Here is a 72,089-nt window from a genome sequence, read left to right as displayed (position 1 = left end):
AGGATAATTTGACGGTTATCTAGGTAATTTGGTGGGGACAGGTGATTTGGGGACCCTACTCTTCCGCCATCTTGCCCCTCCCCCTCCTCTTCTCTACCTTTGATTGTGGAGTTTGTTTTGCCAATGTTTGGTCATTTTCTGCTTTATTTATGCTGATGTTACCTAGTTGTATTCATGGGATAAGGTGAGTTTATGATCCGTTTACTCCACCATCTTCTCAGCCTAAGAATTTCTACAACTCTTTTAAAGTTTCTCCTCCATCCTATATTCTTTGCAACTCTTTGTTGAAGAAATCATGTCTTTTGTACTCTAGATTTTTTCCATAGTCTTGATTTCACTATGTTCTGCATTTCCTGTATATTATTAGTTGGTTCCATAGACTTGATCAAATTTGTTGATTGTTTCTTCTTTTGACTTCATGATCACAAGTTCATGAGATTGAGCCCTTTATTGGGCTCCATCCTCAGTGTGTAGTATGCTTGAGATTCTTTCTCTTTCCCTCTGCCCCTCTCCCCTCTCTCCCTCAAATAAAAAAATAAAAATCTTTTAAACAAGATATCCATTTATATTACACTAGAATCTAAGGATTCCTCTGGGAAAGAATTGTAGAAGAAGAATCAAGATAAATAAGTTCAATCCTGGAAATAGATCAGTATGAGGACAGAGTCTAGGTCTGACATGGTGAATATTATATTGTATTCTAGGCCAGGTCCAAGACACTGAATCATTTAGCAAGGAAGTTGCAGTTCAAAGAGAAAATATTGAGACATTCAAAACCAAAACATCATCAGCATTAGTGCCAAACAGTTTTGGCAGTAATGTGAAATCTTTGGTGCAGTATCAGTGTATTAGTTCCCTGGGGCACTAATTACCTAATAATAAATTAACACAAGATTCATGGCTTTTCCAGCTTCTGGTGTCTCCTAGTGCTTCCTGGTGTATATATTTACAAGATCAAATTGAATATGTTGAAATGTAGCCAAAAGTGAAGATTATATTTATGACATGTTATTGTAAAAATATGAAAGTCGAAAAGGAAAAAAACTTAAAAACAAAGAGTTGATAAAATGCTGTGGTTAAGAAAAATAAAAGAATACTTGAAATTTTTAACCTGAAAGATAAACGAATTATAAGGGAAAAAAACCTCTCAAGTTCAATATACTATTTTCCCTCAGTTGTGGAGTTTTCCAGTGCTGCTTCTTCAGGAAACTTGCTACTTCCCTGTTCTTCCAGCTATTCTTGGGGAGGGGCCTGCTGCACTGATTCTCAGGTGTCTGTGCCTGGGTGAATTTGCATCCCTCCTTGCCAGATGGTTGGGCTCAGTGTGAGCTGTTTGCCCTGTGGGGCCTTTCTTCCTTAGAGACCACAATTCTCTAGGGTGAAAGGAGGGTAAAAAAGGCAGCTGCCAGATCTCCAGCCCCAGAGCTAAGACCTCCCAACATGTATCGAATTGCAATCTGTCAGTGCACACTGGCTCAGATCCTCATAGGGGCAGGCATGAGGGCACTGATTCCTATAATTTGAAGGACGCTGGGGAGCAGGAAAGCTTTTGTTGTCTTGTGCACTCACTGGGTCCACCTCTCCCAGGGGGAACAGAAGATAGTCCACTCTGTCCACTGAAAGGCCCTTGGGCTTAGAGTGTTCAGGAGCTGGACTGCGCACTGGCTCTGACTCTCCCAAATGCCTGCAGAGGGCTGCTACATTCCAGTCCTTTACTGGGATCTAGTGTGGCATTGGTCCCACAATCTGACCATGGTTTGAATTTTATGGCACTAGTTGAGCTTTCTCCTGGGTGCCCCTATACTTGCTGTGTCTCTGGGAATATTGAGACTTTGCTGCCTCTCCTGTGACTCTGCCCTATTTCCCCACTGAGCATTTTTCAGGCAGGGAAGACTCTCTCAAGAACAGATTTCTAAAGGTCCTGATGTGTGCTATACCACTTTCTTACAATGGCTTACAAAAGCTCCCTCCCCACTGCCATTTATCTTCCGATATATCCCTTACATTTCTCTTCTCCTCCCTCCTCTCTTTGAGAAGTGATAACTTTTCTCTCTAGCATTCCAGCTATCCTCTCTTTACATCTCAAGTTGAATTTATAGATGTTCAGGATGGTTTGAAAGTTATCTAGGTAAGTTTGAGGGACCAGATGAAATTAGGACCCCTACTCTTCCACCATCTTTCCTCCTCTCCTGAACTCATACGTTTTTGTTCGTATTAGTTGACCAGTGTACTAGATATGGCTATTTTTGTATGAATCATACACACACTCAAATTAAGACTCCTATAATTTTATTTTCAAATGACAAGCAGAATCTTTAAGAAGCTTTGATATAAAACCTAGTGGCTGTAAGTTCCCCCCAAAAAGAAACAAAATCATTTTTTAGAATTACATCACCTAGTGATTCCTGTCTTCAGTTATCTTGGTTGTTTCTCTTAGTTCATTTATACTGAACCCCCCTTCCCACCCCCACTCAATACTAACTTGTACTAACTCAGTCCATGGCAACTCCCAGAAATATTCCCATATAAAATTTGATTTTGCCTTGATTCATATATCAAATAGTGATCCTCAATGCCTTTTTCTCAATCTACCTATCCAGCTTCTAACTTACTGAATACAATCATTATAGCAATTTATTCCACTATATTGTAATTATTCAATACTGTCAACTCTGTTTCCAATTCAAATATTTTTGGTAATGGGGATTGCCAGGTGTTCTTTTCATGAGTGGATTCCTCAAGTATGAAGCCAGCTTCTCAGTTCTATCAGGCTGACAAGCATTGTTAGAGAAATGGTTCTCAAATATGAAAAACCTGTCTTGCTTGAGAGACATTAAGTATATGTATATGAACCTCATTTTTATGTTTTGCTAAGAAATTATCCTTTTATTTTATATCTTTATTGAGATATAATTTACATACCACTAACTTATTGTCTCTATAGATTTGCCTATTACTAATGCTTCATGCGAATGAAGTAAAATAATACAGGGTCTTTTGTGATTGGCTTTTACACTTAGCTTAATGTTTGACTATTTTAGATAACTCATATAAGTAGAAACATGCAGTATTTGTCTTTCCATGACTGAAGTAAGAAATTATATCCTTTAAATCAGAATATCAGCAATTAAATTTAGGCATTGAAAACAGTTTCTCTATTACTAAAGAGTTTCATTTGTCTGGTTAACATATCAAAAGATAGGAATCTCCTAGTCCTCTTTTAAAGTTACTTTTTCTAATTTTTAGCCTATGGTTGAACTCTAGTTAAATAGAGTTTGTCCTCAAATATCTGAAGCCCCTCCCTATGTTCCTTAAAAGTTTTATTATATAAAACATGTGTTCAAATATTGTGTTATAATTAAATTTGCACTGAAGGGGGATTTAGAATACTAAGTAACACTCTTTACCACAACCAAACTATAAAATAAATTAGAATGGTACCAACATTCTTGTTGCAATATGTACTCAAAATAGAAACACAGAGGAGCTTCTCTTAATTCTTGGGTCTTTTTCTTCTTCACCTTAAAATGTGTCATGTACTTTTGGTCCAAGGTCTCTAGTGTCACACATTTGACAATGGCTTGTCCCTGTTTCTAACTCAACTCTTTTGAGACAAGCATCCTCTTCAATATGAGGAAGCAATAATGCCAAGGAAGACCTTCTTAATACACTTTGTAAATGAATAGAATTACTGCTCAGTAATTTTATCATTCAAGATTTCTAGTTGAAATTAGATAATAGAAAATCAAAATCATTCTATTGCATGCAGTGGGAGAGCTTCTTACCATTGTTTCAATACTTAGAGAAGTAAAGCCCTCATGGCCCAAGCATGAAAAGGCCACAGGACTTTGAGCAGTGAATTATCTTGGGATTCATACAAGAAGAGACTCACCTTTTTTCTCACATAAGTCTACATGTGACCCTCAAAATGTGGTCCATGAACTTCTGTGGGTTCATGAAACCCTTTCAGATTTCTCCAAGACCAAAAGTATTTTAATAATAATTCTAAGATATTATTTGCCCTTTTCACTGTATTGTTATTTGTACTGCTGGTACAAAAGCAATGGAAATGAAACTGCTGGTTACGAACCAGGGCAAGATGGCAGAAGAGTAGGGATCCTCAACTCATTTGGTCCCATAAACATATCTTCATATCTTTCAAAACATCCTGAACACCTACAAATTCACCCTGAGATATACAGAGAGAAAAGCTGGAATGCTACATGGAGAAAAGTGTTCGCTTCTAACAAGAGTGTATTTTACTTAGGTTGTGGTTGACATTTTTTACTCAGTTTGCTCATAGATCCACACTGCACTGGACAAAATGACTAGAAGGAAGAATTCACCACAAAAGAAAGAACCAGAAACAATACTCTCTGCCACAGAGTTACAGAATTTGGATTTCAATATTATGTCAGAAATTCAATTCAAAAGTACAATTATAAAGTTACTGGTGGCTCTGGAAAAAAGCATAAAGGACTCTAGAAACTTTGTTACTGCAGAATTGAGATCTAATCAGGCGAAATCCAAAATAGATTAACTAAGATGTAATCCAAACTGGATGTTCTAACTCCTACGGTTAATGAGGTGGAAGAGAGAGAGTGTGACATGGAAGGCAGGTTGATGGAAAGGAATGAAGCTGAGGAAAAAAGAGAAAAACAATGAAGAGCCCATAAGGAAGGGCTCCAGGAATTAAGTGACAGTTTCAGAAGGAATAATACATGTCTTATTGGGATTCCAGAACGTGTGAAGAGTGAGAGAGGACAAGAAAGTATATTGGAACAAGTCATAGCTGAGAACTTCCCTAATCAGGGGAAGGACACGGGAATTCACATCCAAGAGATAGAGAGGACCCCCCCCCCAAAATCAATAAAAACTAATCAATTCCCTGATATATAATAGCAAACCTTGAAAATTTCATAGATAAAAAGAAAATTCAGAGATAAATAGAAAATCCTAAAAGCAACTCAAGACAAGAGATTCCTAAATTATATAGGAAGAAATATCAGGTTAACAGCAGACTTATCCAAAGAGTCCTGGCAGGCCAGAAAGGGCTGGCATGATATATTCAAGGAGCTAAACGAGAAAAGCATGAAGGGAAGAATAATTTATCCAGCAAGACTATCATTCAGAAAAGGAGAGATAAAGAGCTTCCAGCATAGACAGAAAATTAAAGAATATGTGACCACCAAACTGGCTCTACAAGAAATATTAAAGGGGACCCTGTAAGCGAAGGAGGGGGCTCAAAGAAACAATTCATAGAAACAAAGACTATAGAGGTAATAGTATGAAACTAAATTCATAACTTTCACTAGTTACTCTGAACCTGAATGGACTAAAGGATCCAGTCAAAAGACACAGGGTATCAGACTGGGTAAAAAAGGAAGATTCGTCTATATGCTGCCTATAAGAGACCCATTTTAGACCTAAGGACAGCTCCGGACTGAAAATGAGGGGGTAGAGAATTATTTAACATTCAAATGGTACTCAAAAGAAAGCAATTCTTAGATAAATTAGATTTAAACGAAATACTGTAATAAAAGATGAAGACAGACACTATATCATATTTAAAGTGTCTATCCAAAAAGAAGACCTAATAATTAGGAATACTTCTGCCACTAATGTGGGAGGAGAAAAGTATATCAACCAATTAATAACCAAAGTAAAGACATACTTAGATAATAATAGATTAAATTAGGAGATTTCAACATGGAACTCTAAGCAAAGGACATATCTTCTAGGCAGAACATCAACAAAGAAACAAGGGCCTTGAAATGACACACTGGACCAAATGGATTTCACAGATTTATACAGAACATTCCATCATAATGCAAATGAATACACATTCTCCTCAAGGGCACATGGAAATTTCTCCAGAATAGGCCACATACTGGGACACAGATACCAAAATATTTGGAATATCCCCTGCATATTTTCAGACCACAATGATTTGAAACTGAAACACAATCATGAGAAGAAATTTTGAAGAAACTCAAACACAGGGAGGTTAAAGAGCATCCTGCTAAAAGATGAATGGATCAACAAGGAAATAAGAGAAGAGTTTAAAAGATTCATGGAAACTAATGAAAATGAAAACACAACCATTCAAAATCTTTGGGATACAGCAAAAACAGTCCTAAGAGGGAAATACATCACAATACAAGCCTCCCTCAAAAAATTGGAAAAACTCAAATACACAACTAACCTTGCACCTAAAGGAACTGGAGAAGGAATATCAAATAAAACCTACACCCAGCAGAAGAAGAACGGTAATAAAGATTACAGCAGAATTCAATGAAATAGAGACCAGAAGAACTTAGAACAGATCAACAAAATCAGGAGTTGGTTCTTTGAAAGAATTAAGATAGATAAAACATTAGCTAGCCTTATTAAAAACAAAAGAGAAAAGACTCAATAAAATCACAAATGAAAGAGGACAGATCACAACCAATACCAAGGAAAAAGAAATTATTTTAAAAACGTATTATGGGGGATCCCTGGGTGGCTCAGCAGTTTGGCGCCTGCCTTTGGCCTGTGGCCCAGTCTTGGAGTCCCGGGATCGAGTCCTGCGTCGGGCTCCCTGCATGGAGCCTGCTTCTCCCTCTACCTGTGTCTCTGCCTCTCTCTCTCTCTCTCTCTCTCTGTCTATAATAAATAAACAAATAAACAAATAAATCTTAAAAACGTATTATGAACAACTGTGTGCCAAAAGTCAGGCAATCTAGAAGAAACAGATGCATTTCTGGAAACTCACGAATTACCAAAACTGGAACAGGAAGAAATAGAAAACCTGAACAGGCCAATAACCAGAAAGGAAATTGAAGCAGTCATCAAAACCTCCCAAGACACAAAATTCAAGGGCCAGATGACTTCCCAGGGGAATTCTACCAAACGTTTAAAGAAGAAATAATATCTATTCTACTAAAACTGTTCTGAAGGATAGAAAGGGATAGAATACTTCCAAACTTGTTTTATGAGGCCAGCATTACCTTGATTCCAAAACCAGATGAAGACCCCACCAAAAAGAGAAATTATAGGCCAATATCCCTGATGAACATGGATGCAAAAATTCTCACCAAGCAAATAGCCAATAGGATCCAATAGTACATTTAGAGGATTATTCACCATGACCAAGTGGGATTTATCCCTGGGATGCAAGGGTGGTTCAACATTCATAAAAAAAAATCAATGTGATAGATCACATCAATAATAGAAAAGACAAGAACCATATGATCTTCTCCATGGATGAGTAGAAATCTTTTGACAAAATACAGCATCCATTCCAGATTAAAACCTTCAAGGTATAGGGATAGAGGAAACATATCTCAATATCATAAAAGCCATCTAAGAAAAGGCCACAAAGAATATCATTCTCCATGGGGAAAAACTGAGAGCCTTTCCCTTAATATCAGGAACATGACAGGGATGCCCACTCTTAACACTGTTATTCAACATACTACTAACAATCTTAGCCTCATTAATCAGAACAAAAAGAAATAAAAGGCATTCACATTGGCAAAGAAGAAGTCAAACTCTAATTCCTAACACATGACATGATACTGTATACAGAAAACCCAAAAGACTCTACCCAAAAATTGTTAAAACTCATACAGTATTTCAGCAGTGTGGCATGATAGAAAAATCAATGCGCAGAAATCATGCATTTCTATATTCTAAGTCATGCAATGCATTTCCATACACTAAAAATCAGATTGAGTAAGGTGAAATTAAGGAATCAATCTCATTTACAATTGCACCTCAAACCATAAGATACCTAGGAATAAATCTAACTAAAGTGGTAAAGGTTCTATACCCTAAAAACTACAGAACACTTGTGAAATAAATCAAGGAAGATGTAAAGAGATAGGATGGAAAAACATTCCATGCTCATGGATTAGAAGAATAAATATTGTGAAAATTTCTATGCCACCCAGAGAAATTTACACATTCAATACAATCCCTATCAAAATACTATGGACTCACTGAAGGAGGCACTTGACGGGATAAGCACTGGGTATTATGCTATATGTTGGCAAATTGAACTCCAATAAAAAATATACCAAAAAAATACTATGGACTTTCTTCACAGAGTTGGAAAAAATCATCTTAAGATTTATGTGGAATCAGAAAAGACCACGAATAGCCAGGGAAATATTGAAAAACAAAATCAGAGCAGGGGGCATCACAATGCCAGATTTCAAGTTATACTACAAAGCTGTGATCATCAAGACAGTATTATACTGGCACAACAGGAGACACATAGATCAATGGAACAGAATATAGAACCCAGAAATGGGCCCTCAGTTCTATGGTCAACTAATTTTCAACAAAGCAGGAGAGAATATCCACTGGGAAAAAAACAGTCTCTTCAATAAATGGTGTTGGAAAAATTGGACAGCCACATGTAGTAGAATGAAACTAATACATTCTCTTACACCATGAACAAGGATAAACTCAAAATGGTTGATAGATCTAAATGTGAGACAAGAATCCATCAAAATCCTGGAGGAGAATACAGGCAACAAACTTTTGAACTTGGTCACAGCAACTTCTTGCAAGATACATCTATGAAGGCAAGGGAAACAAAAGCAAAAATGAACTATTGGGACTTCATCAAGATAAACAGCTTTGTACAACAAAGGAAGAGTCAACAAAACTAAAAGACAACCTACAGAACAGGAGAAGATATTTGCAAATGTCTTATCAGATAAAGGGCTAGTATCCAAGATCCATAAAGAACTTATGAAACTCAACAGCAAAGAAACAAACAATCCAATCATGAAATGGGCAAGAAGACATGAACAGACATTTCTCCAAAGAGGACCTACACATGGCCAACAAGCACATGAGAAAATGCTCTGCATCACTTGCCATCAGGGAAATACAAATCAAACCCACAATGAGATACCACCTCACACCAATGAGAGTGGTGAAAATTAATAAGACAGAAAACCACAAATATTGGAGAGGATGTGGAGAAAGGGGAACCCTCCTCCACTGTTGGTGGGAATGCAAACTGGAACAGCCACTCTGGAAAATAGTGTGGAGGTTCCTCAAGAAGTTAAAAATAGAGTTACCCTATGACCCAGCAATTGTACTACTCGGTATTTTCCTCAAAGATACTGATGTAGTGAAATGATTGAACACCTGCACCCCCATGTTTATAGCAGTGATGTCCACAATAGCCAAACTGTGAAAGGAGCCACAAGGTCCTTTGACAGATGAATGGATAAAGAAGATGTGTATATATACAATGGAATATTACTCAGCCATTAGAAAGGATGAATATCCACCATTTGTTTTGAGGTGTATGGAACTGAAGGATATTATGCTGAATGAAATAAGTCAATCAGAGAAGGACAATTATCATATGGTTTCACTCATGCATGGAATATAAGAAATAGTGAAAGTGACTATAAGGGAAAGGAGGGGAACTGAGTGGGAAAAATTAGAGAGGGAAACAAACTATGACAGACTCCTAACTCTGGGAAGCAAATAAAGGGTTGCGGAATGGGGAGGGGGATGGGGTAATTGGGTGACCATATACTGAGGATGGCATTTGATGGAATGAACACTGGGTGTTATACTATATGTTGGAAAATTGCATTTAAATAAAATATTTTTAAAGTATATTAGTTCTGTGGAACTCTTGGAAGCACATCTGCAGAGAGAAGTATCCAGGAGTAGTCTTAGTCCTCTAAGGTGTGCAGTGATATTGAGTAGAGCAGAGTGGATGTCATTTGTCAACTGATCCCAGCCCCAACTTGACTCATGGTTAAGTCCTAAACTCTTAAGTCATTGGTGGTGTAGGCATCTTTGCATGGGTTCCACCATCAATAGAAAGTAATACTAGAGACAAATAAGAGGAAGGAATATCAGCAGGTAGTCTAGTGGAGGTGCTGCTGCACTCAGCGGAAACTATCTTTATCAGGAATACACTGAGGGATCCTTTCCAACATTTCAGAAACACTTAGGGGAGGGGGTTTAAAGAAATCTGAGGTCATGTATTATACAGATGGGGGCATGATCAAATTGTTTGAAGTATTACTGTTTAGGTCGTATACACAGGCTGATGAAGCCTTAAGAAATGAGAAACATCGACAAAGTTCCTATCCCTCTAGAAAAACTACACATGATTTTGTAGTGTAATTGATCTTTGACCCATGTTTTCAGCAGTACAAGATGTTTACGGCATTGAGAGAGGGTCCAAAAGGCATTTCAGATTAGAACAGAGGGGATGTACATAAACACAGATGATCACTATGCCTATTCATGGGGAGTAGTTTATATGGACCAAGTGTTTTCCATTTTGTGTGGCTACACAGGCACTTAATGGGGATCTTGCTATTTGACTACAGTAACCAACTGGGAGCAGTTCAACTACTTTCTGTAATTGTTGGAATTATTAAAATGTTAGAATTGAAAAGAACCACAATATTCTCACCCCTCCACCCCACCAAGAGCAAGGGATAAGTGCAAAGCTATTAGCAAACTCAAGGTTCATAACCACATTGTTTGTATACAACATCTGCTTTGTCATGTAAATGTAGAGGAGCTAATAATCCCTGTAAGATTTAGAAGACTGAATGAATACTAAAAATTAGCTCAGCAGATCATAACTGTTTCTTTTAAAAATCCAATAGTCTACTAAACCAACATATGAGGACAGAATGTTGCCTGTATAATTCAGATAGCATTTATACTTATGAGACAAAGGAAAATGGCAGTGAGGGTATTAATGTTTACTTGTTAGTGGATCACATTGTTTAACTCCAGAATCTAAATGTCATGATTGAGTCTACAAACTGAACATTGTGATTCTAATTTAGGTTATTTTGTGTCACTTTGCAGAATTTGTTTTTTCATTGTCTCATGCAAGTGGGTGAATTTACTTGCCAGAAATTATAGGGTGCCTGGGTGACTCAATTGGTTAAGTGTCTGCCTTCAGCTCAGGTCATGATCCCAGGATCCTGGGATCAAGCCCCACATTGGGCTCCCTGCTCCGTGGGGAATCTGTTTCTCCCTCTCCTTCTGTGATATCTCTCTTCCTCAAGTAAATGAATAAAATCTTTTTAAAAAAGAAATTATAAAATTTATAAAAAGAAATTATAAAAGTAAAATTTGCTTTATATAGATAAGCAAAATGATCTTGTGTTTGTTTAGTGAAATAACCTGGAGCAAGCACTGAGTACAGTACCAAATGTGATTTGACAACCCAGATTAAAGAAAAGGGACAATTCTAAAATTCAGTGAACAGATTTAAATAAAAACAAAACATTTCTATGATTCTCCTTTCCAATGCAATTTAACTGTGGCAGTTTTTCAAAGACTATAAATGAAAGTATTGGTAACACATACATACAAGAATAGTTATCTATGAAGATGTGCATTATATTTAGCCTTTCAATTGTGAGATTATCAAAACCACATTGTTATCAAAATGAAACACCAAACATTTTTTTATGTCAAAGCTAAAATAGTCACTAATATTTTATTTTTAGTACTTTGATTTTAAACAATAATTAGGTTCATTGAGTCACATTACCCAGGCACTCTTTCATTAGTTTTCAGTCACAACAAGCAGTAAAATTACTTAAAATAAAATCTCTGTGCTATGCACATTGCACTAAAATTCTAAATTAGCACCACCTGTATAAAGAATTGTTGGATTTGTAAAGTATAAGGCCTTACACTTAAAGGACTTATGATCTGGTTGAGGAGATGAGATATGCACAAAATGTGCAACGTATGACATTACCCCTATATTAAATGAGTATGAAAGCAATAATAGCTCTAGGGATTCAAAGGAGAGTCTGAGATTCCTCTGCATGAATGGCTTTGGAAGGCTAGAATTTTTAGAGTTTTCTTTATGTTGGGCAATTTAGCTGTAATTAGAGCTGAGATACTACTTGTGAGACAATAATGTATTGGTTACTGTCTCCTAAACCTGGGAAGGTTAATTGTATCAATTGCAATTGTTTCATACTTTATTGAATAATGTAACCATATATTTTTCCCAATGACATTTAAAAAAATAATAATTCATTTGGAGCAAAGATTAAGAAAATTAAAATACCTAAATATCATATGGTTTTAATTTCTCAACAGCTGCACATCTTTTTTTCTCTCTACCCTATGTGACTATCAGAAGAAGTAAGAATCATTAAGTTTTACTTGTTTCAGTTTCAAAAGCTCTTGTAGACCCTCTTGAATTTCAGGCTTTTCCTATGGTGTAGATTTTAACTACACGAACAAAAATGTATTTTCCTTGAAAAACTGCTTTTCTCCTAGAACTGTTCAACAATTCAGTTTCACTAATCAGTCTCTCTCTCATTTTGTTGGTAGAAAAACTACCTGACTTAATGTGGTTTCACAGACAAAATAAGAGATAGCCATATATAATTTTATCTCTGTTTCCTATAATGACAGTGTTCCTCCAATCATAAGACAGTCATTTTTCTTTTATCTCATTAATTCAACAAGTGTTTATTGAGCACTTACTATGTGCCTGGAAGTATACTAGATATCAAGAATATAAAAAAGAAAAAGGAAAAAAAGTCTCCATGGCCATATATACAAATAACTGCAACAGAATGGTGTAAACCAGTGCTCAAATATGATACCAGTAATTCCAAGACCCTTGCTTACTTTTTAAATTTCATCTTTTTCACCATGCTCCTGACTCACTAGCTGTCTCTATCTCAAATTCACTAAGCTCTTTTTTACCTCAGTCCTTTTCATTTACTTCCTCCTCCTGCAATATTCTCCTTTGCATTCATCAGTTGGCTGAGTCCTATTCACCCTATAGTAATCAATGTAAATACCATTTCCTCATAAAAACTGAACTATTCCTTAGTTATCCTCTCAGATTAAGTTTTCTTCCTGTCATCTTCCTGTGCTTAACAATTTTAGCTCTAATCTCAATTGTAATTAAATTATTATTCATATAAATGTTGTCTCTATCTTCCATTAAGCCAGACTATAAACTCAATAGAGGCAAGACTACATCAGTATTGCTCCCAGTATATCCTTCATGGCCAATTCAGAGCCTGCCACATAGAAGTTGCTCAATACACATTTGTGGAAGGAAGAGGAGGAAAAAGGAGATAAGAGGAGGAGAGGAAGGGAAGGAGAAAGGAAGAAAGGAAGGAAGGAGGGAAGATTGTGTGTGCATAAAGAAGAGAGTAGGTTATCCCTGTTTGTGGGAGTGAGGTACTAATTTTTGAGGTTTCTCTCTTCTTTATTATCTCCTTTCAGACTAATAAATTGTATATTCGATTTCCAGACCTAGGAAGATGTGCTACCACCAACCACTTTCTGACAATAACTACACCACTAGCATGAAATTTTAAAGTGACCTCGGTATTGTACAATCCCAGTAATTTTAATATGGTTCTACTGAATGAGCAGTTCCATACTCATCCAAAACTTTATATTTTAACCTCTGTCCCTCTTTAGTTACATATCTTCTATTATGTCTGCATCTGTGTCTGCAACTCCATTTCTACAATAGATAGTAAAAAAGAAACATCAAAATTAAATCCTTTAAATCATTTGTAAGTGCACTCTTTCACTCAATCTGCCCTCCATTCCCAGAGATAATTACAAGTTGCTTGCATAAGCAGATTGTCATCAGTATTAGGGAGATTAATACGAGCAAAACTAACAATACTCTTCTAGTTAAAGCTCGCAATCAGAGATTTCCATATTTATATAAAAGCGAAAGAGCACAAGATGAAATCAGTTATCATATAAGCTTCAACAGTAACCTAGTCTCTTTCAAATATCAAATAGCACTCATCTTTCCATACTTCAAAAGATTAATATAGCATTTGAAACTATCTTTTCATTCTACTTGTATCATACTATTCCAATCCTAAGTTGCTATAGTAATCATTTTGGATTTGAGTGAAAACTTGCTGTCACTTTAATTGTTTGGTATTGTTTTCTACTTTAGCTACATTGCAGTTTAAAAAATTAAAAAACAGATTTATCATTCACTATTCTCTACAAATTATGAACCACAAAGAACTCAGACAATGATTCTCCATGGCTATTACTGGAAATATCTCTTTATTTTATTTTATTTATATTAAATTTATTTTTTATTGGTGTTCAATTTGCCAACATACAAAATAACACCCAGTGCTCATCCCGACAAGTGCCCCCCTCAGTGCCCGACAACCATTGACTCCCACCCCCCGCCTTCCTCCCCTTCCACCACCCCTAGTTCGTTTCCCAGAGTTAGGAGCCTTTATGTTCTGTCTCCCTTTCTGATATTTCCTACCCATACCTAATTAACCTAAGGGCAGGTGGCAAAGCTGGTAGATTTTACTTACTTATACATGGTCTTTCTATTTTAGTATATGTGGACATAATTGAACTTATTTTGGGGGAGCCTAATTTTATGTGATATTAAAGAAATAGTGATATATATATTATATATATACATACATATATATTATATATATATATAATACATCTTTTGGGGGCACCTGGGTGGCTTAGTTCGTTAAGAATCCACCTCTTAATTTTGGCTCAGGTCATGATCTCCGAGTCGTGAGATCAAGCCTTGGGTCAGGCTCCATGCTCAGCGAGGAATATGCTTGAGACTCTGTCTCTCCCACCCTCTGCTCCTCTCCCCACCCTCTATCTCTCTCTAAAATAAATAAATCTTTTAAAAAGACACATTTCTGATCACTTAGAGTGAAACAGAATCAAGATTTTATGCAAAAAGTCTGATTTTCATGGGGTGTTAACTGATTTATAAGTATAAAATTTACTGATATTTTAATTCATAATTTCAATTACTAAGGACAAAACCACATTTATAAAAGAAATAATGAAAGAGATGATACTCGTAGTGGACAAAAAGTGGGGGAATGTACTTTTTATAATTTTTTTTTGCTGCAGAATACTGAATAATCCCTTAGCTATCTTTTTATTTCCTAAATATTTAGAACAACCTAGTCAGGCCCTCTATGTCCCTGCTGTGAATTATGCATATACAGGAGTGGTAAAACAAGGAGAGATAAGCAATGTGAAAGAATATAGGGGTTTTTTAAAAATTTTATTTTAAAGTTTAACAGATCTAGAAAACTACATGAAACAAATATATAGCTTAAGCAATTATTATGAGGAAAATACCTTTGTAATCAACCATCTAGGTTACAAATCAGGTTAAAAAATTAAAATTTCACCAGCTACCCCAGGAAGCCATCCTAATCACAACCATCTTCAACGTCTCAAAGGGAACGTCTATTCTGACCTTTCTGATAGTCAATTCTTTATAAGATTATCACCTAAATATTCATTCATAAATATTGCTTTAGTTATGCCTCCCCCGATCATTTCTAAGACTCTTTTTTAAAATTTTTATTCCACTCAACATGCAATGTTATGTAAGTTTCGGGTGTACAATATACTGATTCAAAAACTCTATATATTACTCAGTGCTCATAAAGATAAATGTACTCTTAATCCCCTTCAACTACTTCACTCATTCCCTCAGCTACTTCCCCCCTGGTAACCATAATTTGTTCTCTATACTTAAGATTCTGCTTTTGTCTTTGTCTCTTTTTTATTTCCTTTGCTTATTTGTTTAGTTTCTTAAATTGCACATATGAGTGAAATCATATGGTATTTAATCTTTTTCTGACTGGCTTATTTCAGTTACCATTATCCTCTCTACCTCGATCTATGTTGTTGCAAATAGCAATATTTCATTCTTTTTAAGGCTGAATAATATTCAATTATACGTATATATATAACAAATATATATATACATATATACACCTCTTCTATATTCATTCGCCTATCAGTGGGTACTTGGGCTGCTCCTATAGTTCAGCTATTGTGAATAATGCTGCAATAAACATAGGGGTACATAGAAACCTTCAAATTAGTGCTTTTGTATTTTGGGGGTAAACACCCAGTAGTGTAAATGCTGGATCAGAGGGTATGCTGTCACTCAGCACAATACCCTCTAGGTCCATCCACGAGGAAGGAAATGGTGGGTATTTGTCGTTTCTAATGGCTGAGTAATAACCATTGTATACATAAACCACATCTTCTTTATCCATTCATTTTTCGATGGACACCGAGGCTCCTTCCACAGTTTGGCTATCGTGGACATTGCTGCTAGAAACATTGGGGTGCAGGTGTCCCGGCGTTTCATTGAATCTGTATCTTTGGGGTAAATCCTCAACAGTGCAATTGCTGGGTCGTAGGGCAGGTCTATTTTTAACTCTTTGAGGAACCTCCACACAGTTTTCCAGAGTGGCTGCACCAGTTCACATTCCCACCAACAGTGTAAGAGGGTTCCCTTTTCTCCACATCCTCTCCAACATTTGTGGTTTCCTGCCTTGTTAATTCTCCCCATTCTCACTGGTGTGAGGTGGTATCTCATTGTGGTTTAGATTTGTATTTCCCTGATGGCAAGTGATGCAGAGCATTTTCTCATATGCATGTCGGCCATGTCTATATCTTCCTCTGTGAGATTTCTCTTCATGTCTTTTGCCCATTTCGTGATTGGATTGTTTGTTTCTTTGATGTTGAGTTTCATAAGTTCTTTATAGATCTTGGAAACTAGCCCTTTATCTGATATGTCATTTGGAAATATCTTCTCCCATTCTGTAGGTTGTCTTTTAGTTTTGTTGACTGTATCCTTTGCTGTGCAAAAGCTTCTTATCTTGATGAAGTCCCAATAGTTCATTTTTGCTTTTGTTTCTTTTGCCTTGGTGGATGTATCTTGCAAGAAGTTACTGTGGCCAAGTTCAAAAAGGGTGTTGCCTGTGTTCTCCTCCAGGATTTTGATGGAATCTTGTCTCACATTTAGATCTTTCATCTATTTTGAGTTTATCTTTGTGTATGGTGCAAGAGAGTGGTCTAGTTTCATTCTTCTGCATGTGGATGTCCAATTTTCCCAGCACCATTTATTGAAGAGACTGTCTTCCAATGGATAGTCTTTCCTCCTTTATCGAATATTAGTTGACCGTAAAGTTCAGGGTCCACTTCTAGGTTCTCTATTCTGTTTCATTGATCTATGTGTCTGTTTTTATGCCAGTACCACACTGTCTTGATGACCAAAGCTTTGTAGTACAACCTGAAATCTGGCATTGTGATGCCCCCAGTTATGGTTTTCTTTTTCAATATTCCCCTGGCTATTCGGGGTCTTTTCTGATTCCACATAAATATTAGGATGATTTGTTCCAACTCTCTGAAGAAAGTCCATGGTATTTTGATAGGGATTGCATTAAACGTGTAAATTGCCCTGGTTAACATTGACATTTTCACTATAATAATTCTTCCAATACATGAGCATGGAATATTTTTCCATCTCTTTGTGTCTTCCTCCATTTCTTTCAGAAGTGTTCTGTAGTTTTTAGGGTATAGATCCTTTACCTCTTTGGTTAGGTTTATTCCTAGGTATCTTATGCTTTTGGGTGCAATTGTAAATGGGATTGACTCCTTAATTTCTCATTCTTCAGTCTCATTGTTAGTGGAAAGAAATGCCACTGAATTATCGGCATTGATTTTGTATCCTGTCACACTGTCAAATTGCTGTATGAGTTCTAGCAATCTTGGGGTGGAGGCTTTTGGGTTTTCTATGTAGAGTATCATGTCATTGGTGAAGAGGGAGAGTTTGACTTCTTCTTTGCCTATTTGAATGCCTTTTATTTCTTTTTGTTGTCTGATTGCTGAGGCTAGTACTTCTAGTACTATGTTGAAGAACAGTGGTGAGAGTGGACATCCCTGTCTTGTTTCTGATCTTAGGGGAACGGGTCCCAGTGCTTCCTCATTGAGAATGATATTTGCTGTGGGCTTTATATAGATGGCTTTTAAGATGCTGAGGAATGTTCCTCTATCCCTACACTCTGAAGAGTTTTGATCAGGAATGGATGCTGTATTTTGTCAAATGCTTTCTCTGCATCTATTGAGATGATCCTATGGTTCTTGTTTTTTCTCTTGCTGATATGATCAATCAAATTGATTGTTTTATGAGTTTTGAATCAGCCTTGTGTCCCGGGGATAAATCCCACTTGGTCATGGTGAATAATATTTTTGATGTAATGTTGTATCCTATTGGCCAGTATCTTGTTGAGAATTTTTGCATCCATGTTCATCAGGGATATTAGTCTATAATTCTGCTTTTTGGTGGGGTCTTTGTCTGGTTTTGGAATTAAGGTGACGAAGGCCTCATAGAACAAGTCTGGAAGTATTCCATCTCTTTCTATTTTTCCGATCAGGTTTAGTATAATAGGTATGATTTCTTCTTTAAACGTTTGATAGAATTCCCCTGGGAAGCCATCTGGCGCTGGACTCTTGTGTCTTGGGAGGTTTTTGATGACTGCTTCAACTTCCTCCCTGGTTATTGGCCTGTTCAGGTTTTCTAGTTCTTCCTGTTCCAGTTTTGGTAGTTTGTGGTTTTCCAGAAATGCATCCATTTCTTCTAGATTGCCTAATTTATTGGCGTATAGCTGCTCATAATATGTTTTTAAAATCGTTTGTATTTCCTTGGTGTTGGTGGTGATCTCTCCTTTCTCATTCATGATTTTATTAATTTGAGTCTTCTCTCTCTTCTTTTTAATAAAGCTGGCTAATGGTTTATCTATCTTATTAATTCTTTCAAAGAACCAACTCCTGGTTTTGTTGATGTGTTCCACAGTTCTCTTGGTCTCTATTTCATTGAGTTCTGCTCCAATCTTTATTAACCGTCTTCTTCTGCTGGGTGTAGGATCTATTTGCTGTTTTTTCTCTAGCTCCCTTAGGTGTAAGGTTAGCTTTTGTATTTGAGTTCTTTCCAGTTTTTGAATGGATGCTTGTATTGCGATGTATTTCCCCCTCAGGACTGCTTTTGGTGTATCCCAAAGATTTTGAAAGGTTGTATATTCATTCTCATTAGTTTCCATGAAACTTTTTAATTCTTCTCTAATTTCCTGGTTGGCCCTTTCATCTTTAACAAAATGATCCTTAACCTCCAAGTGTTTGAAATCCTTCCAAACTTCTTCTTGTGATTTAGTTCTAATTTCAAAGCATTATGGTCTGAAAATATGCAGGGGATAATCCCAATCTTTTAGTATCGGGTCAGACCTGATTTGTGACCCAGTATGTGGTCTCTTCTGGAGAAAGTTCCTTGTGCACTTGAGAAGAATGTGTATTCAGTTGTGTTTGGATGTAAAGTACTGTAAATATCTGTGAAATCCATCTTGTCCAGTGTATCATTTAAAGCTCTTGTTTCTTTGGAGATATTGTGCTTAGAAGACCTATCGATTGTAGAAAGTGCTACACTGAAGTCACCAAGTATAAGTGTATTATTATCTAAGTATGTCTTAACTTTGGTTATTAATTGATTGATATATTTGGCAGCTCCCACATTTGAGGCATAAATATTGACGATTGTTAACTCCTCTTGTTTGATAGATCCTTTAAGTATGATATAGTGTCCCTTTTCATCTCTCACTACAGTCTTCGGGAGAAACTTTAGTTTATCTGATATAAGGATGGCTTACTCTGCTTTCTTTTGAGGACCATTTGAATGGTACATGGTTCTCCAAGCTTTTATTTTCAGGCTGTAGGTGTCTTTGTGTCTAAAATGAGTCTCTTGTAGACAGCAAATAGACGGGTCTTGCTTTTTTATTTATTTTTATTTTTGGGGGTGTCTTGCTTTTTTATCCAGTCTGAAACCCTGTTCCTTTTGATGGGGTCTTTAAGCCCATTCACGTTCAGAGTTACTATTGAAAGATATGAATTTAGTGTCATCATGATACCTATTCAGTCCTTGTTTTTGTGGATTGTTCCATTGGACTTCCTCTTTCTTTTATAGAGTCCCCCTTAATATTTCTTGGAGAACTGGTTTGGTGGTCCCATATTCTTTCAGTTTCTATCTTGGAAGCTCTTTATCTCTCTTTTTTCTTTTTTCTTTTTTTCTTTTTTATTATTTTTTTTAATCCCTCTTTCTATCCTGAATGAGAACCTGGTGAATAAAGTATTCTTGGTTGCATGTTCTTCTCATTTAGGACCCTGAATATATCCTGCCAGCCCTTTCTGGCCTGCCAGGTCTCTGTGGAGAAGTCTGCTGTTAATCTAATATTTCTCCCCATGAAAGAGGCTTCTTGTCTCTTGCTGCTTTAAGGATCTTCTCTTTATCTTTGGAACTTGCAAGCTTCACTATTAAATGTCGAGGTGTTGAGCGGTTTTTACTGATTTTATGGGGGGAATCTATTTCCTGGATCTGAATTCCTGTTTCCCTTCCCAGATTAGGAAAGTTTTCAGCTAGGATTTGTTCAAATACATATTCTGGCCCTCTGTCCCTTTCGGCGCCCTTGGGAACCCCAAATAAACGTAGGTTTTTCTTCCTCAGGCTGTCGTTTATTTCCCTTAATCTAACCTCATGGTCTTTTAATTGTCTTTCTCTTTTTTCCTCAGTTTCCCTCTTTGCCATTAACTTGTCTTCTATGTCCCTCACTCGTTCTTCTACCTCGTTAACCCTCATCATTAGGACCTCTAGTTTGGATTGCATCTCATTTAATTGATTTTTAATTTCTGCCTAATTAGATCTAAATTCTGCAGTCATGAAGTCTCTTGAATCCTTTATGCTTTTTTCTAGAGCCACCAGTAACTTTATAATAGTGCTTCTGAATTGGCTTTCTGACATTGAATTGTAATCCAAATTTTGTAACTCTGTGGGAGAGAGGACTGTTTCTGATTCTTTCTTTTGAGGTGAGTTTTTCTTTCTAGTCATTTTGCTCAGTGCAGTGGCCAAAAACAAGTTGTGTTGGGAAATGGAGAAAAAGAGAGAAGAAAAAGAAGAAAAGAAAAAAAAATGAAGAAAAGAAAAAAAATGTGGGGGAAGCAAACAGAAAACAAAAAACAAGGGGGAGTATCCACTGATTCTGTATACTGTAAATCCCTTGACTTTCCCTGGAGCTTTCCAGTGCTGCTTGGTCAATAATTTGTTTTGCCCTTGTCTGTCTAGCTGGTCTTCTGGTGGAGGGACCTGCTGTGCTTATTCTCAGGTGTGAGCACTGGGGGGAGCTGTTCAGCCCCCTGGCTGGTGCATGGCTCAGTGAAAGTGGTTTAACCTGTTTATCCTGTGAGGCCACTGTGAGGCTCAGTGGGGGTTGTTTATCCTATCAGGCCCCAGGAGGAACAACAATATTGGCAGAGGCCAATTCTCCAGTCCTAGAATCTGTTCCTGCAGTAACTGAGGAGCTCTCCATCTGCAGGGGCTGGATCCTCCGGGGGCGGGGCCGCTGATATGCCCAGCTCAGGGCTGCCCTGCAGCGGGAGTGTCCTTGCTGTAGTGTGCCCTCTTGGCCTCTGCCTGTCTGGTGGGAGCACAGGATCTTGGGCTGTGTCCCCCAGTGCCCTGTGCTCCCGGGGCTGCGCTGCTGGAATCGCACTCCCGGCCGCGCAGCTCCCTCCTTCCGCGTGGAGTCTCTGCCCGAGCAGCCCCCCAAGCCGCTCCCGGGTCCAGCCGGGTGTGGGCTTCAGCCCTTTAGGGAGTTCGGCCCGAGGTGTGATGCGCTCTCCCTCCAGGCGCAGTTCCTCTGCTAGTGCCCCTGGGAGCCTGAGGGCATCCCCACCCCTCCTAGGATCCTGCTCCAATTCCCTGGGAGTGCTTTTTGGTCCGGGAAGGTTGGTGAAGCCCCTGCTTCTCTGGGAAGGGGCTTTCCTGTCCTGGGGGCACTCGCCCTGACCTTAGTCTGGCTCCCCTCCCTCTTGGATGCCTTTTGTTTCTTTATTTCTTTATTTTCCCCGTCTTCCGACCTTGATAGAAGCGCGAACTCTTCTCACTGTAGAATTCCAGCTGTTTTCTCTTTAAATCTCAAGCCGAATTTGTAGGTTTTCAGGATGATTTGAAAGTTATGTATGTAATTTTCTGGGGATAGGTGACTTGGGGACCGTAGTCTTCCGGCATCTTGCCCCGCCTCATAATCAGGTTTCTTGACTATTAATCACTTTCTGAATCTTCTAGCCACAGTTAGTGTTTGACAGTTATTGTTAGAATATATTATTTTTTAGTACAAGTTGTACAGGCTTATAGCTTACTTCCTAGGAAAGCATCAATTATCAAGAACAAGATATTACGAAAGTATCAAAGATCATCTTTTCTTGAGAACTATGACCTTAAGGCATGTGTATTAGTTTGCTAGGTCTGGTGTAACAAAATACCACAGACTGAGTGGTTTCAACAATAGATATTTACTTTCTCATGATTCTGGAGGCTAGAAGTCCGATCAAGGTATCAGCAGGATTGGTTCTCCTGAGGCCTCTCTTCTTAGCTTGCAGATGGCTGTCTTCTTGCCATGTCTTCACATGGCCTTTTCTCTGTGAGTGCACATCTCTTTTGTCTCTTCTTCTTAGTATAAGGATACTAGTCTTAACAGATTAGGGCCCCATCCTTATGACCTCAGGAACCTAAATACCTCTTTATAGGCCCTATGTCAAAACATAGTCACATTATGAAGTACTGGTGGCTAGAAATTCAACATAGGACATTTGAAGGAACACAATTCAGTTCACAACAGGCGTTTCTCATTAGGCAAATATGCCTTCATCTGATGAATCTGAGAGCTATAATCACATTCTAAAAGATGTCAACATCAATATGAAACCCTGTATAAAATTAAAGACATTCCTTGAAGATTTAAGCTTGAAACAATGCTTGAAATAAAGAATCCTAATAAATGGATAAACAGAGGCTTGATCCTGCATGCAGTGCTAGAAAGAAAAAGAAGAAAGAAGCAAATAAGAAGCACCTAGATTACCTGGGGGAAAACAGAAGTCCCAATCCTTCAAAATATAGAATGTAAGTAATAGTAGAAAATGTCAAGTACCCTAATTAATCTGTGACACAAGTCACTATGTGACTATAGTTTTTATTTCAAGGAAGTGCTTACATTTTGACTGCTTATTCAGTCAGAGTTCTCACTTTTTAACAATCATCCCAATTCATAATTGGAGTTTAGAATGGGTCAGACCAAGATTGACTGGAACCCATATCTGACTTATTACTAGAAGGGCAGGATAAAAATATGAGATACAAGAGTATAAACTGAGATCCAAGGAGGTCTGCCACCAAGTTCTGACAGACAATATAGACATGAACAGCAGGCCAATTGGCTTCAGGTAGGCCTTCAGTGGGCATCATAAGCTAGCAATAGAAACCGAAATTTAAGATGGAGCCCAAGGTTCTGCCAAGACTCAGTGGTTGGTCATAATCCCAGACTTGGAAGAATGGTGTAGGAACCATTCTTCGTGCATGCAGAGATTCAGGCAGAAGAACAAGATCTAGTTTTAGGACCTAGGCTACCTATTAGAATGTGATACACAGAAAACAGTGAGAACCAGAGTACAAGCCACCATAGGGACACCAGGAGGGCACCTTGATACAGAACAGGTAAGCTATTGGCTGCCCTAGGGCTCCCTGTCTTCCTTCTGCCTAGGAGGATAATTGATCTCAGAGTTTGGGGTAGTTTTAGAACTTGATTCAAGAGTTAAAAGGCTCAGAAAGTCTTAGGTGCAGGGATCTGGTATACCATTCCTCCCTATTAGGATAGCGAGTGTCATTGCCACCTGCTTGTTTTTTTTTTTTTTTTTAAATTAAATTAATCAGGTTTGGCAGCAAAATAATCCAAAAATTCTTCCTAGAAAGCATTGTTCTGGCAGTGTTGGATCAACTCGATAGCCTATAATAGAGCTTGTACTTTCCTTAGGACACTCGTATTCAATCTTGCCACTGTGACTGATTGTCTTTCCACAGCAGAGACAGCAATTTCATCCACCATCAGCATCCCCATAAATATTAACCTCATCAAATAATAGAAATTATGTACTACTTACTTTTCCCCAGGACAGTTTTAAGGAGAAGGAAGGCAATTAAGAATCACCTACATTACCTAAGGGAGATATATTTTTAAGAGTGGATTTCTGTGCTTGTTGGCCATATCTATGTCTTCCTCTGTGAAATTTCTGTTCATGTCTTTAGCCCATTTCATGATTGGATTGTTTATTTCTTTGCTGTTGAGTTTCATAAGTTCTTTATAGATCTTGGATACTAGCCCTTTATCTGATAGGTCATTTGCAAATATCTTCACCCATTCTGTAGGTTGCCTTTTAGTTTTGTTGACTGTTTCTTTTGCAGAAGATTTTTATCTTGACTAAGTCCCATTAATCCATTTTTGCTTCTGTTTCTCTTTCCTTCATGGATGTATCTTGCAAGAAGTTGCTGTGGCCAAGTTCAAAAAGGGTGTTGCCTGTGTTCTCCTCTAGGATTTTGATGGAATCTTGTTTTACATTTAGATCTTTCATCCATTTTGAGTTTATCTTTGTGTATGGTGTAAGAGAATGGTCTAGTTTCGTTCTTCTGCATGTGGATGTCCAATTTTCCCAGCACCATTTATTGAAGAAACTGTCTTTTTTCCAGTGGATAGTCTTTCCTCCTTTGTTGAATATTAGTTGACCATAGAGTTGAGGGTCCACTTCTGGATTCTCTATTCTGTTCCATTGATCTATGTGTCTGTTTTTGTGCCAGTAGCACACTGTCTTGATGACCACAGCTTTGTAGTACAACCTGAAATCTGGCATTGTGATGCCCCCAGCTATGGTTTTCTTTTTCAATATTCTCCTGGCTATTCGGGGTCTTTTCTGATTCCACACATATCTTAAGATGATTTTTTCCAACTCTCTGAAGAAAGTCCATGGTATTTTGATCGGGATTGCATTAAATGTGTACATTGCTCTGGGTATCATTCACATTTTCACAATATTAATTCTTCCAATCCATGAGCATGGACTGTGGAGGTTCCTCAAAGAGTTAAAAATAGATCTGCCCTACGACCCAGCAATTGCACTGCTGGGGATTTACCCCAAAGATACAGATGCAGTGAAACGCCAGGACACCTGCTCCCTGATGTTTATAGCAGCAATGTCCACAATAGCCAAACTGTGGAAGGAACCTCGGTGTCCATTGAAAGATGAATGGATAAAGAAGATGTGGTATATGTACACCATGGAATATTACTCAGCCATTAGAAATGACAAAAACTCACCATTTGCTTTGACATGGATGGAACTGGAGGGTATTTTGCTAAGTGAAATAAGTCAATCAGAGAAGGACAAACATTATATGTTCTCATTCATTTGGGGAATATAAAAAATAATAAAAGGGAAAGGAGAGAAAATGAGAGAAAATATCAGTGAGGGTGACAAAACATGTGAGACACTTAACTCTGGGAAATTAACAAGGGGTGGTGCAAAGGGAGGTGGGTGGGGGGTTGGGGTGAATGGGTGATGGGCACTGAGGGGGTAGTTGATGGGGTGAGCCCCGGGTGTTATGCTCTATGTTGGGAAATTGAACTCCAATAAAAAAAAAGGGTTTTTGCAATACATGTTACCCTGCAGCTAGATTGAAGCAATGTAGCTTCCCTGAGGCTTGGTTTGTTCACCACCTGGAAGTATCAGTTGGTACAGATCGTAACAGTTTGTTTAAAGGCAATGACCACACAGAGCCTGTGATATCGGTGGTTTTTGGTCTTTAATGCCTGTGTACTTGATTCTAGTTCCAAGATGTGTATTTATTTATTCAGTGTAGGATCTGGAAGATATTTAATTTATATTAATGAAAATAAGTAAATTGAATCTCCTTGCTTGCATTTACTGTGTACTACATTTAGTCAGTGTTTTACAAATAATATATTAAAATTAGTAATATAGAATGCAATTGAAGTTCTTGTTCAACTTTGAATAGAAGAATTAAAGAAATATAGAACCCAAAGGGGCATCATTTTGCCCAGTGTTATGGGTTGAATTGTGTCCCGCAAAAGATATGTTGAAGCCTAATCCTTGGTATCTGTTAATGTGACCTTCTTCGGAAACAGGGGTTTTGGAGAATTAATTAAATAAAATGAGGTCATAATGGATGAAGGTGGGTTCTAATCCAATGTAACTGCTGTCACATTATAATAGGAAAAACTTGAAACTTGACACAGACAGATACAAAGAAGCCATGTGAAGACAGAGGCAGAGATTGGAATTATGCTGCCATAAACCAAGGAAAGTCTGGGGCTATCAAAAGTTAGATGAAGCAAGGAAGGATCCACCTGTAGAGGCTACAGAGGGAGCATGACTTTGCCAACACCATTATTTCAGACTTCTAGCCTCTATATCTGTGAAAGAATAAGAGTCTGGTTTTAAGCAACTCAATTAGTGGCACTTTTTTTTTTTAAACACCAGATCTTGGAAATGAATACACTGCTTTATAGCTCTTGTCAGGATTGTACTTAAAAAGGGTCAGTTAGATTTTAGAACATGCCAGGCAGTTTTTAAGATATTTGAGGTTTGACTAATGGGTGTAGGGAAGCCACAGACAACTAAATTACCACATAAAAACATGCAGAAAAACTGTACTTGAGTAGCTCAAAGTACCTAGTAATGTTTCTTGAGTGAATGACTGGTGTTTTTCGGTACCACAGGGTATTTTTTTTATGACTTGTTTATGTATATCTTAGAAACACTTCAAGTGTCAAAAGAGGAAATTCAGACTTTTCAATTAGTTAGGTGGTTTGCTTTTTAGCCAAATTTCAAACCATTTGTGGTTATCTGGGTCATATTTCTCTCCCAGCAAGGTTTTTAACTATTAGTTATGAAACAATTTGATATGAATTCTGCTAAAAATCTTAGTAGTAACAACAAAACATCATTATTTTCATCCATGATATATGAATTAGCAAGCTAGTATCATTGATCAATGCCTCTCCATTCTTTTAGGAAGATCATTAATGGGAGAGTTTATAATAGCACAAACATTTGAGGTGCCTATAGCACAAATGTTTAGACTTCTTAGGATAGTAGTAGGGAGTATGATAGTTAATTCCATAATTCTGTTTTATTGGCACATACAAAGAGAGAGAAACCTAAAGCCTTATTCTACAGAAATATTGTTTCCTTTCCATAGCCTGACTTTCAGCCTTTTGCTCTGAAGCAGTAACAGTATTTTGGTATAGGACACAGATGGGGCTATTTTTTTTTTTAACATTTTCATCACTATACTTTTCTGGCCATCATTACTCATAATACCACGTGTTCCCATAAATCTACATAAGTGGGTAGTTCACTCATTCAGAAAATAAAGGGATGGGAATTTGCTGGAGATTTTCAGAAAGGTACCATAATTAGTTACAGAAATTATGCAAGTAGCACAGTTGCATTCGTGTTTGTAGAGAATTTATTCAGTAAATATGGATAGGCATTAAGGTAGATAATTCATTAGGATTTTACAGAAATAAATGAAAGCCATTTGTATTTTTGATGCTTGCAAATCTGATACCCGAAGTTAATAGATGTAGATACAGATGATCCTTAAACAATACAGGGAATGGGATGCTGAACCCCTACACAGTCAAAAATCTGCATATAACTTTTAACTCCCCCAACACTTAGCTACTAGTAGCTTCCTATTGACTGGAAGCCTTACCAATAACATACAGAGTCAATTAACACATATTCTGTATGTTATATATTATATACTGTATTTTTTCATAAAGTAATCTAGAGAAAAGAAAATGTTATGAACAAAATCATAAGGCAGAAAATATACATTTACAGTACTGTACTATATTTATTGGAAACAAATCTGTGTATAAGTAGGCCCATGCAGTTCAAACCCCTGTTGTTCAAGGGTCAAATGTATTTTCTGTTCAATATAATTGGTAATTAGATAACAACACCTATATTTTCCAACTGCAATGGCAGAAAAATATTAGACGTTATTGCAATATGAGCATTCCTGCATTTTTAATTTTTACTTAGAAGGTTGCTGTAATAACTGAGTTGTTAGAGAAGATAAGAGCTTATGAAATTTATATTTAGAGAAAAGTGAAAGCCAAGTGAGTTAAGTTCAAGTAAGACAAGCAGTGGGTATGAGATTATTTAAACTCTCTGAAAGCAAGAGACAAGTAGTGGAAGAGGGACAAGAAATTCAGTGCACATGGTTTGACAGTATCTGTAAATAATGGTATACATTCTCTTTCTGTTATTATTTAAAGCTGGCTAGTAGACAGAAGCTATAAAAACAGCTGGCCAGGACAACCTTTTTTTCACTTCTGAAAACTTACCAAACATTTTTAATGTCAAGATCCAGGATCTCAGTGGGTTTACACAAATAATGATTGTAGAAGGAACACACACACACACATACACACACACACACACACCCTTAGTCTCCAGTGTTTTTCGTCTAAATTGATCTAGAATATTATACTATGAGTTAGCATACAATTTATTACTTAGCAAATGGAAAAATATGTCAGAGACATTAGCCCCCAAGCAGGATTTAGTCTCAAGTCCCATTTTGTCTATGTTAAAATAAATCAGTTTAATTTTGCCTACAATTACAGAGTATTAGACTTGGAAAGGACCAGAAAATAGAAAGGCCCTTTCTTTTCACATTTTATTTCATCCTTTGTACAAATTATCGAATGCCTACTATGTATTAGGCTCTTTAATAGATGTTAGGGGATATAGTGGTAAATATGATAGTCCTTTTTCTTAAAAAATCTCAAAATCCAGGGAAGTGCCTTTCAAACATTAATATATATACAGATAAGTTGGCAAATCCTATTAAAATGTAGACCTTAATCCCTAATTCAGTACGTCTAGAATGGGGCTTGAGATTCTGCATTTCTAACAAGTTCCTAGGTGATACTCATGCTGCTGGTCCACAGACCACAGTTTGAGACACAAGAGTTTAAAGGATGGATATATAAGAAGCAGGTCTAAGGAGGCTAAGTAACCTGTCCAATATTATAAAAAAAAATCTAATGATAGAACCCAGAGTCCTGACTCTTAGCCCAGTGCCCCTTCTATTCCTTCACACTACTCTGAAGTTCAGAGTTTATTTATTATTTGGCTTAGGCATCACTCACACATTTGAAATGCTTATAATGGTTGAACTTAAATGCTGGTAATTTACTGATAAGTGTTGCAAATTTCTGTTTGCATTAGAAGATGTATTTAAAAGAGAATGCTTGGAAAGGTGGCCCTTCCACAGAAATTCTAGAGCCCAGGGGAAAGATACTCAAATCCAAGAAATATGCACAGATCGGCTAAATACAATCAATTACTGCATGTACTCATTTGTACACGAAACATTTATTCATAGTCTACTCTAGGCATAGACAATAATCTTTACTCACATCTATAATACATTGTACAGTGCTAAGAACACAAAGAAAGGCCTTTTGGCTGAAAGACAACACTGAAGTAGATACTATGTAAGATCAACTGTAGTGTTTGACTCCTCTCCTGAAGGAATTTGAGATCTTGTAAGAACAAGCTTTACATCATTCCCAGAAAATAATTCTTAATATGAGCAAGATTAGGATCTTGTGATATAAACTATTAAGTAGTGCTGGAGCAATTAAAAGTTGTGGAAAGTTATGTAGAGACTGGGACTCATCAGATGTTTTGATAAAGTACCTGAAAATTCAAATGAAGTATAAAGAGATTGGAGCATTTGTGTATTCTTTGGGAAGGCACCATGAGAATATTTAAAATAGGGGGACTCTGAAAAAGTGCAGAGACAGCATTGACAATGAGAAGTTTAGTTGATGATAGTAGATTGACTTGGTATGGTGGAATTTGGAGGGTGGAGGTCCTAATGTTAGGGAAAACTATTGTATAAATATAGGATAAACATTCTTAAGGAATGTTGTCTAAAAACACATAATACAAATGTATAACATAAGGTTCTTACTTTGTTCTGACTTCCCAATGTTAAGATATTATCATCACTTTATTAAAATTTATCACTCAACTTATTTATTTAGTTAGGAGTCCAGATTTATCTAATGTTAAAATGTAGAAAGTAGTTTGAATTATACTGGAGCTTAAAAAATATTTGTATATTTTATTGAGTTCAGGGAGTGTGGCTTTAAGTAAGCTCACTAATATCCTGTTATCCAGCTTTTTAGGTAAAAAAACAACCTTTAAAATGCACTGCAATACATTAGAATACATTAGAAGACAGTGTCTTTTTTTATAATAAATTTATTTTTTATTGGTGTTTAATTTACCAACATACAGAATAACACCCAGTGCTCATCCCGTCAAGTGCCCCCCTCAGTGTCCGTCACCCAGTCACCCCGACCCCCCGCCCTCTTCCACTTCCACCACCCCTAGTTCATTTCCCAGAGTTAGGAGTCTTTATGTTCTGTCTCCCTTTCTGATATTTCCCACACATTTCTTCTCCCTTCCCTTCGATTCCCTTTCACTATTATTTATATTCCCCAAATGAATGAGAACATACACTGTTTGTCCTTCTCTGATTGACTTACTTCACTCAGCATAATACTGTCCAGTTCCATCCACGTCGAAGCAAATGGTGGGTATTTGTCATTTCTAATGGCTGAGTAATATTCCATTGTATACATAAACCACATCTTCTTTATCCATTCATCTTTCGATGGACACCGAGGCTCCTTCCACAGTTTGGCTATTGTGGACATTGCTGCTAGAAACATCGGGGTGCAGGTGTCCCGGCGTTTCATTGCATCTGAATCTTTGGGGTAAATCCCCAACAGTGCAACTGCTGGGTCATAGGGCAGGTCTATTTTTAACTCTTGGAGGAACCCCCACACAGTTTTCCAGAGTGGCTGCACCAGTTCACATTCCCACCAACAGTGTAAGAGGGTTCCCTTTTCTCCGCATCCTCTCCAACATTTGTGGTTTCCTGCCTTGTTAATTTTCCCCATTCTCACTGGTGTGAGGTGGTATCTCATTGCGGTTTTGATTTGTATTTCCCTGATGGCAAGTGATGCAGAGCATTTTCTCATGTGTATGTTGGCCATGTCTATGTCTTCCTCTGTGAGATTTCTCTTCATGTCTTTTGCCCATTTCATGATTGGATTGTTTGTTTCTTTGTTGTTGAGTTTAAGAAGTTCTTTATAGATCTTGGAAACTAGCCCTTTATCTGATACGTCATTTGGAAATATCTTCTCCCATTCTGTAGGTTGTCTTTTAGTTTTGTTGACTGTATCCTTTGCTGTGCAAAAGCTTCTTATCTTGATGAAGTCCCAATAGTTCATTTTTGCTTTTGTTTCTTTTGCCTTCGTGGATGTATCTTGCAAGAAGTTGATGTGGCCAAGTTCAAAAAGGGTGTTGCCTGTGTTCTCCTCTAGGATTTTCATGGAATCTTGACTCACATTTAGATCTTTCATCCATTTTGAGTTTATCTTTGTGTATGGTGAAAGAGAGTGGTCTAGTTTCATTCTTCTGCATGTGGATGTCCAATTTTCCCAGCACCATTTATTGAAGAGACTGTCTTTCTTCCAATGGATAGTCTTTCCTCCTTTGTTGAATATTAGTTGACCATAAAGTTCAGGGTCCACTTCTGGGTTCTCTATTCTGTTCCCTTGATCTATGTGTCTGTTTTTGTGCCAGTAGCACACTGTCTTGATGACTACAGCTTTGTAGTACAACCTGAAATCTGGTATTGTGATGCCCACAGGTATGGTTTTCTTTTTTAAAATTCCCCTGGCTATTCGGGGTCTTTTCTGATTCCACACAAATCTTAAAAAATATTTCTTCTAACTTTCTGAAGAAAGTCCATGGTATTTTGATCGGGATTGCATTAAACGTGTAAATTGTCCTGGGTAACATTGAGATTTTCACAATATTAATTCTTCCAATCCATGAGCATGGAATATTTTTCCATCTCTTTGTGAGAAGACAGTGTCTTGTAATACATTAGAAGAGTGATAGCTATCTGGTGCAATCTTAGATTTATAACTCCTCATAGAATAAATGCATCGAATATTCTGTACATTATTTCTACAGCATGTCTAAAGTTACTATGAACACTATGATAGAGATATAATCAACATCGATCTACATTTTATTGTGAAGTTTCTTAACATAAATCTCTAGTGAATTTCCATTTAACATATATTTGGCCTATGAATGACTTAGAAGAATATAAGAAAGAGAAATGAAAGAGGATGAGTTACTTGGCTAGTATAAATTGAGGCAAAAATAACCCATTGATAATAGTTGATATCTTTTTAAATTTCTGAATATTACTTCTGAATTTATCATGAACTTGACTCAAATGCTTGCAATCTTTAAGAGTATAATTACTTGGAACTTTCCATGCTGCCTTTTTTTGACTCATATATTCTATTTTTTTCTTTTCTTTTAATTAAGTACTTCACAAATTTGCGTGTCATCCTTGCGCAGGGGCCATGCTAATCTCTCTGTATCATTACAATTTTAGTATATACACTGCCAAAGCAAGCACTCAAATATACTATTTTCTTTTGCAAATGCATTTTTGAGTGTTTCTGATTAAGCTCCTAATGTATTAACACATGTGTAAATTTAGTTTTATCCTATCTAAAGTAGCAGCTAAGAAACACTCTTTGGCAATCACTGTAATGAGTACTTTGCATATTATGGAATATATCTCCTTGTTTGTGTACAGACTGTGTTGATCATACAAGGCTTAACCCATTCAATTTCTTTTTATATTTCTCTACTTCAGAGGTTAGTGCCTATCTACATTTCCTCACTCTGAGCCTACAACATAGAAATCCCTTGGGTCCTTCCACCCTGTGTTTGCTTCCTTTAACTTGTGGCATCTCCAGTTCTGTCTCTGGCAGCTGTTGGGGAAACCTCTTTTTTAACATTCCCTGACAGGCCTGAGATAATTCTGGGAAGCTTTACTAACTTGCCCTTCTAAATCTCTAGTGCTATCTTTCCTTTGTAGATGTTTTGCTGTGTTTTTTGTAACTATAAATGTATTTCAGGTGAACCACAGTAGTTTAAGTTGCTGCAGGCTTTCTCATGCTAAGGTTCCAAACAAGTTTTAACAGGAGGTTGGCATAAAGCCTTGATTGCTAATTCTGCAATAGACTGCTTTTCACAATGGGACATCCTATAATATTTGATACAGTCTTTAAAGCAAATGATTTCTGCCTTGTATTATTACTGCTTGCATCATACTTATTCTCAGCTTTAAAAAGATTCCATGTCTTTACTTTCATATATGGGCTTGATTTTATTTAAAATTCTAAAAGAAAGTTAGAGGTTTCTAAGGTAATAAGGATTTTATGTTGGAGAAACAGGTAAAAGAGGTATCAGTAAGGTCAAATGAATTGATACATAAATATAGTAAATGCTACTTTCTGGAAACATTATCTCTATAAAGATTAAAGTGTGTTTTCTTGGCGGCAATTTGTAAATAGGTAGAAGGAATGCTACTTGGGTAAAATTTGAGCAGTCAGACTCAGATATTTTAGTGTCTTTCCAATAGCCCAGGATCAGGGGCCAGCTTAACAGTCTAGTTTGAGGTGACAAAGATGTGCTCAGAATCTCACAAATAAATCCACAGTGCAGTGAATCCAATGCCAAATAATGGAGACTACATCACTTGTGACGTAGAAAGAAGTAGAATGTCACATTGATGAGGAAATCGTTGAAAACAGAATCTGAGCTGTAACTGCTAATGGTTGCTGTGTAAGTCACATTGATCTATTATGTCCAATTATTTTTCACTTAGTTATCAAACAAAAAATTTTAACATTCTAACAGGAGAACTGAGCTATACTTTACTCTGTCTTATGATTCTGTTTGTCAACTAAGTTTTGTTGGTGATTTCTTATTATAAAGTTATTTAGATCATATATTATAGCACATTAATTCATTGAACAATTTATTGAAAAAACATGGAATCTCAATGTTTTCTTTTTGTTTTCATGAACCATATGAATTGTAAATATATAAGTTATATAAATGTTATATCCCTACTTTTTGTATTTTTTTTTGTATACTTTTTTATTGGAGTTCGATTTGCCAACATATAGTATAACACTCAGCGCTCATCCTGTCAGGTGCCCCACTCAGTGTCCATCACCCAGTCACTCCATCCCCCTGTGCACCTCCCCTTCCACTACCCTTTGTTCGTTTCTCAGAGTTAGGAGTCTCTCATGTCCTGTCACCCTGATATTTCCCACTCATTTTCTCTCCCTTCCCCTATAATCACTTTAACTATTTCTTATATTCCCTGTATGAGTGAAACCATATAATTGTCCTTTTCCAATTGGCTTACTTCACTCGGCATAATAACCTCCAGTTCCATCCAAGTTGAAGCAAATGGTGGGTATTCATCATTTCTAATGCCTGAGTAATATTCCATTGTGTGTGTGTGTGTGTGTGTGTGTGTGTGTCGCATCTTCATTATCCATTCACCTTTCGATAGACACTGAGGCTCCTTCCACGGTTTGGCTATTGTGGACATTGCTGCTATAAACGTTGGGGTGCAGGTGTCTTGGTTTTTCACTGCATCTAATATTTGGGGAAATCCCCAGTGCAAATGCTAGGTCAGGGGTAGCTCTATCTTTAACTCTTTGAAGAACCTCCACACAGTTTTCCAGACTGGCTGTACCAGTTCACATTCCCACCAACAGTGCAGGAGGGTTCCCCTTTCTTCACATCCACTCTAACATTTGTTGTTTCCTGTCTTGTTAATTTTCACCATTCTCACTGGCACTAGTGTGAGGTGGTATCTCACTGTGGTTTTGATTTGTATTTCCCTGATGGCAAGTGATGCAGAGTATTTTCTCATGTACTTCTTAGCCATGTGTATGTCTTCTTTGGTAAAGTTTCTGTTCACTTGTTTTGCCCATTTCATGATTGGATTGTTTGTTTCTTTGCTGTTGAGTTTCATAAGTTCTTTATAGATGTTGGATACTAGCCCTTTATCTGATAGGTCATTTGCAAATATCTTCTCCCATTCTGTAGGTTGCCTTTTAGTTTTGTGGACTGTTTCTTTTCCTGTGAAGAAGCTTTATATCCTGATTAAGTCCCATAGTTCATTTTTGCTTTTGTTTCCCTTACCTACACAGACATAACTTGCAAGAAGTGCTGTGGCCAAGTTCAAAAGGGTGATGCCTGTGCTCTCCTCTAGGATTTTGATGGAATCTTGTCTCACATTTAGATCTTTCATCCATTTTGAGTTTATCTTTGTGTATGGTGAAAGGGAGTGGTCTAGTTTCATTCTTTTGCATGTGGATCTCCAATTTTACCAGCACCGTTTATTGAGGAGACTACCCTTTTTCCAGTGGATATTCTTTCCTCCTTTGTCGAATATTAATTGAGCATAAAGTTGAGGGTCCACAACTGGATTCTCTATTCTGTTCCATTGATCTATATGTTGGTTTTTGTGCCAGTACCACACTGTCTTGATGATCACAGCTTTGTAGCACAACTTGAAATTTGGCATTGTGATGCCCCCAACTCTGCTTTTCTTTTTCAATATTCCCCTGGCTATTCGGGGTCTTTTCTGATTCCACACAAATTTTAAGATGATTTGTTCCAACTCTCTGAAGAAAGTCCATGGTTTTTTGATAGGCATTGCATTAAACGTGTAAATTGCCCTGGGTAACATTGACATTTTCACAATATTAATTCTGCCAATCCATGAGCATGGAATATTTTTCCATCCTTTCGTGTCTTCCTCAATTTCTTTCAGAAGTGTTCTATAGTTTTTAGGATATGGATCCTTTACCTCTTTGGTTAGATTTATTCCTAGATATCTTATGCTTTTGCGTGCAATTATAAACGGGATTGACTCCTCAATTTCTCTTTCATCGGTCTCAGTGCTAGTGGATATAAGTGCCACTGATTTCTGGGCATTGGTTTTGTATCCTGCCACATTGCCGAATTGCTCTATGAGTTCTAGCAATCTTGGAGTGGAGTCTTTTGGGTTTTCTATGCACAGTATCATGTCATCTGCAAAGAGGGAGAGTTTGATTTCTTTTTTGCCCATTTGAATACCTTTTATTTCTTTTTGTTGCCTGATTGCTGAGGCTAGGACTTCTAGTACTATGTTGAATAGCAGTGGTGGGAGTGAATGTCCCTGTCTCATTCCTAATCTTAGAGGAAAGGTTCCCAGTGTTTTCCCATTGAGAAAGATATTTGCTGTGGGCTTTTTGTAGATGGCTTTTTAGATGCTGAAGAATGTTCCCTCTATCCTTACACTCTGAAGACTTTTGATCAGGAATGGATGCTGTATTTTGTCAAATGCCTTCTCTGCATCTATTGAGAGGATGATAGGGTTCTTGTTTTTTCTCTTGTTGATATGATCTATCACATTGATTGCTTTATGAGTCTTGAACCAGCCTTGCATCCTGGGGATAAATCCCATTTGGTCATGGTGAATAATCTTAATGTATTGTTAGATCCTATTGGCTAGTATGTTATTGAGAATATTTGCATCTGTGTTCACCAGGGATATTGGTCTGTAATTCTCCTTTTTGGTGGGGTCTTTGTCTGGCTTTGGAATTACGGTGATGTAGGCCTCATAAAATGAGTTTGGAAGTATTCCATCCCTTTCTATCCTTCCGAACAGCTTTAGTAGAATAGGTATGGTTTCTTCTTTAAACGTTTGATAGAATTCCCCTGGGAAGCCATCTGGCCCTGTACTTTTGTGTCTTTGGAGGTTTTTGATGACTGCTTCAATTTCCTCCCTGGTTATTGACCTGCTCAGGTTTTCTATTTCTTCCTGTTCTAGTTTTGGTAATTTTGAGTTTCCAGTAATACATCCATTTTTTCTAGATTGCCTAATTTATTGGTGTATCATAAACACACCAATAATAGGTTTTTAAAATCATTTTTATTTCCTTGTTATTGAATGTGATCTCTCCTCTTTCATTCTTGATTTTATTAATTTGAGTCTTTTTTCTCTTCTTTTTAATAAGGCTGGCTAATGGTTTATCTATCTTATTAATTCTTTCAAAGAACCAATTCTAGGTTTTGTTAATCTGTTCCACAGTTCTTTTGGTCTCTATTTCATTGAGTTCTGCTTGAACCTTATTATCTCTCTTCTTCTGCTTGGTGTAGATTTTATTTGCTATTCTCTCTCCAGTTCCTTTAGGTGCGAGGTTAACTTTTGTATTTAAATTCTTTCCAATTTTTTGAGGGATACTTGTCTTGTGATGTTTTTCCATCTTAGGACTGCTTTTGCTGTATCCCAAAGATTTTGAACACTTGTATCTTCATTTTCACTAGTTTCCATGAATCTTTTGAATTCTTCTCTAATTTCCTGTTTGACCCATTTGTATTTTAACAGGATGCTCTTTAACCTTCACGTGTTTGAGTTTCTTCCAAATTTCTTCTTGTGATTGAGTTCACATTTCAAAGCCCTGTGGTCTGAAAATATTCAGGAGACAATCCCAATCTTTTGGTATCACTTGAGGCCTGATTTGTTACCCAGTTTGTGGTATTCTGGAGAAAGTTCCATGTGCACTTGAGAAGACTGTGTTTTTAGTTCCGTTCAGATGGAATGTTCTGTATATGTCTGTGAAACCCATCTGGTCCAGTGTATCATTTAAAGCCCTTGATTCTTTGGTGATGTCGTGCTTAGAAGATACCTGGAGTAGATCTGTTGCTGCCATAATGCAGACCAGAAGTACTCTACCACACACTTCTGTGGGGTTGAGACAAAATTACTAAAAGGTTGTCAACACACAAGGTCAGAAATAGAGCAAATTCTTCACCAAGTTGTATAGTGCCCCCTTATTTTCAACTGAAGACTCTTCTGCATCCACACTGTGTCTAAGCAACATGAAGATCATTAGTCCCTTCCGGGATATAAGCATTCATTCCCAAGTCATAGAGCTGAAGTGACATGACCACTTAGGCAGATGTCACATCCTTCAGAAAATGCTTGGTGTACACTCATATGTTAAAAGAGGTCCAGAGGAATGTCTGATCAGAAATAGAGATTCAGTATAGATTCACTATAGATTCATGAAGGATTTTAACCCAAGACATGAATAATGTAAATGAGAGTACCTGTCACTTACTCTTTCGATGGACACTGCAATTACACAATCTGTAGTATTTCAGTGACCTGGAGTCTTAGAGTTACATCAACCCAAAGGAACCATGATCCCAGAAGTTCTAGACCATAGGCAATAAGCCAACATCTTGCTCAGGGCTGCTAGCTGCTAGCAAACAACATCTGATGTAAACCAGCAGCAAGCCTGATACGTTCCATACACAGTCATCCCACCTATAGATGTAGACCATATTCTCTTAAGGTAGCCAAGTAGCTACTGTAGTTCACCTCAAATGGGCAGATGTCCAAGACAGACTGGTTGGCCCACAGTTCCTGAAGCAACGAGCCACTGCCAGCATCCCACAGCAGGGCAGAATTTTATGTTTCATCACCAGTACACACCAGGATGCTGCCATCATTCTTTGGCTTCTGGAAAATGGCACCTTTTGTCAGTAGTTTGCAAGTGGGTCCCCCAAGGAACATTTGTACAGGATGACTGGTACAGACTGGCTCTCCAACATCATCCAGCTTGTAGGACATCTCCATCAGCACACTTCGTAAAGTGTTGTGATTTTTATCAGGCCTGTAGGTCACAAGACAATGCTGGGTGCTGCTCTCTGTCTGAAAGTCTACGTAGCCCCCTGGCTCTATGGGCAGCACATGAGGCCAATGAGAAAAGCTCAGTTTTAGCTCCCAGAAGGAAGTGTTCTCCAAAGTTCCAGCCAACACCCTATCATATGGAAATGCAGATGGGACAGCTCTGGGATGTGTTTGATAGGGACACCAGCAAGCATCTGGCTTTCGGGGGGTACTAACTCCTGGATATGACAGCTCATGTTTCAAAGGTAGAAACAGAATAGCAGAATTGAACCATTGACCAGTTTGGCACAGATGTGATTACTTTCATCAAGACACCAGCAGCAACTCCAGAGAGGACGTCCTGCATTATACATCTGGACCACTGTATTTGTCTCCAGGCTGGTTAGATTCACAGTGCTGTCTAGGGAAGCCGAGAGCAGTAAGCCTTTGGACCCACTGCTGAAAGCCAGTCCTCGGATCTGTTTGCCATGCATGGGAATGTACTGACTGCTTTTCATGTTGACAGTACTCAACATCTTAACGTCAAAGCCTGGCAGGAAGGAGACCTCAGGGGAATGCCGTGACATCACCAGGCAACTCAGAGCGTCCCAGTAAGTCATGATTTGGCAGTTTCCAGTCTGAGACACCATGAAGGTCTTCTGGAAATGGTACTTGTGCTGGCTCTGGCTGGAGGGCAGGCAGTTTGGGAAACATGCTTGGGAGCACCTGGGGTGCTGTGAAATCTGATCTCAATGCTGCACGATAAGTTTCTGCAAGTCCTGGACACGACTAGTGGATATCCTTGGATAGTGGACAATAAAACTGCAAAAGTGGGTTGAGGACACATGGGGAGCATCAGCTAGACTAAGAAGTTCAGAATATATTTAGTATAAAATATGGAGGCATTGAAAGCTTCTGAGAAGGAGAATGATTTGACATATTACGAATCTGTTTATTTTCACCTTTCCATGTTCCAAAAAGAATTTGAGGCAAGCAACAATACATACAATGTAATAGGATAAAAATATATAAAGAGACTAAGATGAAAGGCTAAAACAATAATAAAATGGTCAAATAATATCAGGAGGAGTTAGCGCACAAATATGGATAGAGAAGATCCAGCACAATTATTAAGAGTGGGGTCACAGCCCTGGGTTTCTAATTCACCAAAGCAAAGGTAGAGAAGAAGTATCTATACACTAATGAAAAGATCAAAGCTGTAGTTCACAAAGGTCAGTCTAGCAGCGGCAGAGAGCATGGATTGGAGTGCTGGCAATGTAGGAGGAGGGTAGGCTGGTTAGGAAGTTACTACAATAGCAAGAACCTCAACAAGAGGCTGTCTTATGGGATTTTACATCCCTTAATAGAAGTCTGGTGAAAAGGATGAACTACTGCTTTGGTATCTTTGTGATCTAAAACATGTTGCAAATGACAACCCCCAAAGATGTATAAAGCTAATTTGGTCATTGAAAACACCTTGAGGTGTTTTCCTTAAGATGTGTATTTTCACAATTAATTTCTTCCCTAAGTGTCTCTGGGGGTTTGGCAGGCTAAAATTTTCCATATCCTCTGTGTGCAGCAATGAAAACTTTTTTTTTTTTTTTGTGATAGTCACACAAAGAGAGAGAGAGGCAGAGACGCAGGCAGAGGGAGAAGCAGGCTCCATGCACCGGGAGCCCGACGTGGGATTCGATCCTGGGTGTCCAAGATCGCACCCTGGGCCAAAGGCAGGCGCTAAACCGCTGCGCCACCCAGGGATCCCGAAAACTTTTTATTAAAGATTTTATTTATTTATTCATGAGAGACTCACAGAGAGAGGCAGAGACACAGGCAGAGGGAGAAGCAGGCTCCCCACAGGGAGCCCGATACAGGACTCAATCCCAGGACCCCAGGGTCATGACCTAGGCCAAAGGCAGATGCTCAAACACTGAGCCACCCAGGTGCCCCAGCAATGACATCTTTAACTGTTAGATTGTGTGGTACTGTTCAGAGTAGATGACACTTTTGCAGTCTGAACACTAATAAGCCATTTAAGAATAAATGTTCAGTTAATAACTGGTTTCTTTCAAAATAAAAACTATGTTTTCTTTTCCTTTGAGTGAGTGTTCAGTTTCAATATGATATGTGACACTAGCATCAGGGAAAAGAGATAGTTTGCGAGGGTAACTGCAGCTCCAAAGTTAAAAGAAATGAGTCAAAGTAGTATTGACACAGATTCATTTTATTTTAGAATGCCTGGACCAGGCAGCAAGATATATTTGAATAACAGGAGTTGTGTCCTGCAGTGAAGGTAAGTAATTCTCTACTGGGCCTAAATTATTCAAAAGCAGGGGTAAGGGCAATTTACACGTTTAATGCAATCCCTATCAAAATACCATGGACTTTCTTCAGAGAGTTGGAACAAATTATCTTAAGATTTGTGTGGAATCAGAAAAGACCCTGAATAGGCAGGGGAATATTAAAAAAGAAAACCATAGCTGGGGGTATCACAAAGCCAGATTTCAGGTTGTACTACAAAGCTGTGGTCATCAAGACAGTGTGCTACTGGCACAAAAACAGACACATAGATCAATGGAACAGAATAGAGAATCCAGAAGTGGGCCCTCAACTTTATGGTCAACTAATATTTGACAAAGGAGGAAAGACTATCCATTGGAAGAAAGACAGTCTCTTCAATAAATGGTGCTGGGAAAATTGGACATCCATATGCAGAAGAATGAAACTGGGCAACTCTCTTGCACCATACACAAAGATAAACTCAAAATGGATGAAAAATCTTAATGTGAGACAAAATTCCATCAAAATCCTAGAGAAGAACACAGGCAACACCCTTTTTGAACTTGGCCACAGAAACTCCTTTCAAGATACATCCCTGAAGGCAAGGGAAACAAAAGCAAAAATGAATTATTTTGACGTAATCAAGATAAAAAGCTTCTGCACAGCAAAGGATACAGTCAACAAAACTAAAAGACAGCCTACAGAATGGGAGAAGATATTTGCAAATGATGTATCAGATAAAGGGCTAGTATCCAAGATCTATAAATAACTTATTAAACTCAATAGCAAAGAAACAAACAATCCAATCATAAAAATGGGCAAAATATATGAACAGAAATGTCACCGAAGAAGACATACACATGGCCAACAAGCACATGAGGAAATGCTCCGCATCACTGGCCATCAGGGAAATACAAATCAAAACCACAATGGGATACCACCTCACACCAGTGAGAATGGGGAAAATTAACAAGACAGGAAACAACAAATGTTGGAGAGGATGTGGAGAAAGGGGAACCCTCTTGCACTGTTGGTGGTAATGTGAACTTGTCCAGCCACTCTTGAAAACTGTGTGGAGGTTCATGAAAGAGTTAAAGATAGATCTGCTGTAAGACCCAGCAATTGCACTCTGAAGATTTACCCCAAAGGTACAGATGCAGTGAAACGCCGGGACACCTGCTTATAGCAACAATGTCCACAATAGCCAAACTGTGGAAGGAGCCTCGGTGTCTATTAAAAGAGGAATGGATAGAGAAGATGTGGTCTATGTATACAATGGAATATTACTCAGCCATTAGATACGACAAATACCCACCATTTGCTTCGATGTGGATGGAACTGGAGGGTATTATGCCGAGTGAAATAAGTCAATCGGAGAATGACAAACATTATATGGTCTCATTCATTTGGGGAATATAAAAATTAATGGAAGGGAATAAAGGGAAAGCAGAGTAAATGAGTGAAAATCAGTGAGGGTGACAAAGTATGAAGGACACCTTACTCTGGGAAATGAATCAGGGGTAGTGGAAGGGGAGGTGGGTGCAGGGTTGGGGTGACTGGGTGATGGGCACTGAGGGGGGCACTTGGTGGGATGAGCCCTGGGTGTTATGCTATATGTTGGCAAATTGAACTCCAATAAAAGATAAAAAAAATTAATAGAATAAAGAATATAGTAAAATAAAAAAAAATTGAAGAAGACAAACCATCTAACGAAAATAAAAATAAAAATAAAAAATAGATTCATCATGTTATTCCTTCACACAAACAACATTTATCAAGTACATAGTATGTATATACCACATTGCATAGCCCTTGGGGAGTAGAAAAGATAAGAGAGCTATGTTCTCATTCCTTTAAGTGCTTGTAAATAGATAAGACAAATATACAAAAAGAGTTCAAAGATGCAAGAAAAAAATTGGTCTAAAAAGGCACAATTGTAAATTGTATAGCTCTTAAGAAATTTTTAGTAGGATAATGTCCATGATTTAAGGATATTCCATTAATATTATACTGTAGAAATGATTAATGAATGCATTAGGGAGGGGGTTAGAGTCAGTATCACTTACCCATTCATCCAAATACACATGGGGTTATCTTTCCGTTTACTTTGAGTGAATTCCATACTGGGTCCAGAAGAGAGATATATCCACACACTTTTAGGAATTTTCAATCTTTTAGTATTGTCACATTAATTCTAAAGACTTCTTTTCCACACATTGTTTGGCAACTGACTAAATATATTGAAAATATACAATGTCACATGGGATCTAAATTCTGTTTGGCCAACATCTATAGTAACAGTGAACTGCATTCAATATTCTTCACAAAGGATTACCAATTAGTTCACTCAATTCATTACTGGAGACTGATGCAAATGTTTATTATAAAACCTATGTTGGGATGCTTGGGTGGCTCAGCAGTTGAGCGTCTGCCTTTGGCTCAGGGTGTGATCCTGGGATCCTGGATTGAGTCCCACATCGGGCTCCCTGTGGGGAGCCTGCTCCTCCCTATGCCTATTTCTCTGCCTCTCTCTCTCTCTCATAAATAAATAATTCTTTAAAAAATAAATAAACAACCTATGTGTGAAAGGAACTTTCACAATCCCTAAAGCATTTCTGCATGAGCACATTAACACATTTGCATAATGTGGCATCTACTATATTATAACTATGTTTTTTGTTTCTCATTCCATGCAGTTTTTTCCTCCATAAATTTACCTAACTGGTTACATTTTGTTGAATCTACCTATCCAAGTAAGTGGAAGTTTCCAAAGACTGCAAAATAATTTATAGAGGAAAAGAGTGAGGGACTGGGTAATGAGAAGCTAGCCAGTGATAAAATTTAAAATATATTGTTGGGTGTAAATTATCCATAGATGGATAATCAGAAGCTGAATGTATCTTCCAAATTTTTTTATTCAGGGCTTACATAGCAGCTGTATATTTCTGTATTTTCCTCTACTCTGTACTACCAACCACTATTAACCAAAGCAATTGTGGTAGCTCTTCACTTACATCAGCAGACATCATCACTAATAATAAAAAAAATCTGGAGCTAGTTTGATCACAATCTCGATGTAATATTCCTAAGGTTTGAAACTTTCATTGATACATTTTAAAAGTTTTTTTTAATAAAAGGAATTCTTATCTCCATGTATCAATCTATCAATTTCAACCTATGACTTATACAATAAACAATACCAAATTGTAAAGTCACAGAGCTCCTATATAATATCTCTACCAAGGAAAAATAACACAAAGGACTTCACACCTTTTATTTGACACTAAATAGTCTTGAAAGTACTCTTTGCCAATATAGAGGCTTTCGAGGGACATTTGTGGACATGTTATTTTAATCATTTCTATTAAGCACCTATAGTATACATGGCAGTTTTCTAGACACTATAGAAGATGCAAAACATATAATAGAATAGCTGCCCTACACAAGCTTATTATTTAAAATGAGTTCTAAAATAAACACATGCAAAAGAACATTTTTTAAAAGTCTGATAATGCATTCAAATTGTATATAAGATGCTAAAGAATGCAAGTAAAGGGAGAAATCAACTGAGATAAAGATAATTAGGGAAAATTTGAAGTAAATGACTGTTGAGCTGACTTTTTTCCTTGAGAAAATCTGGCCCATCAGTTTTTTTAAAAAAGTATATTTTCACCTTGATGTGATTTGGGAACTGGGTGAAAATGACTGAATATGTCTTTTCTGTAAGAAAAAAAAGAGAAACATAAGATTTCCAACACCTTTTCAGGGAGAAAAAAAACTATACTTCATCTTTGATCCCCCCTCTTCTCCAGAATATCATTCATGTCTTCCTCCTTGCATTTTTCTACTGAATGACTGGGAAGATGATAAAGCATTTCATCTGAGGATGCAATACAGTGACAGGTTAGCTTATACATTGAGGTTACTGGGATACAAATATGATTGCTCAGGGCACCCTTTTCAGGAAAAGAAAACTAATGACATTTTATATTTCTTGTACGAAGCGCAATTTTGAACACGTAAGTCTTCTCTAGCCCTAGTCAAAAGACACGAAGTCCCATTATAAAAAAAAAAAGTTTCTTGCGAAGTTCTTTTGGGGTCCATTAACAAAGAAGATTCATCTCTGACCTCAGCAGACTGCTCCACTTTGAAGGTCCTTGAAAAGTGATTCGACATGATAATGTTGGTTTTTCACAAAGGAAAAAAATCATGTAGCTGATTCAACCAACTATATATAATTAGAGCTGACTTGTTAGTCACTGTAAGATATGATTATGTCCAAAGGAATAGTAACTTTTCTGACAATGACCATTTGCATCTATTTAAAATCAGAGGCATAGATCTGCTATCCTTAGTATTGCAGCATGGTTTTTCTTTGTTCCATCTTTATCCAGATTTAAATTTCCCAAATTTAGAGAGAAGCTTAGACTCTGAGCCAAAATATTGTTTTTGAATTGCCAGAAGGTTCTTGTTAATTTTTCCATGTTCTTATAAATTCAATTACAAGCTGAAGCTTAGATCAAATTAAAATGACTTGCTTCATTATCAAACATCCAGCCATCCAGCTGTTCACAATATTAATGTATTTTTGTTTTTGTTTTTGTTTACGATACTGATGTTAATACATTTCAAATACAATAGTATTTTCTGATGTTCTCTGTAGGTTCCCTCATGTCTATAGTCAATTATTTGCTATGTGAGTGTTTATGGCAGCCTGGCTTCCTGTTTCTACTACATCTTCCACTCCCCCAAAACCTTAAAACACTTAAATCCTGACATCTATGAATCATAACTAAATGCAATATCTTTTCTTTTCTTTTTTCTTTTCTTCTTTTCTTTTTTTCTTTTCTTTTCTTTTCTTCTTTTCTTTTCTTTCTTTGCTGTGGAAGAGGTCTCATACTAGAAGGGAATAAAATCTAACATCTCAATAAAAACTTAAATAGAATTCTTTTCCATTATCAAACACTATGACCACAATCCATGTATCAATATATGCCTATCCTTGCAGATATTTGGCATCTTGACAAAAATTGTAGCACCAAATGTGAATAAGGGAGATGGCAAGATATGTTGCTTTCTTTAGCTGAAGATTGAAAAGAAGTAGTGATAATTGAAATGACTGAGAAAAATCTATTTGTTTTTATTTTCAGAATGTTTAAAAATAAGTGCTTTGGTTGAAATCTGAAGATGTGTGTCTACTTGGTAGAAAGAACTATCCCATTTAGTCAGTAACCAGTAACCATTATTCATGCACAGTAAAGTGCTACTCCTGAGACAGATCCATGTAGGTGTGAAAAATTAATCAAAAAGGAATGAAATTCTTACCAATAAACAAGCAAATCATATTCAACGATAAGGAAAATTCATAGAGGTGAAAAAGAGTATCTTGGAAACTGAGTATAACTTCAACGGCTTCTCTTCCTCATACTAATCCCTTTCCTAATTGCTGTATATCTGTAGCTTCTTGGATCACCTGAGTCCTTCAGAACCTGCCTTGGAATTTTAGGCTCTTTAGTAACCTGTTTCAGACTAAAAAATACTATTCCTGTCCCATCAACTACACACCCATACATACTTTATCAGCCTCAATCATAGTCCATTTAGCTACATAAATAAGTTATGCCCATTCCAAACCTCCCACACATAATCATACAACAAATTAGCCAGGGGATGAAACAGGGTAAAGGACATTTTAGACTAGGGGAATAGCATGGGGAAAGGCATGAAGCACAAAATACTATGCTATGTGTAGAGAACTACAGTCATTGCTGAAAGTGCCAAGTTGAAGTTCAATGGAGAAAGGGTAACTTTATTGCTTTCAGTCATATGTCACATAATCTAAAGTGCAGATTACAAAACTATTCTAAGGTGATAGTGAATCAGCGAGTCCATCCTTGGCACATGAGTATTAAAGATGACTAATATATAAGTCAAGTGAATGTAGAGTCTTTATCCATACCTAAATGCCCTTTTGTCAATAAACTTTCATAATGTCTCAGTTTCAACATGTGATATCAGGGTGCAGTGTTAAGACGACAGTTGTTTTTGCTTTTGTGTTTTGTTTTGTTTTTTATTTTGTAATGCAAGTGCATTGCCATCCACATGACTAGATAAATAGGCCACCTCCTCACATTACCCCCAAACTTAATTTGCTTTGTTTTATCTCTTCATTGATTTTAATAACACCATGTGAACCACTTGCTTTTTCTCTTTCTGTGTTTTAAATTTCCAATCTTATGTTTTAAATCTGCCTATAAAGAGTTGAGCCTGCAAAACCCTTGGCCCCCAATCTCAAACTCAGTAAAAGCAAAACCTCCAACCCAATGTGCTCTTCCCCTAATTGTGACCTTGTTCTGTGGCCCCAGATATGCTGTGTAATTTTCCAGTCTTGCAAGTAATAAACTTTTATTTTTTCTAAGTTTCTTGATGGTTGTTGCTAAGGACATCTTGCAATCATAATAAGAAACACAAAGGCCAGTCCAACCACAACATTAATTATTGATGGGTTAAGACCAACACAAAACACAGAGTCATTAAACCTGTAGCTTCAAAATTATATAGTTAATTAATTTGTCTTTTCTTCTTTAATAATTGACCTAAGCTTTGTAATATGGTTCCTCTCACAGTATAAGCTATAGATACCAACATCAGAAAACTCACTTGATGCTTGGTAAAATGTAGATTCTTGAAACTCAAGTTATATCTGCTAAATGAAAGTAGAGCCTATGAATCTGAATTTAGACAGACATTTCCAGCTGAATCTAATGCAGAATGACATCTAACCATATTACTAACATGATACCTGTCTGTGGTGAGTTAGACAAGAGTAACTGCTGACAGAAGGTTAGTAAAACTGACTTGTATCTGCTGGAAATTGTGTCAGTGTTTGCCAAGGCATAGTCCTCAGAGCCCTGCTTGCTGAAGGTGTTTTAGAAAAATTTTCTATGCTCAAATAGATTTGTGGTACGACCATATTACTTATTTCTCTTAGAGAGTCCCAGTGAATAGTAACATATTAAAAGTTCTGAGAAGTCCTGCATTAAAAGAGAAACTTTAACCCAGCATTTCTCAAACTTATTTAACTATGAAACCTTTTATTATCATAAACCTATTAACATACTATAGAATGGGTATGCTAATATGAGTGCATTTAGAAAATAATGCTCTAATGTTTTGCTGTTAAATATGGTATTGGCATTTATAATATTATTGAATTATTTTCCATTTTTAGTTTATTAAGATTTTTTGTTTTTATTTTTAAAGATTTTTTAAAAATCAGAGATAATATTGGAATATATTTTAAAATGAGGGATATAGTAGTTCTTTCAAAGAAACTGCTGCCAGTGCGGCAATTTTCCAAGCCCCACAGTGTCCTCCCAATGCTAGTGATGGCTCGCGAAGCAATGGAATATAATCTTCATATGCAATTAGAGCATCATGTTGCAAAACAGCCTGTTCCTGCTGAAGTGGTCAGCAGCCAAGTGGGACCACCCCTGCTCCAGCCTGCTCCTGATGAAGGGGCCAGCAGCCAGGTGGGACTGCACCTGCTCCAGCCTGCTCCACACGCGTCTTTTGGCCTGACAGAGGAAGGGGAGCTGTGGGGAGAAGATCATGTGGAGAACATTAATCCAGGAGCTTCGGAGGAGCATAGGCAGCGATCTCATGTTAACCACCCTGACCGAGTGTCTTCATTGGATTCAATGAACAGTTTCATCAGTGGGCTTCAGAGACTTCATGGCATGCTGGAATTCCTGAGACCTTCATCAGACTGCAACGTGGGACCAATGAGATCGAGTAGGATGAGGGGATCTGCTTCACGCAGGTCAAGAACTGCAGGGTAGCAGAGGACAGACAGTGCCAGGTCAAGAGCACCACCAATAGATGCCTACTTTCAAGTGAGCCAGACCAAGCCTCATTTGCCAACCACCTCCTGTGATTCAGAGACCTGAAATCCTGTCTGAGGACTTGCGGGTCTCGAGTAGTTCTAGTTCTGAGAGTGATAGCTCCACAGAGTTTGAAGAAGTTGTTGCCCAGGCAGAGGAAACTAGAGCTGCTGTTTTAGAAAAGCAAGTAGGAGGTACCTCAGCACAGCAAGAAGTTACATGTATCAGTGGAGGAGAGACCTTCCCCAAACAGTCTCCCTAGAAGATGAACCCCCTTCTACCTTCTGTTCCTATGGATGATGAAGAAGGGGACACTTGCACAATATTTTTGGAGCACATGACCAATGCTAGGGATCATCACATTTCAATATTGTACCGTGGGTACCTCTTTGGGTATAAGTGCATTTCTAAGTGGCTAAAGGGACAGGCACAAAAATGTCCCCAGTGCAACAAGAAAGCCAAGCACAGTGACATTGTTGTTCTTTATGTCCGAACCCTGGGAGCTCTGGACACTAGTGAACATGAGCGCATGAAAAGTTCTTTACTAAAGGAGCAGATGCTAAGGAAGCAGGCTGAGTTAGAATCAGCACAGTGCTGGAGCCAGCTTCAAGTCCTCAGAGACGAATGCAGCAAGATTTATGATCCATCAGACTGAATCACTTACCTTTCTCCAAACCTGTCATGTGTTTTTCCTGCTTCCATACCACTCTGAGTGCTGTTACCTCTAACTAGACTATTTCTGTTCTTATGTCTGCTGGTGAGATGCTTTCTATTAAATTCCATAGCTCTACTGCTACATCTTCCTGAATTCTTCCCTGATCTAACCACCATTTATAATTTGCCCTGCTCTAAAACATTGTCTTTATTGTTCTTTTTTTTTTTAATTTTTTATTTATTTATGATAGTCACACAGAGAGAGAGAGAGAGGCAGAGACACAGGCAGAGGGAGAAGCAGGCTCCATGCACCGGGAGCCCGAAGTGGGATTCGATCCTGGGTCTCCAGGATCGCGCCCTGGGCCAAAGGCAGGTGCCAAACCGCTGCGCCACCCAGGGATCCCAATGTCTTTATTGTTCTTATATTCTATCTTGTGTTTGTACACTTAGCTTATACCAATACCCACTTCATGCCTGGAAGAACCAGAAGTTTCTTGAAGATAGCGGCCATGTCCTATTGATCATTGTATCCTCTTTATAGCATGTGGGTCAGTCTGTTGTGTATTCTAGTTGCTCAACAAATGTTTGTTGAACAAATTTATATGAATAAAAACAATAAATGAAACTGTATTTCTGTTTGAGTGAGAGATCTCATGTTTTAGCACTGGGATATGTGGGTAGAGGCCTATAAGACCACACCGTATAACTCATTCCCATTAGTGGGAAAAAAAAAAAAAAAAAAGATGGGCAAGTTCTGCTGTCATGGGGCTGGAGCACTAGCTCTGAAGGATATTTTGCTTCTTTTTATTTAAAAAGACAATTAGTCCTCAAGGACTGAAAAATTGGGGGAAAAGTATCTAGTGAACATTGAAAATATAGACATCCACAGAAAAAAATATGTACATATGAGTAATATGACAATGCTAACCTCCAGGCAGAAAATTAGGATACAACTTGTTTGTTTTACAGTACAGTTAACGGGAATGATTAAAAGTCTCACTGAGTTGCCACTTATCCAAGAAGTCACCGGACACTCTGAATTAGTTTGGAGAATTTGATAATATGCCCTTAGAGACAGAGGCAGGATACGGATGCACAAAATAAATCTGATGAGTCATTGCAGCAAAATTCCTAGGATGACAAAATAAGGAAGCTGGGATTTATTGAGCTAAAAACTGTAACAGGAAAGCAAAAGACAATGATAATGCTTGATTCTTTTTCTTTATTGGAGTTCAATTTGCCAACATATAGCATAACACCCAGTGCTGATCCCATCAAGTGCCCCCCTCAGTGCCCGTCACCCAGTCACCCCTACCCCCCACCCACCTCCCTTTCCACCACCCCTAGTTCGTTACCCAGAGTTAGGAGTCTCTCATGTTCTGTTCCCTTTCTGATATTTCCCACTATTTTTTTCTCTTTCTCCATTATTCCCCTTCACTATTTTTTATATTTCCCAAATGAATGAGACCATATAATTTTGTCATTCTCCGATTAACTTATTTCACTAAGCATAATACCCTCCAGTTTCATCCACGTCGAAGCAAATGGTGGGTATTTGTCATTTCTAATGGCTGAGAAATATTCCATTGTATATATAGACCACATCTTCTTTATCCATTCATCTTTTGATGGACACTGAGGCTCCTTCCACAGTTTGGCTATTGTGGACATTGTTGCTATAAACATCGGGGTGCAGGTGTCCCGGCATTTCACTGCATCTGTATCTTTGGGATAAATCCCCAGCAATGCAATTGCTGGATCGTAGGGCAGATCTATTTTTAACTCTTTCAGGAACCTCCACACAGTTTTCCAGAGTGGCGGTACCATTTCATATTCCCACCAACAGTGCAAGAGGGTTCCCCTTTCTCCACATCCTCTCCAACATTTGTTGTTTCCTGCCTTGTTAATTTTCCCCATTCTCCCTGGAGTGAGGTGGGATTTCACTGTGGTTTTGATTTGTATTTCCCTGATTGCCGGTGATGTGTAGCATTTTCTCATGTGCTTGTTGGCCATGTCTATGTCTTCTGTGAGATTTCTGTTCATGTCTTTTGCCCATTTCATGATTGGATTGTTTGTTTCTTTGCTGTAGAGTTTATTAAGTTTTTTATAGATCTTGGATACTAGTCCTTTATCTGATATGTCATTTGCAAATTTCTTCTCCCATTCTGTAGCTTGTCTCTTAGTTTTGTTGACTGTTTCTTTTGCTGTACAGAAGCTTCATATCTTGATGAAGTCCCAATAGTTCATTTTTGCTTTTGTTTTTTTTTTGCCTTCATGGATGTATCCTGCAAGAAGTTATTGTGGCCAAGTTCAAAAAGGGTGTTGCTTGTGTTCTCCTCTAGGATTTTGATGGAATCTTGTCTTATATTAAGATCTTCCATCCATTTTGAGTTTATCTTTGTGTATGGTGCAAGAGAGTGGTCTAGTTTCATTCTTCTGCATGTGGATGTCCAATTTTCCCAGCACCATTTATTGAACAGACTGTCTTTCTTCCAGTGGATAGTCTTTCCTCCTTTGTCGAATATTAGTTGACCATAATGTTGAGGGTCCACGTCTGGATTGTCTATTCTGTTCCATTGATCTATGTGTCTGTTTTTGTGCCAGTACCACACTGTCTTGATCACCACAGTTTGTAGTACAACCTGAAATCCGGCATTGTGATGCCCCCAGCTATGCTTTTCTTTTTCAATATTCCCCTGGCTATTCTGTTGTTGTTTTTTTTTCTGATTCCACACAAATCTTAAGATGATTTGTTCCAACTCTCTGAAGAAAGTCCGTGGTATTTTGATTGGGATTGTATTAAATATGTACATTGGGAGGCGGGGCAAAAAGGCGGACGAATAGGGTCCCCAGGTCACCTGTCCCCACCAAATTATCTAGACAACCTTCAAATCATCCTGAAAACCTATGAATTCGGCCTGAGATTTAAAGAGAACAGCTGGAATCCTACAATGAGAAGAGTTCACGCTTCAATCAAGATAGGAAGACAGGTGGGGGGGGGGTTGGGGAAGAAATAAAGAAACAAAAGGCATCCAAAGGGAAGGGGCCCCACGAGGAGCTGGGCTAAGGCCGGGGCGAGTGTCCCCAGGACAGGAAAACCCCGCCCGGAGAAGCAGGAGTTTCACCAAACTTCCTGGACAGAAAGGCGCTCCCAGGGAGTTAGAGCAGGACCCCAGGAGGGGCGGGGATACCCTCAGGCTCCCTGGGACACTAAGAGAGCACCTGTGCCCCAGGGAGAGCAGGCCACACCCCGCGGCCGAGCTCCCTAAAGGGCTGCAGCTCGGAAGCAGCAGAGACAGAGGCTCCCCGCGGAGGGGGCTGTGTGGCCCGGGAGAGCGATTCCAATAGCACAGGCTCGGGAGCACAGGGCGCCAGGGACACAGCCCAGGATCCGGCACTCCCCCCGGGACAGGCAGAGGCCAGGAGGGCACAGGACAGCAAAGACAGTCCTGCCATCGGTTGGCCCCAAGCAGAGCAGATCAGCAGCCCTGCCCCCAGAGCATCCAGGCCCCTGAAGATGGAGAGCTCCATAGTTACTGCAGGAACTGAATACAGGGCTACAGAGCTGGCCGCTGCCACTGTTGTTGTTCTTCCTGGGGCCTCACAGGATAAAGAATGCCCACTGAGCGCACAGTGGCCTCACCGGATAAACAGCTTAAACATCTTTCACTGAACCCTGCACCAGGCAGGGGGCTGAGCAGCTCCACCAAGTGCTAACACCTGAAAATCAGCACGGCAGGCCCCTCCCCCAGAAGACCAGCTAGACGGACAGGGGAAAAACAAATTATTGACCAAGCAACACTGAAAAGTCCCAGGGGAAGTCAAGGGATTTACAGTATACAGAATCAGAGGATATTCCCCTTTGATATTTGGTTTTTGATTTGTTTCCTTCTCACCTTTTCTTTCTTTCTTTTTTTCTTTTCTTCTTTTTTTCCCTCTTTCTTTTTTTCTTTTTCTTTTTTTCTCTCTCTCCTCACTTATTCACCTTGTCCCAATACAACTTGTTTTTGGCCACTCTGCACTGAGCAAAATGACCAAAAGGAAAACCTCACCTCAAAAGAAAGAATCACAAACAGTCCTCTCTCCCACAGAGTTACAAAATTTGGATTACAATTCAATGTCAGAAAGCCAATTCAGAAGCACTATTATAAAGCTACTAGTGGCTCTAGAAAAAAGCATAAAGGACTCAAGTGACTCCATGACTGCAGAATTTAGATCTAATCAGGCCGAAATTAAAAATCAATTAAATGAGATGCAATCCAAACTAGAGGTCCTAATGATGAGAGTTAACAAGGTAGAAGAACGAGTGAGAGACATAGAAGACAAGTTGATGGCAAAGAGGGAAACTGAGGAAAAAAGAGATAAACAATTAAAAGACCATGAAGATAGATTAAGGGAAATAAATGACAGCTTGAGGAAGAAAAACCTACGTTTAATTGGGGTTCCCGAGGGCGCCGAAAGGGCCAGAGGGCCAGAATACGTATTTGAACAAATCCTAGCTGAAAACTTTCCTAATCTGGGAAGGGAAACAGGCATTCAGATCCAGGAAATAGAGAGATCCCCCGTAAAATCAATAAAAACTGCTCAACACCTCCACATTTAATTGTGAAGCTTGCAAATTCCAAAGATAAAGAGAAGATCCTTAAAGCAACAAGAGACAAGAAATCCCTGACTTTTATGGGGAGGACTATTAGGGTAACAGCAGACCTGTCCACAGAGACCTGGCAGGCAAGAAAGGGCTGGAAGTATGTATTCAGGGTCCTAAAGGAGAAGAACATGCAGCCAAGAATACTTTATCCAGCAAGGCATTCATTCAGAATAGGAGAGATAAACAGCTTCCAAGATAGGCAGGAACTGAAAGAATATGTGACCACCAAACCAGCTCTGCAAGAAATATTAAGGGGGACTCTTGAAATTCCCCTTTAAGAAAAAGTCCAATGGAACAATCCACAAAAACAGGGACTGAATAGGTATCATGATGACACTAAACTCATATCTTTTAATAGTAACTCTGAACGTGAATGGGCTTAATGACCCCATCAAAAGACGCAGGGTGTCAGACTGGATAAAAAAGCACGACCCATCTATTTGCTGTCTACAACAGACTCATTTTAGACATAAAGACACCTAGCCTGAAAATAAAAGCTTGGGGAACCATTTACCATTCAAATGGTTCTCAAAAGAAAGCAGGGGTAGCCATCCTTATATCAGATAAATAAAGTTTATCCTGAAGACTGTAGTGAGAGATGAAGAGGGACACTATATCATACTTAAAGGATCTATCCAACAAGAGGACTTAACAATCTTCAATATATATGCCCCGAATGTGGGAACTGCCAAATATATCAATCAATTAATAACCAAAGTGAAGAAATACTTAGATAATAATATACTTATACTTGGTGACTTCAAACTAGCTCTTTCTATACTCGATAGGTCTTCTAAGCACATCTCCAAAGAAACGAGAGCTTTAAATGATACACTGGACCAGATGGATTTCAGAGATATGTACAAAACTTTACACCAAACTCAACTGAATACACATTCTTCTCAAGTGCACATGGAACTTTCTCCAGAATAGACCACATACTGGGTCACAAATCAGGTCTGAACCGATACCAAAAGATTGGGATCGTCCCCTGCATATTCTCAGAATATACCTTGAAATTAGAACTAAATCACAACAAGAAGTTTGGAAGGACCTCAAACACGTGGAGGTTAAGGACCATCCTGCTAAAAGATGAAAGAGTCAACCAGGAAATTAAGGAAGAATTAAAAAGATTCATGGAAACTAATGAGAATGAAGATATAACCTTTAAAATCTTTGGGACGCAGCAAAAGCCGTCCTGAGAGAGAAATACATCGCAATACAAGCATTTATTCAAAAACTGGAAAGAACTCAAATACAAAAGCTAACCTTACACCTAAAGGAGCTAGAGAAAAAACAGCAAATAGATCCTACACCGAGCAGAAGAAGAGAGTTAATAAAGATTTGAGCAGAACTCAACGAAATCGAGACCAGAAGACCTGTGGAACAGAAACCACAGAACCAGGACTTGGTTCTTTGAAAGAATTAATAAGATAGATAAACCAATAGCCAGCCTTATTAAAAAGAAGAGAGAGAAGACTCAAATTAATAAAATCATGAATGAGAAAGGAGAGATCACTACCAACACCAAGGAAATACAAATGATTTTAAAAACATATTATGAACAGCTATACGCCAATAAATTAGGCAATCTAGAAGAAATGGACGCATTCCTGGAAAGCCACAAACTACCAAAACTGGAACAGGAAGCAATGGAAAACCTGAACAGCCCAATAACCAGGGAAGAAATTGAAGCAGTTATCAAAAACCTCCCAAGACACAAAAGTCCAGGGCCAGATGGCTTCCCAGGGGAATTCTATCAAACATTTAAAGAAGAGACCATACCTAATCTACTAAACCTGTTTGGAAAGATAGAAAGAGATGGAGTACTTCCAAATTCCTTCTATGAGGCGAGCATCACCTTAATTCTAAAACCAGACAAAGACCCCACCAAAAAGGAGAATTATAGACCAATATCCCTGATGAACATGGATGCAAAAATTCTCAACAAGATACTAGCCAATAGGATCCAATGGTAAGTTAAGAAGATTATTCACCATGACCAAGTAGGATTTATCCCTGGGACGCAAGGCTGGTTCAACACTCGTAAAACAATCAATGTGATTCATCATATCAGCAAGAGAAAACCAAGAACCATATGATCCTCTCAAAAGATGCAGAGAAAGCATTTGATAAAATACAGCATCCATTCCTGATCAAAACTCTTCAGAGTGTAGGGATAGATGGAACATTCCTCAACATCTTAAAAGCCATCTACAGAAAGTCTGTAGAAAATATTCTCAATGGAGAAGCACTGGGAGATCAGGAACAAGACAGGGATGTCCACTATCACCACTGCCATTCAATATAGTACTAGAAGTCCTAGCCTCAGCAATCAGACAACAAAAAGAAATAAACGGCATTCAAATCGGCAAAGAAGAAGTCAAACTCTACCTCTTCACAGATGACATGATTCTCTACTTAGAAAACCCAAAAGCCTCCACTCCAAGATTGCTAGAACTCATACAGCAATTTGATAGTGTGGTGGAATACAAAATCAATGCCCAGAAGTCAGTGGCATTTCTATACACTTAACAACAAGAGTGGAGAAAGAGAAATTAAGGAGTCATTCCCATTTACAATTGCACCCAAAAGCATAAGATACCTAGGAATAAACCTAACCAAAGAGGTAAAGGATCTATACCCTAAAAACTATAGAACACTTCTGAAAGAAATTGAGGAAGACACGAAAAGATGGAAAAATATTCCATGCTCATGGATTGGCAGAATTAATATTGTGAAAATGTCAATGTTACCCAGTGCAATTTACACGTTTAATGCAATCCCTATCAAAATACCATGGACTTTCTTCAGAGAGTTAGAACATATTATTTTAAGATTTGTGTGGAGTCAGAAAAGATCCCGAATAGCCAGGGGAATTTTAAGGAAGAAAACCATAGCTGGGGGCATCACAATGACAGATTTCAGGTTGCAGTACAAAGCTGTGGTCATCAAGACAGTGTGGTGCTGGCACAAAAACAGACACATAGATCAATGAAACAGAATAGAGAACCCTTAAGTGGATCCTGAACTTTATGGTCAACTAATATTTGATAAAGGAGGAAAGACTATCCATTGGAAGAAAAACAGTCTCTTCAATAAATGGTGCTGGGAAAATTGGACATCCACATGCAGAAGAATGAAACTAGACCACTCTCTTTCACCATACACAAAGATAAACTCAAAATGGATAAAAGATCTAAATGTGAGGCAAGATTCCATCAAAATCCTAGAGGAGAACACAGGCAACACCCTTTTTGAACTTGGCCACAGTAACTTCTTGCAAGATACATCCACGAAGGCAAAAGAAACAAAAGCAAAAATGAACTATTGGGACTTCATCAAGATAAGAAGCTTCTGCACAGCAAAGGATACAGTCAACAAAACTAAAAGACAACCTACAGAATGGGAGAAGATATTAGCAAATACCTATCAGATAAAGAGCTAGTTTCCAAGATCTATAAAGAACTTATTAAACGAAACAGCAAAGAAACAAACAATCCAATCATGAAATGCCCAAAAGACATGAACAGAAATCTCACAGAGGAAGACATAGACATGGCCAACATGCACAGGAGAAAATGCTCTGCATCACTTGCCATCAGGGAAATACAAATCAAAACCACAATGAGATACTACCTCACACCAGTGAGAATGGGGCAAATTAACGGGCAGGAAACCACAAATGTTGGAGAGGATGCGGAGAAAAGGGAACCCTCTTGTACTGTTGGTGGGAATGTGAACTGGTGCAGCCACTCTGGAAAACTGTGTGGAGGTTCCTTAAAGAGTTAAAAATAGACCTGCCCTACAGCCCAGCAATTGCACTGCTGGGGATTTACCCCAAAGATACAGATGCAATGAATCCTAGGGACACCTGCACCCCGATGTTTATAGCAGCAATGTCCACAATAGCCAAACTGTGGAAGTTGCCTAGGTGTCCATCGAAAGATGAATGGATAAAGAAGATGTGGTTCTTGTATACAATGGAACATTACTCAGCCATTAGAAACAACAAATACTCAGCATTTGCTTCAAAATGGATGGAACTGGAGCGTATTATGCTGAGTGAAGTAAGTCAATGGGAGAAGGACAAACATTATATGTTCTCGTTCATTTGGGGAATATAAATAATAGTAAAAGGGAATATAAGGGAAGTGAGAAGAAATGTGTTAGGAAATATCAGAAAGGGGAAAGAATATAACGCCTCCTAACTCTGGGAAACGAACTAGGGGTGGTGGACGAGGAGGAGGGCGGGGGCTGGGGGTGAATGGGTGACATGCACTGAGGGGGGCACTTGATGGGATGAGCACTTGGTGTTATTCTCTATGTTGGTAAATTGAACACCAGTAAAAAATAAATTTATTTAAAAAATTAAAAAAATATGATCTGCTATATGTCAACAAATTAGTCAATCTAGAAGAAATAGATGTGTTTCTGGAAAGCAACAAACTATCAAAACTGTAACTGGAAGAAATAGAAAACCAGAACAGGCCAATCACAAGGGAGGAATTGAAGCAGTCATCACAAAACTCGCAAGATACAAAGTCCAGGGCCAGATGGCTTCCCAGGGGAATTCTATCAAACGTTTAAAGAAGAAACCATAGCTATTCTACTGAAGCTGTTCTGAAAGATAGAAAGTAATGGAATTTTATGAGGCCAGCATCACCTTAATTTCAAAACCAGACAAAGTCCCCACCAAAAAGTAGAATTACAGACCGATATCCCTGATGAACAGGGATGCAAGAATTCTCAACAAGATACTAGCCAATAGGATCCAACAATACATTAGGAAGATTATTCACCATGACCAAGTAGGATTTAGCCCCCTGATGCAAGGCTGGTTCAATACTCGTAAAGCAATCAATGTGAAGGATCATATAAAGAAGAGAAAAAAACAAGAACCACATGATCCTTTCAATAGATGCAGAAAAAGCATTTGACAAAATACAGCATACATTCCTGAAGAAGACTTTTCAGAGTGTATGGATAGAGGGAACTTTCCTCAGGGTCTTAAAAGCCATCTAAAAAAGCCCACAGCAAATATCATTCTCAATTGGGAAACACTGGGAGCCTTTCCCCTAAGATCAGGAACAAGACACAGATGTCCACTCACACCACTGCTATTCAACATAATATTGGAAATTCTAGACTCAGCAATCAGAAAACAAAATGAAATAAAAGGCTTTCAAATTGGCAAAGAAGAAGTCAAAGTCTCTCTCTTCGCAGATGACATGATACTGTACGTAGAAAACACAAAGGACTCCACTCCAAGATTGCTAGAACTCATACAGCAATTTGGCACTGTGGCAGGATACAAAATCAGTGCTCAGAAATCAGTGGCATTTATATCCACTAACAATGAGACTGAAGAAAGAGAAATTAAGGAGTCAATCCCATTTACAATAGCACCCAAAAGCATAAGATACCTAGGAATATAGCTAACCAAAGAGGTAAGGGATCTATACCCTAAAATCTACAGAACACTTCTGAAAGAAATGGAGGAAGACACAAAGAGATGGAAAAATATTCCATGCTCTTGGATTTGAATAATTAATATTGTGAAAAATCAATGCTACGCAGGGCAATGTACACATTTAATGCAATGCCTCTCAACATACCATGGACTTTCTTCAGAGAGTTTGAACAAATCATATGAAGATTTGCGTGGAATCAGAAAAGACCCCCAAGAGCCAGGGGATTATTAAAAATGATCCATAGCTGGGAGCATCACAATACCAGATTTCAGGTTGCACTACAAAGCTCTGGTCAGCAATCAGGGTGGTAGTGGCACAAAAACAGACACATAGATCAATGGAACAGAATCAAGAATCCATAAATGGACCCTCAACTCTATGGTCAACTAATATTTGACAAAGCTGGTAAGACTATCCACTGGACAGTCTCTTCAATAAATGGTGCTGTGAAAATTGAATGGCCACGTGCAGAAGAATGAAACTAGACCATTCTCTTTCACCATACACAAAGATAAATTCAAAATGGATTAAAGATCCAAATATGAGACAAGAATCCATCAAAATCATAGAGGAGAACGCAGGCAACACCCTTTTTGAACTTGGCCACAGCACTTCTTGCAAGATACATCCATGAAGGAAAGGGAAACAAAAGCAAAAATGAATTACTGGGACTTCATCAAGATAAAAAGCCTCTGCACAGCAAAAGAAACGGTCAATAAAACTAAAAGACAACCTGCAGAATGGGCAAAGATATTTGCAAATGACATGTCAGATAAAGGGCTAGTTTCCAAGATCTATAAAGAACCTATGAAACTCAACAGCAAAGAAACAAACAATCCAATCATGAAATGGGCAAAACTCATGAACAGAAATTTCACCAAAGAAGACATAAATATGGTCAACAAGCCCATGTGAAAATACTCTGCATCACTGGCCATCAGGGAAATACAAATCAAAACCACAATGAGATAGCCCCTCACACCAGTGAGAATGGGGAAGACTAACAAGGCAGGAAACCACAAATGTTGGAGAGGATGTGGAGAAAAGGGAACCCTCTGCACTGTTGGTGGGAATGTGAACTGGTACAGCCACTCTGAAAAACTGTGTGAATGTTCCTTAAATAGTTAAAAATAGATCTACCCTAGGACTCAGCAATTGCACTGCTGGGGATTTACCGCAAAGTAATAGCTGCAGTGAAACGGCAGGGCACTTGCACCTCAATATTTATAGCAGCAATATCCACAGTAGCCAAACTGTGGAAGGAACCTCGGTGTCCATCAAAAGATGAGTGGATAAAGAAGATGTGGTCTATGTATACAGTGGATTATTGCTCAGCCATTAGAAATGACAAATACCCACAATTTGCTTTGACGTGGAGGGACCTGAAGGGTATTATGCTGAGTGAAGTACGTCAATTGGAGAAGGACAAACATCAGATGATCTCATTCATTTGGGGAATATAAAAAATAGTGAAATGGATCATACGGGAAAGGAGAGAAGATTGGGAAATATCAGAGAGAGTGACAAAATATGAGATCCTCCTAACTCTCGGAAAGGAATAGTGTTAGTGGAAGGAGAGATAGGCAGGGGGATGGAGTGACTGGGTGACGGGCACTGAGGGAGGCACTTGACGGGATGAGCCCTGGGTGTTATGCTAGATGTTGGCAAATCAAACTCCAATAAAAAATATACAAAAAAATACAGGAAACAACAAGTGTTGAAGAGGATGTTGAGAAAGGGGAGACCTCTTGCACTGTTGGTCGATTGTGAACTGGTACAGCCACTCTGGAATACTGTGTGGAGGTTCCTCAAAAGTTAAAAATAGATCTGCCCTACAACCCAGCAATTGCACTGCTGTGGATTTACTCCAAAGATACAGCTGCAGTGAAATGGCAGGATACATGCACCCCAATGTTTATAGCAGCAATGTCCACAAGAGCCAAACTGTGGAAGTAGCCTTGGTGACCATCAAAGGTGAATGGATAAAGAAGATGTGGTCTGTGTATACAATCGGATATTACTCAACCATTAGAAACGACAAATACCCACCATTTGCTTCAACGTGGATGGAACTGGAGGGTATTATGCTGAGTGAAGTAAGTCAATCAGAGAAGAGCTAACATTATATGGTCTCATTCATTTGGGCAATATAAAAAATAGTGAAAGGGAATAAAGAGGAAAGGAGAGAAAATGAGTGGGAAATATCAGTGAAAGTGACAGAACATTGAGAGACACCTAACTCTGGGAAAGGAACAAGGGGTGGTGGAAGGGAGGTGGGTGGGGGGTGTGGGTGACTGGGTGACAGGCACTGAGGGCGGCTCTTGACTGGATGAGCAGTGCGTGCTATGCTATATGCTGGCAAATCGTACTCCCATAAAAATATATAAAAAAAGTCAAATCCACTTTCTAACAGTATTCAAAAGAGTGAAAATAGAAATAATATATAAATGACATGTATGCCTATGGATTTTCATTTTTATATCCTTCCTTATATTTTTAGGATAAGAAAAGATGTTCCCACGTTTTCTATTTTGTAAAAATAAGTGGAAGTAAATTGTAAGGTTCAAAATTGCCCTCTTGTTTTTTGAAAGGTCATGTTAGAAAGCTTGTTTGTAAAATCCATAAGTCAAGTTATTAAACATATGATTAGTGAGTTATAAATTCATCTATTTAATGCCCATATTGATCAACAATATTTATTAATTCTCCACTCTATGGTAAGCTTTATTGAACATTCCTTTTGAAAATATTTTTAGTTAGAAAATGAACAAAAATGCTGAAATTCCGCTCTGGAGAGCAGATCATAGTGGGTTTAAAAAACAACAGAGATGCCTGGGTGGCTCAGTGGTTGAGCATCTGCCTCTGGCTCAGGGCCTGATCCTCGGTTTGGGGATGTAGTCCTTCTTTGGGCTCCCTGTAGGTAACCTGCTTTACCCTCTGCCTATGGCTCTACCTCTGTGTGTGTGTCTCTCATGAATAAATAGTTTTTTAAGAAAATAAAAACAACAACAAAACACTGTACTATCTATAATTTTCAAACGAAATTTTTGCTACCTTTGGCTAGCCTGCTAGTGGAAAAGAAAGTAAATGAGAACTCATATTTGGGACACTCTGGCCTTTCCTGTTACCTGATTAATGTCTTTCTTGTGCAGCACTCATTTTAGTAATTCACTCACGCTAATTTTAGATCTCTAAATTGCCCATACTTTGTGTGTAGAAACTGATTATGATTGTCATATCCATGAAGTGAGACAGAATTAAGAAACTTTAACTTGAATCTCAAAAGTAGCAGACATGATTAAATTAATGTGAAATCTGCTCATCTCAATGTAGCTCCAGTGTTAGAATATACATGAATTTATAATATTGTATGATTAACAAAAGAAGCCACTGGTGACCGCTTTAGGGATTGAAATAACTGAGAAAAGAAAAAAATCTCCATTCTGTATTAATTTTTAAAAATTTTTTAAATTTTATTCCTGAGAGACATGGAAAGAGAGGCAGACACACAGGCAGAAGGAGAAGCAGGCTCCATGCAGGAGCCCGTTGTGGGACTCGATCCCAGGACCCTGGGATCACCACCTGAGCCAAAGGCAGATGCTCAACCATTGAGCTACCCAGATGCCCCCATTCTGTATGATTATAGAAGGTTTGGGATACCATTAGAGGCAGAAATTATGGAACTGATCAGTCAAGAATGTAAAAAAGTTTTTGAGCCCAAATTCTGCAAAATATTGTAGTCAGTATAAGCAAAAACAAGGAATCTATATTTAAAATCCAAATTCACATTTTGAATTATGGTAAGAATTATTAATGAAATCAGATATCCAATATTATTATCTTAAAATTATATTTTACTCTGTGAAATCCTAGCTTTGTGGAACATTTCTCAAATGAAGTACTGTTTTTAATCTATGTGGGCTGCTATAACAGAACACCACAGACTGAGTGGCTTATAAACAATTGAAATTTTTTTCTTGTGGTTCTTGGAAGTCAAGGTCAAGGTGCCGGCATGGTTGAGTGAGGGCCCTCTTCCACCGGCTTCTTGTATCCTTGCTTGGTGGAAGGGGCAAGAGATCTCTCTGGGGCCTCTATTATAGGAACACTAATCTCATTCACGAGGGCTTGAGCCTCAGGACTTAAAGCACCTTCCAAAAGTGTCATGTACTAATACCATCACCTTGGGCATTACGATTTCTGAATTTTGAGGGGTACATAAGCATTTAGACCATAGTTGTCATGTTTCTAGTCTTCCTGAGAGTTGGCAGCTTCCGAATGTGTGAAAACAGATACACCAGGATGATAAGCAATGTCAGAATTTGTTCCTTAGTTTACTGTGTCTACAGTGTGCTGCCACATCTGGACCTTTAGTTAATGTGAGGAAGTAATACTCTCACCTGGTTAGAGTAATTCTTATCTAGTGATGAAAGAGACCACCTGAATGAACCCTGCTTTTTCATTTTTTAAATGGAGGTCTTTATACATTGAAGCCAACTTGGAAAATAAAAAAACTTTCTCAGTCAATTATATGTATTTCACCATAGAAATTATACATTGAAGCCAACTTGGAAAATAAAAAACTTTCTCAGTCAATTATATGTATTTCACCATAGAAATTAGTTGTAAAGTGAATGCATGAATAAAGTGAAGCAAAGAAATAGGGCATTTAAATAGATCATCCAGGCAAAAGACAAGGTTATTGGCAGGGCTTGGGGTGGGTGGGTATTTTTTTTCACAGTAAGAAGAATTTATTCAGATTGGATATTTGTATTGTTTAACTCTTACTTTGTATTCACATTCGATATTTTGAATTTTATCCTTTAAATCTGTGTCTCTCAGCAAAGATGACAAAAGTTTTTGGTGGTAGATAACCTGATTGTTATGGATTGAATGTGTCCTCCATTCATATGTAGAAACCCCAGACTCCAATGGGATACTATTTGGAGGTGGCATCTTTGGGAGATTATTAGGATTAGATGAGATCATGAGACTGAGGCCTTTATGATGAGATTAGTGCCCTTTTAAGGAGACATACTGAAGAGCTTGATTTCTTTCTCTGGGGACACATAAGGAAGAGATAATGTAAGCACACAGAGAGATGGTGGCTATCTGCAAGCCAAGAGAAGAGGTCTCAGAATGAAACCTACCTTGCCATCACATTGATCTTGGACCTTCCAGCCTCCAGAACTGTGAGAGATAAATTTTTGTTTAAGTCTTCTAGCCTATGGTATTTTGTTATGGCAGCCTGAGCTCACTAAGTTGATGATAGTTTTAAAGACCTATTTTTTTGAATGATGGAGATAATAATGGTATAAAGCTTTTCACTGGTTTTAATGTGTTTCTCCTTCTATAATGATACTGACTTGTAGTTTTTCAGAAAATTGCTATCTTTGTGTGGGTTCCAAACAATTAAACATACCTTACAACAAATTTTTCTTTATAAAGAAATAAGATTTATAGTTTGATGCCAGTGCATTTGAAATATTTGCATTAAAAAGGAAAAATATTTGCATTCAAGCAGGAGGTACTTTGTCTCATTTTTTATTTTCCTCCTAATCGAAGTAGGCAATTAATAAGTTCTTTATTTTTTAAGAAGTTCTTTAGCAGACATGCCATAATCATAGACTTATAGAAGGGCTATTAATGGTAAAGTTGTCCAGCCCTTTCATTTTACTTCTCCAAGGAAATAAAGATGAATATAAAATAACTATAGCTTCATTACCAAATGACATTTAAAAAAATGTTGATGCAAGTTGACCATTAAAATATAAAGGAAATATAGAGGCACCTGGGTGGCTCAGTTGGTTAAGCATCTGAATCTTGATATCAGCTAAGGTCATGATCTCAGGATCATGAGATATAGAACCAGGTCCAACTTCGTGTTCAGTGGGGAGTCTGCTTGAGATTCTCTCTCCCTCTCCCTCTGCCCCTCCCCCTGCTCACACATACACTCTCTCTATAATAAAGAAATCAATATTTTTTTAAAAAAGAATTCCCACTCTCCCTCTCCTTCTGCCCTTCCTCCTTCCCTTTCTAAAAAAAGATATAGAAAGACAAAAAGTGCATAGAGAATACTAGAAATGTTTAGGTTTTATATTTATCTTCTTAAGGAAAAAATTAATTCAACTTTGCACTCATCTATGATTGGAGCTTCAGAAAACATGTTTGACCTCACCTTACTTTTAAAATGAAAGCTACTGTCTTCACATTTGTACCTACAAAGGGTATCATAATCCATAAACAAATTTGATAATTAATGGAGTTAGATTTTTTGTATATCCTTTAATAAAAGTAAATATGTTTAGTAAGAAGGTATATTTTGCAAAATGCATAAGAACAACTTTCTCTCTTTACTAAGCAGAAGCCATCTGCTACATATATATCCTTTGGGAATTATTTTTATGGAAAATAGGAAAATCTTTAAAGGATATAACTTTGTAGTAAATCTATAGTTATCTTATAGGAGTTCATTAAAGCTATTTAATTCAAGGATGAATTTAGAATGTAGTTTCTAAAAAAAAACCCCACCAAATTACTATTAAACTGTAATTGGGCCTTTAGAATATGCTATCCTATATTTACATTGTCAAGGAAATGACATTCTGTGATTCCTATTTAATTTTCTAACTATCTTAATACAATGTATTGAGTAAGCATTAAGAATTATTATTATTAATCATCACCATCACCATCATTAGTTGTGTTAAAAGGAAACTTTGGGAGGCATAAGTGACCTGCTGGCAAGGATTACCCACTCTGGAGTGTACAGTGGATCAGTTTTACTCTCAGCAGTAGGCAACATTATAATCAATAGAAATTGCCCATATGGGGTTTAAAAGACACTGCAATAATTAAGTTCACCAGAAAGACACAGAAAGTTTTGAAGATTACTGTAAACCACTACTCTGTGAACCTTCTGCAGATTTCATTGACTGCAATGTCTAAATCAAAGATATAGCAGTTTTTCTACATGCTCAGCAAAAACTGTTAACTGGCTTTTGTGTGTGCGTGGTTTAAATAAACATTTGCTGAGTGTTTCTCATATTCTACTGAATAAATATTAAACTGAAATTTTCTATTTTTGCTAATAGTCATCATCAAAAAGTTTGTCTTTTAAGAAATCTTCCCACATATTCATCATTCAGTTAAACATTCTCTGTCCTCTAGGAAATTAGAGCTTAAAATAGTATTGATACTTTACCATTTAATGTCTCAGCAAAACTTTTTGACTAAAGTTCCTAAAAGACCTTGAGTTGACCTTTACATAAATAAAGGTGGGCAATGGATATCAGGGTTTGCAAAGTATAAAAAGTCTCTTTCCAGAAAATGGGCTGTCTTTAAGATCCCATAGAAACCTTGTTTATTGCTGTCATTTAGGAAAAGGACAACACATCAATTTAGCATATTAGTAAACTGTCGCACAGAAAGGTTAGAAAGCCTTGTTTGAGCATCAAAGAAATAACCCAGAATAAATATCTAAATCAGTAATTCGCAAATGTTAATGATGATAGAATAATCTGAGGTTTTACTATAAGGAGAGATTCCAAATTTTCTCAATCTTGGAAAATATACTTCGGAATGTTTGGGTGGAACCTGGAATCAGTCTTTGTACTAAATACTCTGGATGATTCTGATGTATATGGTCCACTTACAGTGCTTTTTATAATACTGCTGTAAACTGTATGTCCTTAACTTCCACTTTCTTTTTTTTTAAAAAAAAGATTTTATTTATTTCTTCATGAGAGACACAGAAAGAAAGGCAGAGACAGATGCAGAGGGAGAAGCAGGTTCTGTGCAGGGAGCCTGATGTGGGACTTGATCCTGGGTCTCCAGGATCACAGGCTGGGCTGAAGGCAGCGCTAAACCACTGAGCCACTGGGGCTGCCCAAACTTCCACTTTCTTGGTGTGACAGAAAGTGGCTTTCCTTGTTAAAATTTAGAAATTTGGACAACCAAATGGATTAGATATATAAAACTTCATGTCTTTAAATACATTATTTCACACAGTTCTAACAAGCTTTTGATTTTGATGGGTTTCAATCTTCTATCAATATTATTTACTTTGTAACACACAAGGGTAATCCATTCCTCCATAAAATTTCTATCTAAGGAGGTATTTGTGTTTGTTTTCCCTCTCCAAACAGCCTTGGCAGAGAAAGATGTTATAAATAAGGCAGTATTTGCAGTGTGACAACCAAAAATACTTCAAAAAGTGGGATATTGCATTATGTATTTAGGTGCCTGTTATAGATTATAGGAGTCTATTATTTCAACTTGGAGTTGAAGTAAAATATGTCAGAATTAAAAAGAAAAAAAACTTAATTTATCCAAGGGTTGAAAAAAAGGAACATATCGCAGCTTGAAGTGATTGTATTAGCAAGGGCAATTTTATTTTTAAAACCTAAAAGACTTTTTTGAATGCTGCTGTTATTTACTATGTTACAAACAGTTCCTTCTATTTTTATTTTTTTTAAGATTTTTTATTTATTTATGATAGTCACAGAGAGAGAGAGAGAGAGAGAGAGAGGCAGAGAAACAGGCAGAGGGAGAAACAGGCTCCATGCACCGGGAGCCTGACGTGGGATTCGATCCCGGGTCTCCAGGATCGCACCCTGGGCCAAAGGCAGGCGCCAAACCGCTGCGCCACCCAGGGATCCCAACAGTTCCTTCTATGAAAACATTTCTGGTATATGAAAATCTTGATCCAATTAAAAATATTCTTGGTGCACCTGAGTGGCTCAGTTTGTTGAACAACTAACTCTTGGTTTTGGCTTAGGAAATGATCTCAGGGTTATTAGAGAGCCCCACGCCAAGCTCCATGCTGAACAGGGAGTCAGCTTGAGAATTCTCTTACTCCCACTGCCCTTCACCCACCTCTAAAATAAATAAATAAGCCTTTAAAAATACTGTTTACAGTTTCTGGATGATGATATAATTATACTAAATTGTCAAAGGATTGTTCTTGATTCCAGAGTGAAATTCCTTTCTTTACCATAGAATTGTCACACTTCATTGTTCATTATTCATCGTTATTTTGATTCCTCTGCTTTGCAGTCTGAGTGCAGAAAAGTCCCCTTTCAAACACTTGCACATACTTAGTCATCTTGATAATGGTAATGTTATTTTGTATTATTTTATTTATTTTAGTAGTTTTTAAAGATTTATTTATTTGTTTGAGAGAGAGAGAGACAGAGACAGAGAGAGAGAGAGCAAGCAGGGGAGAGTTAGAGGGAGGGGGAAAGAGAGAGAGTCTCAAGCAGAATCCCTGCTGAGTGAGGAGCCTGATGCAAGGCTCTGTCTGACCATTCTGACCTGAGGTAAACTAAGAGTTGACTGCTTCACCAACTGCACCCCCAGGTACCCCTGTATTGTTTTATTTTTTTTTCTCACCTAATTAGAGCTTGATCAGTTTATGGCTATTCTAGATAGTCTTCAGAGGCTGAGTCACTTCTTCAATTCTGGTTGTTGTTATTTTGTTTTTTGTTTATGGGTGCAGAGGTCTTTCTAAAACAACCATACAACTCACCAAACACAAAAACAATCAAACCTTCTGGTTTTCCTCAAGAACGTCAATGTTTAATTTATTCATTAAGAATTTTTGCCTTGTTTTCCCGCCTCTCTTATTTTATCCCTTCCTCTTCCTTATGTTTATAAGAAGAACTCAAACAGCTTTGTGCTTTAACAGGCATGGCTGAGGGCAGAGTTCTGACTCTGGGAAATGTTACCTGAAAGAACACAGGAGACGTTTGTTTGATCTAATTAATCTAAACTATGCCATAAGCCATGTTGGGCAAAATAAAAAAAAAAAAAAGATGTCTTATATATTGATGCCCTGTCCAGACTAAATTATATGTTTGAGCTACCACCATACCTGCTCCTCCTCAAATGGTCATTTTTCCACTTGAAACAAAGAAAGGAAAAACTAGTTGGACTGCTTTCACACTATTTTTTTAAACTTCTCAGACTAGGGGATCCCTGGGTGGCGCAGCAGTTTGGCGCCTGCCTTTGGCCCAGGGCGCGATCCTGAAGACCCAGGATCGAATCCCACGTCGGGCTCCCGGTGCATGGAGCCTGCTTCTCCCTCTGCCTATGTCTCTGCCTCTCTCTCTCTCTCTCTGTGTGACTATCATAAAAAAAAAATTAAACTTCTCAGACTAAATCTATTAGAAGTCTCTTTTTATTCACATATTTGTTCAGTCTTCACCCACTATTTACACAGACTATACTTGCTATAAGTGCAGCAACATGCTAGGTGTAAAGTGGCAGTAGTTAGGGGCTTGAGTGGGGAACAGGTAGTGCTGACAGAGGAAAGGCAAGGAATAAGAAATATTAAAGAAATAGAAGCTTTTGCTACCTTAAAAATCTAGCTAGGGGAAAATGACATACTCATATCAAATAAATTGAAGCAATTAAGAAGCAATAAGCAAAAAATAATAATGTGAACAGTCTATATGAGCAGTGACAGGGATGAGAGAGCCCACAAATAATTAATCTCATAATTTGAGTAGACATGATATGCTAGAATCTGTGCTGGAATCTGGAGATAGACATAGATAAAGGTAGCTTTATTATGAGGTACATTGTGCCTAGATTTTAAGATCTACAAAGTACCATGGGGGAAGTTGTGAAGAAAAAAGTTATGAGTAAGGGAGTACGGGTGTTGCACCCATCCAGTGTCAGGAGGAGAGGTTAGTGTCACATTCCACAAGTTAAGGGTTTGATCCCATAAGATCACCCCCTTTTACATGCTAATCAAAAACCCAGGTTATCACCTGTACATCTAACTAATGGGCTGTGGGTGGGAAGTTCCTATGAACCCCTCTTTGGGTTCAATTAATTTGATAGAGCAGCTCATAAAATTCAGAGAAACATTTTACTCACTAGATTATTACCAGTTTATTATAAAAGGAACTCAGGAACAGCCAAATGGAAGAGATACATAGGGCAAGGTATGGGGAAAGTTCCCATACTTTCTCTGACACCACCAGTGTCTCCAAGCCACGATGTATTCATCAACCCAGAAGCTTTCAGAAACCCCTCCTTCTGGGCTTTTATGGAACCTTCATTACATAGGCATGGATGATTAAATTATTAGCCATTGATAACTGATTCAATCTCCAGCTCCCCTCCCCAGAAATCAAGAAGTGAGACTGAAAGTTCCAACTTCTTTTTTTATTTATTATTTATTCTTTTATTGGAGTTTAATTTGCCAACATATAGCATAACACCCAGTGCTCATCCTGCCAAGTGCCCCTTCAGTGTCCGTCACCCAGTCACCCCAACCCCCCGCCCACCTCCCTTTCCACTACCCCTTGTTCATTTCCCAGAGTTAGGTGTCTCATGTTTTGTCACCCTCACTTATAATTTCACTCATTTTCTCTCCTTTCCCCTTTATTCCCTTTCACTAATTTTTATGTTCCCCAAATGAATGAGACCATATAATGTTTGTCCTCCAACTGACTTATTTCACTCAGCATAATACCCTCCAGGTCCACCACATCGAAGCAAATGGTGGGTCTTTGTCGTTTCTAATGGCTGTGTAATATTCCATTGTATACATAGATCACATCTTCTTTATCCATTCATCTTTCGATGGAGGCCGAGGCTCCTTCCACAGTTTGGCTATTGTGGACATTGCTGCTATAAACATCGGGGTGCAGGTGTCCCTAGGATTCATTGCATCTGTATCTTTGGGGTAAATCCCCAGCAGTGCAATTGCTGGGTCGTAGGGCAGATCTATTTTTAACTCTTTGAGGAACCTCCACACAGTTTTCCAGAGTGGCTGCACCAGTTCACATTCCCACCAACAGTGCAAGAGGGTTCCCCTTTCTCCACATCCTCTCCAACATTTGTGGTTTCCTGCCTTGTTAATGTTCCCCATTCTCACTGGTGTGAGGTGGTATCTCATTGTGGTTTTGATTTGTATTTCCCTGATGGCCAGTGATGCGGAGCATTTTCTCATGTGCTTGTTGGCCATGTCTATGTCTTCCTCTGTGAGATTTCTGTTCATGTCTTTTGCCCATTTCATGATTGGATTGTTTGTTTCTTTGCTGTTGAGTTTAATAAGTTCTTTATAGATCTTGGAAACTAGCCCTTTATCTGATATATCATTTGCAAATATCTTCTCCCATTCTGTAGGTTGTTTTTTAGTTTTGTTGACTGTTTATTTTGCTGTGCAAAAGCTTGATGAAGCTTATCTTATAAAGTCCCAATAATTCATTTTTGGTTTTGTTTCTCTTGCCTTCATGGATGTATCTTGCAAGAAGTTACTGTGGCTAAGTTCAAAAAGGGTGTTGCCTGTGTTCTCCTCTAGGATTTTGATGGAATTTTGTCTCACATTAAGATCTTTCATCCATTTTAAATTTATCTTTGTGTATGGTGAAAGAGAGTGGTCTAGTTTATTCTTCTGCTTGTGGATGTCCAATTATCCCAGCACCATTTATTGAAGAGACGGTCTCTTTTCCAGTGGATAGTCTTTCTTCCTCTGTCGAATATTAGTTGACCATAAAGTTGAGGGCCCAGATTTTTTTTCTTTTTTAGCAAAGAACCGGAAAACCTAATTATTATTCCACCTAGAATATACCAGAGCTAGTATTTAACTTCAAGGCTGGTTCTTAAAAGCCTGCATTAAAGTTTTGAAATGAAGATTTGTTGTTGTCTCATATCCTCCACATATTCAATTTTTTGTTCTTAGTGTAGGTTGTAAATATGTTGTTAAAGCAAAGCATTTAAGA

The 72,089-nt window shown here is 38.0% G+C and overlaps 1 non-coding gene and 2 pseudogenes across 1 annotated transcript; 1 reads left to right on the top strand and 2 right to left on the bottom strand.

The window, feature by feature from the left end:
* Positions 1–32,193: 32,193 nt before the first annotated feature.
* Positions 32,194–32,297, bottom strand: LOC112649578 (U6 spliceosomal RNA). Its single transcript, XR_003129639.1, has one exon. It is a non-coding gene; the product is annotated as a U6 spliceosomal RNA (small nuclear RNA).
* A 5,665-nt stretch (positions 32,298–37,962) lies between these two features.
* LOC112649343 (E3 ubiquitin-protein ligase RFWD3-like) lies at positions 37,963–42,818 on the bottom strand (annotated as a pseudogene).
* Positions 42,819–48,084: 5,266 nt separating this feature from the next.
* LOC112649344 (E3 ubiquitin-protein ligase RFWD3-like) lies at positions 48,085–49,234 on the top strand (annotated as a pseudogene).
* The last annotated feature ends 22,855 nt before the right edge of the window (positions 49,235–72,089 follow it).

This window comes from Canis lupus, chromosome X (genome assembly GCF_003254725.2).
Source record: "Canis lupus dingo isolate Sandy chromosome X, ASM325472v2, whole genome shotgun sequence".
Taxonomy (NCBI): Eukaryota; Metazoa; Chordata; class Mammalia; order Carnivora; family Canidae; genus Canis; species Canis lupus.
Note: the sequence above shows the minus strand (reverse complement) of the source record. Positions and strands in the feature narration are given on the sequence as shown.